This window comes from Pongo pygmaeus, chromosome 5 (assembly GCF_028885625.2).
Source record: "Pongo pygmaeus isolate AG05252 chromosome 5, NHGRI_mPonPyg2-v2.0_pri, whole genome shotgun sequence".
NCBI classification, from domain to species: Eukaryota; Metazoa; Chordata; class Mammalia; order Primates; family Hominidae; genus Pongo; species Pongo pygmaeus.
Genome location: NC_072378.2, coordinates 44367039 through 44437525, shown reverse-complemented (window position 1 = coordinate 44437525; position 70487 = coordinate 44367039). Strand labels below are relative to the sequence as shown.

Genomic DNA, 70487 nt, shown 5'->3' with positions numbered 1-70487 from the left:
CTGGGTCCTCAGGTGTCTCCTCAGCACTTACTCAGTGCCATGGTCAGCGAACGCGTCTGAACAGAGCCTACTGACGGGCTTGGGGATTTCTGCTGGCGCCAGCAACTGGCCACTGCAGCCACATCCTCAGACGCCACTTTCCCCAGAATAAGTGTCCTAGACCCAGCAGTGAGGAAGGACAGGGATAGGGCAGCTTTTGTCACTTCCCTTTCTTTCCTCCAGCCCTCCCCAGGGAGGCGGGGGAGAGGGGGACTGTTTACTCTGCTTTCACCCGGGGGAGGCAGCAGCAGGGGACTCAGCACCTACCCCAGGTGGGCTGCTTGGTGGGGAAGGTGGGGAGAATGTGACCAGTGCTGAGGGGAAGAGGCCAGACGCTGGGCTTCTCCAGAAGACCAGGGCCATGTGGGCCATCCCCCTGCCTCTGGACAGGACTGTCCGTGCTTGCTGCCGAACATGAGTGTGAGGTCATTGCTCTGGTCTCAGGGGTGGGGGGAGGTGCTCTGAGCGTAAGTACGGTCACCGCCTCTACTTGTGGTTAGTAATGTTGCTGTAATATCTACTCCACGATCTCTGGCCAAGAGGAAAGGCTCAGGAGTTGTGAGTCACAGCTGGCTGTCGACAGTGGGGCAGGTCATGCGCAGCTTGAATGGGGGTGTGCTGGGGATGGCCCTGAGACCCAGACGTAACCTCTGTCCTCAGGAGTTCCTGCCAGAAACAGATGATGAACTGGAAGAACAGATGTGAGGCTGAAAGTCCCCAGTCCCTGTCCTCCTCCACCAGGAAGTCTTCCTTGATGAACTGCCTTGGGATTGCTCTGGGGTTGACCTTGAATTCCTAGCTGTGGCAAGATGGGCTTCTTTTTACTTTGCCATCCTGCCAAATCTGAGCACTGAGCACCTACAGGTTGTGTGCTAGGGGCAAGGGCATGAATAGGAATGTGGTGCTTTCATTCAAATCATTCATTCATTCATCAAATATGCCAGGTGCTCAAGATACACGGTGAAGCCATGGGCTCAGCTATTCTTATAGAGCCTGGAAAAGGAGAGTCTTAAAGCAACTAGTCACACCAAAAAGAATTACAAACTGTAATGTGTGCTAAGAGGGAAAATTACATGGGGCTCTGGGAGAATATCCTAGGGACTTAGTTTAGATGGGGGTGTGGCCTGATATTTAAGCTCAGTTCCTGTCTTGCTCTAACAAAGTCCCAGCCTAGCTGGGGACACACACACACACACACACACACACACACACACACACACACACACACACACACACACACACACACACGGAAATGTCTGGGAAAAGATGATGTTTAACTGACAGTTTACTATATCTTCTTGGTCTGTCCTAATGCTCCTGAACTGGAAGCTCCCTGCATGCCTGGATCATATGTCATGTTTGCATGATCAAGGTCCTGCCATCAGGCCTCTGATATAGGTAGTGCCTAGGAAATGTGAGTTCTTTGCATGCCATTAGGAATTATCTGTCCACCACCAAATTAACTGCTCTAGGAGTGCCAGGGTGGAGGATTGGGGCTGTGTGGTCATCCAAGAAGGCTCTGAGGATGAGGAGGGCAGTGATTTGAGTCTGGAAGGACTGAGATCAGGATGAAAGGGATGACAGAAGAGTGTTAGTCCTGTTTGGAGACAATGAGGAGACTGGGAGGTTGATATTCTGGAAGGGAGTGGCTATGTCTCTCCCCTCAGACTGGCAGATCCCAGACAGCAGGAAGTGTCTCCTCCTTCAGACTGTGAGCTCCCTCAACTCTATGGGACCTGGCTTCTTGTAGACTGCGGCATTATTTGAGTGTGAGTGGACGTGGGAGTTGATAGTGGGTCTTCTATCCCCCCCAAACAGCCCTTAGGCCTCTGGGGAGGTCTGTGGACTGGCCCAGAGCCAAGGAACTCCTCCCTCCCCTTCCTCCCTAACATCTCCAGGAAGCAGGGTCCAGAGCCTCAGAGCTTCCAGTCACCTGAATATGATTAGTGGGAGGCCTCTCCCTCTGGGATCGAGCCCTTGGTTGTGGCCTGAGGTCCCCAGCATGGCCCAGCCTGGAATTCATCTCCCAGCCCCAGTGCCCTTCTCCCTTTTCCGTTCTTCAGCCCAGCTCTGGTTGGGCTCAGGCAAGGCAGGAACTAGGGATGGTCCGGGGGGCTTCCTGGGGCTGTGCCACTCCTGATAGGCAGTGATTCCCCTGGAAGCCCCTCCCTTGCTGCCTGTGAAGGCTCTGCAGGGAGACAGCTCACCAACACGGTGGCATGCTGCCCACCAATGGGGGCTGTGCCAACTGTGATGTGATGTGTGCTGATCCCTCTCCACTCCTCACTGAGGACCAAGCGTCTGCTGCCCCCGCAGCACAGAGTGCCTGGGGCGGCTGTCCAATCACATCCATGGGGGTTTGGGGGAGATGTAGGAGTGGACAGAGGGTCTTCCTTGTGCTGCAGGCAGCAGGGCCAGTCTGAAAGAACCTCCCCCACCCCCAGAACTGGTCTTCCGCCCCCAGCTGATGGAGCCCCTGAGTACTGTCCAGGGTAGCAGTCCCTCTGCATTTCACTTGCACCCGTCAATGGACAGAGGACGTAGGCCCCATTGACCCTCTTGCTCCTCTCACCCCCTGTGCTTTGGAAAACATATTGGAGATGTTTCCTTGCCCTCCTTTGTCCCACTCTGCCTGTTGGGGCCCAAGCACCAGGAGAGAGCGAGCATCCTGGGGATGTAGGGGCACAGAAGTGGTGTTGCATCCATCCCCTCGGAGGTAAGCGTGCAGATTGACTGGGCTCCATCTCCTTTCTCCTTCTTCAGGGTTCAGTTGTCTGCAATAGGGGCTGTGTTAGGTTGAAGGAGGTCCAAGACCAGAGGCAGCTATTTTATTCAGGGGTAGACTCTTGGATCCCACCCAGAGACTCTACTTCTCTAGCTCTAGAGAGGGTCTTAGGAGGCTGCATTGAAAAAAAGCCCCCCAGTGTTTGTGACATTAACGGCCAAGGAGCACACCCTGCTCCTGAGGAAAGATCACAGATTCTGAGGGATGGGAGTCTTGAATTCCAACCCGAGCTTCTCTGTTTGCTCTCTGGGTGACTTTGGACACTCATCTCAAGGCCTCAGCTTTCTTATCTGTGTAATGGGAGAGTGATACCTACCTTGAAGACTAAATGGGGCAAGTGCAGATAAAACATCAGCAGCAGGCCTGACACACAGCAGGTGCCCAATAATTATTGTCCTCAGAATGCAGCTGGCTCGGCCTGGCACAGTGGCTCACACCTGTAATCCCAGCACTTTGGGAGGCCGAGGCGGGCAGATCACAAGGTCAGGAGATCGAGGCCATCATGGCCAACACAGTGAAACCGCGTCTCTACTAAAAAATACAAAAAATTAACCGGATGTGGTGGCACGCTCCTGTAGTCCCAGCTACTCGGGAGGCTGAGGCGGGAGAATTGCTTGAACCCGGGAGGCGGAGGTTGCAGTGAGCCAAGATTGCAGCCCTGCACTCCAGCCTGGGCGACAGAGCGAGACTCCGTCTCAAAAAAAATTAAAATAAAAAATAAAAAAATGCATCTGGCGCATTCACTTTCTGGGCAGGGTTGGGTTGGACCCCTTGTCCCTCCCATCACTTGGGGATCGTGGTGGGGTGAGGGAGGTGATTCAGAGGTTGGGAAGGATGGTTATGCAAGGAGAAGCTTCCAAGAGACTCTGCTGTTGCTGGTGACAGGGAGGAGTGAGCATACTCCACATTTCACCAACACAGGGACTCTTGCCTTAAGAATAATAACCTAAATGGAACACATAGCACTATGTGCCAGGTGCTGCTCTGAGTTCATTAACGACTGCAATTTTCTAGGGGGATTGTTATCCCATTTCACAGGTAGGGAAACTGAGGCACAGAGGGACTGAGGCAGTAGCCTAGCATCACATAGCTAGTGATTGGCAAAACCAGGGCTTGAACCCAGATAGCCTGGCTCTTAACCACTGCCTCTCTCTAGCATGGGGTCCCCTGGAGAGAGGGATGGCTGTGCCTTCCCTTCATGTCCCTCTGTGGGGTTCTGGGGCTGGGCTATCTGAGTCAGGCTCTGGTACTCTGGCGGGAAGAGGCAGGCCCCACATTTGCCTCTAGGGCATTCTCTGACTCCAGCAGCTCCTGCCCACCCTTCCCTGGGCTTCTTTGCCTCCTCCGCAGTTGCTGCCTTCACCCGGCCCCACTCTCCCACCCCAGTCAATGTTCACTTTCTCCAGCTGTGAGCATCTGGACCCCCCAGGAGTTGTCACTGGGCTCTGCTTTGGGCTCAGAGCCCAGTGATCAGGGAGAGGCCGAACTCCAGCCTGATCCCACTGCCCAAGACCAGTGGCCTTGTCCACTACTCCCTCAGTCCTTGGGGCTGTGGGCATCAGGGCACCTGCCCCCTCGAGCTGCTGTTTATGACCTGGTATGTCACTCATTGTCCCCACCCTCAGCCTTAATGAGGACCAGAGCCCGCTAAGACATCCCAATTAACCACACCATCTGTTTTCCTTTAGCAGAAACAGTGTGGCGGGTGAGCAAGAACCCAGAGTAGGGATGTTGTGGGGTGGGCTCAGGGCTTGTTTTCTTCCCTGAAAAATGGCTTACCACCCACCCTGACCTCTGCAGTGCCCAGGAGATGGCTGCGTTCCCTCAAAGGGGAGCCTGGGAGCCCCTCAAAAGGCACAGTTTTCTGTTCCACCCAGCAGCTAGCTTCTGCAGCAGGCCAGATTTGGGTTCAGTGGTGACTCAGATGGGATGCAGGGTGCCCCATTGCGTGCGGGCTTCCTGGAGATTTGGGAGGCCAAATGTCAGTGTCAACAAAGGTATCTGAGTACGGGAATAGGCAGGAGGCAAGGATGGGAAAAGGGAAGCCAGTGGTTGGTGAGGTCACTCCCAAACTTCTGAGTATCCTCTCACTGATCCACAGGCTTCTCAAGCGATTACTGAGTGCCCAGCACTGATTGGGCACTAGAGACAGTGAGCAAGACCACAGAGGGAGGTCCTGTGGGGAGCCTGAGAGGTCAGGAATGTTCCTGGAGGGGGTTGCACTTACTTTAGTTCAAGGAATCAGTCCCTATCAGCTTTAGCTCTTTCCTGAGGTCAGCTCCCAAGATCAGAACCCCGGTGGGCGTGAGAGTTAGTGTGAACCTGGAGCACAGGGTAGGGGACTATAAGAGTTGGAGAGAGCTTACATTGGGGAAAAGGAATCAGGAAGCTTTGGAAATAGTTGATAAAATGCGCCAGTGAACAAATGCTGAGTTAGGGAAATTGGTGGGTGGTATCAGGAACCTTTGGGGTGGCGTTAGGGCCAGGAGCTGTCTGGGGAGTGTATGGCTAGATGAATCCCAGTCTGCCTTAAGCAGGAAGCACCTTTGTTCATTTCTCCCTCAAATATGTAAGCGATCGCACAGCATGCACATTGTCAATATCCACTTCTGCACCCACGGCAGGCATCACTAGCCAATCCTAGCACTTTCCCCTTCCAAGTCCAGAAGTAGCCTCACACTTTTTCTCATATACTGGTCCAGGTCGTCACTACTGGATCAGAGTTGAGAGATGAAATGAGAATCTATTTACCTTCCTTGGATGGAATTCAGACATGCATAAGATCTAAAGAAACTCCCAGAAAAGAACTTATTCAAAGGGAAGAGAGAGTCAGGTGGACAGTCTTAGGACAAGGGCCGTTTTAAGCCAGGCTGATGATTGTCACTGGATTTGCTCTGGCCCAGCTCCCTGGTAGACTCATGTCTGGGTCTGAAAGAGAGCAGGCCACAGGAAGCCTACCATCCCAGCCTCCACTTCCTCTGTCCAAACCTACAGATCGGCTCCATTCCCTGGCACTTGAACTCTGCTGCAAGCCCCTAGCATGCCTAGCCAGGTAGCCCTGGCATGCTTGCTCAGCCCACACACTGCTGTTTAAACTTCCACAGGCACTGGGTTCTCCCTGTCTTCTCCTCAGGAAGACTGTGAGTGCCCGCTGTGGGGCCAGGGGAGGATGGGGCCGGATGAGCCCCTGCCTCCCTGGTACGTGCACACATGCACAGTCAGGCCTTATTCAAGGAGCTTGGACCCTGGGCCCAGTCTCAGTCTGCTACCAAGAGCTGTGTGGCTCTGTATAGGACTAGGATATAAAGCATTGTGTGTCCATCAGGATTCTGTTGCAGAGAACAGAATCTGCTCTGACTCGTTTAAGTGAAAGGGACTTATCACAGAGTATGAAATGGCTACACAACTATTGGCAGGGCCGAAGACATAGGCTTGAGGTGGAGCTTTCAGGAACAGCTCTCAAAGTCACACTGCAGAACTGGGCCACCAAGGGAGCTGCTGCCTCTTTGGCAATCACGAGGTCACCAGCCCCAGAACCACACTGCAGTGTGATCAGGAGGCTGCCACTGCTGCCAGCTCCACACTGCACCTGCTGGGGTCCATGCTAGGAGACAGACACACTGTGTCTCTCCTCTTGACCCCCTCTGCCAGTACTGCAGCAAAACAACACCACCACCACCACCACCACACACCCCTTCTTATTCCCAGAAAGCAGCTGGCGCTGCAGAAGCACAGCCTTCCAAATCTCATGCACGTGCATCTGATTGGCTAAACCCGAATTATATCCCAATCCTAACAGCAGGAGAGGAGACTGGGAAATGTAGTTTTTTGGCTTTTCCTGACTCTGCAGGGCAGTAAGGCACACAGCAGGGGGTGGAATGATGTTGAAAGTCAGTCCCCCATACTGACCACACACTGTTTTCTAACCTTCTAAAAGATGCCGGGGGTAGTAAGAAGCCTTCTCTGCTTTTTACCACACACCATTATACAGCTTTGAGGCACCTTGAAGGCTCAGACACATCAGTGGTGCCATTTGTGTGTGGTCCTTGGGGAGTGTGATACCAGGTCATTGTAGCAGGTCATTGTACTAGGCAGAGAGCCTCCTAGGCCTGTCCAGGAATAGTTGGGACTTTGTCAGCAGCTGGGACCAGCAAATATTGGTTATTAGGATCTGAGTGGTTTTATCTAACTCCTGGCTGGATCCGTCTTTGGAAACACTATCATGAGCGCGTCCTATGGACCAGGCGCTGCTCTGGCTGTTAGGGGACAGAAAAGGATGAAATAGAGTCCCGGCTGCTCTTTGCAGCTCCCTGTCTAACAAGGAAGAGGTATGGGCCTGTGCAGCCAAGGGTGCGAAAAGGTGAAGAGGGGACTTTCCAGGGTGGAAGACATTTGAGTTGAGTCCCGAAGGGCCCGAGGATGCTTAGAGGAGGTCTGGGTGAGAGACAAGGTAAAAATGAGAAATGCACCACAATCTCAGTGAGCCGGGCAAGGAGGGATCTGGGAGGTGCGGGTGGGGAAGAGACAGGGTTTGGGAAACCAAAGCCGGGATTTCTGAAGATCCAAGATTCAGTCTTCCCATCCAGACCAGGCTGGATGCTCCTGTGCTGGGCACCTGCATCTGGCCGGTCATGCAGTTTGTCCCAGGCTCTCTGCAGGCTGTGGGATAGGGTTTGCTGCCTTGGCTCACACAGACTGCTGGGAATGACTCATGGCTGAGGAGGGGTTCGGGAGAGCCATGGACTGCTGCCCAGGCTGGAGGCTATAAGGAGGCCTCCCCCTGGGGCTGGTGGCAGCAAAAGAAACTAGCCCATGTGGGAAGGGCAGCCCATGTCACCCCACCCTGGGCTTCCAGGCTACAGGGCCAGGTGGCCAGAGGGAGTCTCTGGCACCCCAGCCCCCACCGTCTCCTCCCACCCCAGGCCCCAGCGTCCCCTCCTACCCCAGGCCCCACCGTCTCCTCCCACCCCAGGCCCCAGCGTCCCCTCCCACCCCAGGCCCCACCCTCTCCTCCTACCCCAGGTCCCAGCATCCCCTCCTACCCCAGGCCCCACCATCTCCTCCTACCCCAGGTCCCAGCATCCCCTCCTACCCCAGGCCCCACCATCTCCTCCTACCCCAGGTCCCAGCATCCCCTCCTACCCCAGGCCCCACCATCTCCTCCTACCCTAGGTCCCAGGGCCGCAGGCCCCAGCGTCCCCTCCCTTGTACTCTGCTTCCTCCCCATGGCAGGGCTGCCCATTCCTTCCCTGCATCCCACTCCATCCTAATGCCAGCCCTCCCTGGCTCAGGCGGCCGGGAATACCCGTGGTGGGTCATTACAGGACACCACTGCCTGAGGGTCAGAATGGAGGAGGCCTAGCTGTCAGCTGGAACCCATCAGAGGCCCATCTAAGTCCTGGCAGCAGTCAGGACAGGAAGGGCTGGCTGATGAGAAAGGTGTTCCTGAGAACTGCAGTTTCCAAGCCCTCTCTTAACCCTTCCCACTGTGACATGAGGGTGTGTCCTGACATTTTCCAGTGGTGACAGGTGGCTGCAGGTCTCTGGTTCATCAACCCAGGTTGGTGAAGTGAGGTTGATTTCATAGAGAAACCACACCCCTGCCTCAGGGAGCCCCTAATCAGAGAGAGGAAAAACAGCTTCCTGTTTGCAGGAAGACTCTAGTCATACGGAAGATGCAGCTCAGACCTAGGCTGAGGGGAGACACAGCCCTGACTCAGGGAGCCCCAGTCTGAGGGGAGACATAGCCCTGACTCAGGGAGCCCCAGTCTGAGAGAGACACAGCCCTGTCCTCAGGGATCCCCCTCAGAGAGGGAGACACAGCCCTGCTTACAAGTGGCGCAGGGTCAGAGATGTGGGAGGTTTTTTCTGATCATTAAACTGATAAATCAATATCATGGCATTACTTTTGAATTTCCATGTGCACTTGTGGGAAATCAGCAGCTTGAACACACATTCTTTGCTCTTAAGCTCCAGGAATCATGCAGCTGCAGATGGAGAGAGCTCTTCTTAGGGGATGGTTTTATTCTGGTTGCCCTCTTGGGGTCAGCTGCCTGCTTTTTTGAGACCCCTCCCCACCTCACAAACCACTCAGCAAGTGGGTAATTTTCAACAGCTTGTTCCAGTTCCTTCTTTGGTATCCCCATAACTTATATAACTCCCAGCTTTCAATTAACAATTAAACTTGGTGAGCAAGAACACAAAAGGAAACATGTCTGTGTGCAACTGGCCCTTCTTCAACTGTGTGGTTTAGATGTCTCTGATTTATTTTCCACAATTAGTGGCTGGCCTTCTCCCAACCTCTCTCCCTGTTCTCTTTGAAGGGGCTGCTGCTGGCTGGGCACAGCAGCCTAGCAAAGCTGTCTGAGGGCACCCTTTTCTCTGGGGCTGAGATCACCGAAGAGCTCAGGCCTCTTGGTTCCTGGGCTACATGGGGGTGACTATCAAGCTCTCCAAGGGGGAGGAGGGGGCCCGTGCCCACCTACAGGGTGAGGAGGAAAGGCCCAGAAATGCTGGCACCTTTGTGAGCCTTTTCTGTGCTCTTCATCTTCGAGCAAGTCATTCCAACTCCAGTGCCTCAACTTCCTCATCTGTTAAATGGGAGTGAATAATTGGGTTAGGTGGTTCCTAGAGCCCCTTGCACTCAGACTTTGAGAGTTATTCCTGGCTTCCCTCCCCATCCTGCTCAGGGCTCTCCTGACACTCTGTCGTGACCACAGAGGGTGGGTTAATCACTGACCTTGTCCAGCAGCCAACTTGGTCACCAAGTGTGATACCAGACAGCCTCATGCTGCTGGCCAAAGGGTTGCGGCCCCATCTCTTCCAGCCTTAGTCTGGCACTCTGATGCATGAGGACATCTATGGGTATGCAGGTGAGTGGAGCCATTTGGTCACATGTCCTGGGACCCCTCTGAGCCAGCCACTGCGCTTTGCCCTTAAGAGACTCCCAGGACAGTGAGATGACTGCGCACAGGAGGCTTGAGAAATGAGTGCTGAAGCCAGCAAATATTTACTAAGCACCTGCTCCAAGCCAGGCCCTGGGCTGGGCAGGGGACAGCAAAACTGAATAAGTAGACATGGTGCAGTTCCTCATGATTAGAGGCACATAAGAGTTCCAAAGTCAGCTGATCAGGTTCAAGCCCTGGTCTGATGCTCTTTTGGGCAAGGTATTTAGCCTTTCTACACCTTGATTTTTTCTATCTGGAAAATGGGGATGCTAACAGTACACAACCATGGGGTTGTAGTAAGGATTAAATGAGTCAGTGTTTAGAGTGCAGGGCGTGGTCATTGCAACTTTCATTTTGTGAGCACTAACTCTGTGCCAGAAAGTGTCACGGCATTTGATGAAAACCACGTCCCTTACAGAGAAGGAGAGAGCACTTCTAGCTGAGCTGAGAGAGAGGCTTCATGGAAGAGCTGGTACCACAGTTTGGTCTCGAAAGATGGAGTTAAATTCCATAGGTGGCAATGGGGGAGGGCGTTTCAGGAGGGGAAACAGCATGGACAAAGGCATGGAGGCAGGAAGACAAAAAATGTGCTGGGAGAACTCCAACAGGACCAGTGAGACTAAAAGGCAAGGGAGATAAAACTGGAAAGTAGGCTTAGGCCAGATGAACATCTAGACCACAGAGTGTAGCCTTTGTCCTGTAGGCAAAGGGGAGCCATGATGGTTGCTGAGCAAGGGGATCTCGAAGGGAGATGAAACTGCTGTATTTAAATGAGGCAACAGAGTTAGTTTCTTTAGATGATAATAACAAGAACGATAATCAGAAACATTTCCTTTTATAGATTCTAAAGTTCGCTGAGCGTTTTCATCGGCACAACCTCATCTGATCATTATGGCAACACTGTGGGATGAGTTGAGCAGGGATTATTGCACCCACTTTACCCAGCAGGTTGATGGCAAAGTCAGAAGCTAGCATGGGTCTCCTGGCCAGCATCAGCATGGATGGCCCAGTGTGAGTGAGGGACATAGGTCCCCATCTCATGGCTGCCCAGAGGAAATGGACCACCTTCTCAAGCCCCATCCTTGAGCTTGAAAATGTGTGTGTGTGTGGAGGGGGTCATGAGGATGTCTGTGCAGAGAGCCTTCCAGTCACACCAGTGCCAAATCTTCGGTACTTCTGGCCCATTGCCAGGGGCCAGCACTCACTAGGCCAGCACGCATCTAACCTCTGCTGATTGGTACCGAGAGCATTGGTGATTTGGGCAGGGGGTTGGCTGAGCCACTGGTTGCAGGGGTTTGGGGAAGACATACACATAGCCCTACCCTTTTAGTGAGTCTTTCACCTCTGTAGAAGCCTCTCCCAGCTGAGCAGCAGCCAAGGCAGATGGAGGAAAGCTTCCCATTCACCTTCTGTTCTGCTGGGACTGTTCCCTGACACCCCTGGGTTCCTGCCCCAGGACTGGGAGTCTGGCTTCTGATGGCCCAATCTTAGCTCTTTCCTCTCCTTGGATTCTGCCTGCTGGCTGATACCCTTCCACACTGGGGCCTTCCTCCTCTGATGTTCATTTCCAGGTCCTGGTCCCCCGCAGGGCCTGGGGTGAGAAAGGAAACAGTAGAACCCCTGGCTTCCCGAGCCTGCTCCACCCCGAGTTCTCGGCAGAGCCAGGCTGGTCTATCTTTCTAGAGGACCCAGCACAGGGCCTGCCTCAAAGTGCAGCCCAGGTAGCACCTGCTGGTTCTGTCTGCCAGGGCCCCAGCCTTCATGGGAGGCCAAGAGCCTTAGGGCAGCTGACAGTGAACCCAAAAAAGTACATTGTGATATAAGCCAAAGAGTGGCCCCAGTGAAAGGCTTTGTAGGAGTTTGGAGCAGGTGAGGTTGTGGAGGCAGTCAGGGACTTCCTGGAGTGGTGTCCTGGATTAGAGCTGAGCCTTCCTTGAAGGTGGTGGGGCTTGGTTAGGGGAAGGGGTCTATACAGAGGATTCTTTCCAGAGGGTGGGGAGCCAGACTTACTGTGCCATATGAAGCAGTGGGTTGAGGGGCATGGGCAGAGGGGTATGGGCATGCTTGCCTCAGGCTAGCCCTGGAAGGTGTGCAAAATGGCTCTGGGTAGTGATGGGCTGTTGACTGATTGATCGATTCATTCACTCAAGTTTATCCAGCACCTCCTCTGTGCCAGGTGCTATGCTTGGGGCTAGGAGCTTAATGATGAGTAAGACAGATGTATCCCTTCCCTCCTGAGCTCCTGGTTGAGATGGGAAGGCTGAGGAGCAAACAGACTGTCTCAACACACTGTGATCAGTGCCAGGACAGAAGAGATACAATGTCCCCTAGAGCAGAGAGGAGGCTTCAGCTTGAGACCCGGGGGTGGATCTAGGAAGACTTTCCAGGAGAGGTGGAGCTGAGATCTGCAGGATGATGAGTGAGCTGGGAGTGGGGGTGAGCCTCCCAGAACTGGGAGAGGGGTGGCATTCCTTTCAAAGGGTGAGGATCATGACATGGGGAGGGGAAGAGGAGGCGAGGTGCAATGGCAGATCTTGCGTGTTGTGCTGCATTAAGGAATTATCCGGAGGGCACTGGGAAACCTTTGAAAGGTTTTAAGCAAGGGCTGGATGGGATCCGATTTGTGTTTTGGAAAAAACCTCTTTGGCTCAGGTAGAGAACAGGTTGGAGGGCACCTGAGTTGTCCAGGCTCAGTTCCAAGACAGGGAAGAGCCCCTCCCAGATGCAAGCCCTGTGAGGACAGCATGGTGATCCTCTTGCTGTTACCCTACTAGGTCCTGTAAAGGGTGTTGCCAAAGTCCCCTTAAGGGAGGCCACCCGGGTCCGGATGGTGGCTGGTCTTCTTGCCCATAGGGTCCCTTCCTTTGGCTGGGACACAGCCACTGTGAGGGTGGCTCAGCTCTCTGGCACCAATAGGGAGAAGTGGGGCTCACCCTGCCAGGACTGCATGTTGAGGGGCAGGTGGAGAACATTTTGGAGAGGACGGGAGAGAGCCAGTTCTCAAAGAGGGAGCTGGTTCAGATCAATCTACTAATGCCTGCCCCTCCTGCCCCCACCACATGCACACAGGTGATTCATTTGGCCTTTAAGACTAAAATGGCAGTAATTCCTATTGCTTTGGGTGGGGGATGTGGGGAGGGAGACAGTCTATCCTGCACTAAACTCAGCCCGTGGAGAAGAGCAGATGGGATACCTGGGATGTGGTAGAAATGAATGTCATGGGCTGGACGTGGTGGCTCGTACCTGTAATCCCAGCACTTTGGGAGGCTGAGGCAGGTGGATCACCTCAGGTCAGACGTTCAAGACCAGCCTGGCCAACATGGTGAAACCACATCTCTACAAAAATACAAAAATTAGCCGGGCATGATGGTGGGTGCCCGTAATCCCACCTACTCAGGAGGCTGAGGTGGGAGAATCGCTTGAACCTGGGAGGCGGAGGTTGCAGTGAGCCGAGATCACACCATTGCACTCCAGCCTGGGTGACAGAGCGAGACTCCATCTCAAAAAAAAAAAAAAGAAATGAGTGTCATAGTTGAGGGGACAGGTTGGTGGGGGCTGGACTTCCAAGGCTTCCTGGCCTGGGAAGGAAGTGGGGGGCATTGTGGAACCTGGGCTTTTGGGGTCAAATTCTGGCACCTGAGCTTCTCCAAAAGCCACCTGTGTGGGCTGGGGGTGAAATGCCAGGGTTATGGGGAAGGTTCCCCACCCCTTCCCTGCAAGAAGAGAGGAATGGGAGGGCAGGGGAGGGCTGTTTGGCCAGGCCCCCGGTTCAGCCAGCTCTGGGAACCCTGCCCAAGGTGCCTGAGACAATACTGGGATGGAGGCTGGCCTGGCTAGAGGCGGGCCTGGGAGGGGGCAGGAGCAGTGCCCACTTCATTCACAGTCCTGGCCTCTGCACAGTGGCCCGCAGCACCACCCCCTACTCTTGGGCTCCCTGCCCAGTCCTAGGCTTCTGCCTACCCCTTGGCAGCCACCAGCCATGCCATTCTCCCGGAAGGACTCTTTCCTAGGCTGGTCCTACCCCCTCTGAGGGATAAGTGTGTTTCTGAGAGTTAGTATGTGTGTCTGAGTGTGCTTCAGGATGTGAGTGTATATACATGTGTGGGTGTGTGAGGGGATGAATGTATGTGTGTAGGAGTGTTGGAGTGTGTGTCTGCATGTATGTGTGTGTGTGTATCTAAGTATCTGAGTGTCTCCATGTATGAGTGTGTAGATAAGTGCATGTGAGTGTGTCGAGGTGTGAGAATGTGTATATAAATGTATGAGCGTATATGAGTGTGTGTGTGTGACAATATGTATATGAATGTGTGTGCATGAGACTGTATTTGAATGTGTGTGTGTAAGTGTGTGGGGTGTGTGAGATGTATGTGAATGTGTCTATGAATATGTATATGAACGTTTTTGTGTTTTGTGTGGGTGTGTGAGAATGTGTATATGAATGTGTGAGTGTGAGTGTGTGGGTGTGTAAAATGTATATGAATGTGTGTGAGTGTGTAAGAGTGGGTGTGTGGCAATGTGTATATGAATGTGTGTGAATGTGTAAGAGTGAGTGTGTGGCAATATGTATATGAATGTGTGTGAGTGTGTGTGAAGATGTATATAAATGTGAGTGTGTATGTGTGTGGGGGTGTGTGTGAAGGTGTATATGGATGTGTGTGAATGTGTATAAGTGTCGGTGTGTGTAAATGTGTATGTGAATATGTGTGTGAGTATGTGAGCGTGGGTGTGTGTGAAGATGTATATGAATGTGTGTGTGTGTATGAAGGTGTATATGGATGTGTGTGAATGTGTATATGGATATGTGTGTGTGTATGTGAGCGTGGGTGTGTGTGAAGATGTATGTGAATGTTTGTGTGTGAGTGTGTATGAGGACTGCCCACTCTGCTCCTCCCCTTTCCTCCCGCTCCCCAGCCATTCTGACTGCGCAGTGGGTGCTCTGACCTTTCATTTGGACCGAGGACCACATGACCGGCATTTCTCAGGACAGCCCTCATTCAAACAGTTCACTCCCCCTTCCCCAACCAGTGCCGTTTATTTTTCCAACCCACACAGCCTCATATTCAGGGTGGAAAATGCAGTCACCCATCTCTGGGATCCTCCTCTTCTCTTTGAGTTCGGGAAGAGTTTTCTCCACCTGACCAACCAGAGTGGGACTGGAGGCCTGGAGGGGCCGTTGCAGGTTCCAGGAGAAATGGACCCTACTTCTGGGGCTCTAGTAGGGAGCTGGGAGCTGGGGGAGGGGGGGTTGTGGGGACAGGCTTCTTTGTTCCCAGACCCAGGCCTGGCCTGGATTTTTCTGGAGGGGACAGTGGGAGGGAGCCCTGGCTCACAGGGAGAACTGGGATTTGGTTATTAAACCAAGTTGCAAGTTCGGTCTGCTTTCCAGCCAACTTTTCTTCCCATCTCACTTTCTCCTCCAGATAATAGAAATACCCTGGAGGGGTTCCTTTTCTCCCTGGCAAGCTGAGGGAGGCAGGGGCCCTGCCATTGGCCACTCCCTGGGCCTGGGCCAACTCCCCACCCCTGCAACAAGGGGTGCAATTACATCAGCTGCTCTCTCTCAGGCTCTGGCCATTGCTGGGGGAGGTCCTTGCCCTACTCTGATGCTGGCCTCCTGACTTTTGACTTTCTCTGACCCCTTCCAGGCCTTGAAATCATGGCAGCAGCAAGACTCAACTGGGGCAGCATCATGTCTGTGTTTGAATCCCGGTTCGGCCACTTTCCAGCTGTGTGATGTGGGGCAAGTCAGGTAACCTCCTTGGGCCTCAGTTTCCCTATCTGCAACTGGGGATGACAATAGTGCTGTCTTCCTAGGTTTGTTCTGGGGAATCACTGAATTAATATTTGTTAGGTATTTGTGCTTTACCTTGCACTATGTACGTGTTGGTTAAATAAATACATCATTTCCCTAATGATGGCCAGCTAAGGAATAGGTGGATGGGGTGGGTCACTGACCCACTAACCCCTGGCTTCATGCCTCAGCACTTACTCATTCCCTGGCATTTAGCTCTTATCCCTGCATAGACCCAGAAAGTCTGTGACTTTTTGCTCACTTTCTCAGGGTTTAAATTCCACCCCTGCTATTTACCCTCTGTGGCACTTTGTCTCCTGGGGCAGGGATATCATAGCAGAACACAGAGGCCAGCTCAGGAGAAAGTCTCCCATCCTGACTTGTCTCTCCTCCACTTCTGCCACAGCAGCCACCCCCAGGGTGGCCTGAAGGGAGGTGCCCCAAGTGGCAGGTCTCTTCCCAGTGCCTTAGGTCTTTGCTGTTCTGGAGAGAGGAAGCGGCAGCTTTGCCGGCTGGGCTAGGGACTTAGGTTTTGGCTTGAGCATGGAAAAGATTCATTCACAGAAACTCCCCTGCCTTCCTGAGGCAATGATCCTGATCCACTAACCAGCTGCTCTCACTGGGGCTGGGGGAGTGCAGGGGGCTTTGCTCGCCTTGAAGGGCTGGTGGAAGGATTCCTCCCCAGCTTCTCCCTTTTCCCCAGGCTCAGATCCCACCAGGACTACAACCCTTAGCCCTGTCTGGTCTCCCCTGCAACCCTTGAGGCCACCCTGGAGGCTCAGCCATCCATTCACCTCAGGTGGGTCCCACACCGCCTTAGCTGCCTCTTCCTGGCCCCGTGGCAGCCTGCCTCCTCTCCCCTCCCTCCTCTGGTTGCTCTCATTGTGGGTCTGGAAACTGAGGTAGCCTTGTCGCTGGGGCCTGGGGCCTGGCTTCTCGATGCCCAGAGTCCTCCAGCTCTATTCTGCTCTCAAATATGGAGCAAGCACCCACTCTGTGCTCTCCTGTGCCTGGCTCTGATGGAAAGGGCCAGTTGGCCCTGGTCACCAGGGAGCCTCTTGACCAGAGTGCAGCCCTCAAAGAAAAGCCAAAGGGCCATGAGATGTCTTTCTTCCTTCCCTCCCCTCCCCTTCCCTCCCCTCCCCTCCCCTCCCTCCCAGAAATGTTTATTGGGCCCTGCCTTTGTAGCAGGTGTGGGCTGGGCCCTGACCTAGAAGAAGACTTCCTTGCCAAGAAGTTCAGAGGGAACCTGGTTGCAGGCCCCAGGCAAGGCTTTCCTTTCTTTGAGTTCCACAGCTCTGCTCACTGAGGGGTTCCAAGGCAGAGGCTGAGTCTCCACCATCAGATCGTGGGCTCCCTGAGGGTAGGGCATGTGGTTTCTGCCCCTCAGAATCTTCTGCATTCATTGATTCACAGTTCATTCACTTACAGCACGCAGGAATGCCTCTGTGGGCCAGGCATTGTGCCGGACCTTTGTGAGCTGATCTGTTTCAGCAGGTGCCATCTAAACTGGTTTCTGGTGGATGAGAAGAAGCTAGTTCTGGGAAGAGGGTTCCAGGCAGACAGAACAACAAGTGCAAAGCCAGGAGCCTGAGAGCTAGCGGGGTAGGCTGAGGCAGGAAGGGGCTTTGAAGATACAGTGACTCACAGGAAAGCAGGGGCCTGTCTGGGGAGCTGAGGAGAAAGAAGTCCTTGAGAATGGTTGAAGATTTTACTTCTGTGGCAGGAGAGAAAACCCAGGAGAGTGTCAAGTATCATTGCCCAAAGGAAGACAGGAATTCAGCATTGTGTGGAATCCCTGACTCATCGCTGGGGGTGGAGGGAGGTGGGAGAAGACTGGGCTGCCTGTGCTTCATTTCTAGCCTTCCAGGAGGACGTCAGCTCCCTCCTTGCAGATTCCTTCCTCCTCTGCCCCCTCAACCTCCCTGCCCTTGCAGGGAATGAATCCCGGGGCTCTAGCTGTCGTCGAGTTCTCCCTGTTGTCTAATCCTAGTCTCTCCTGCTGCATTCCTGCGTGTCCTTGGAGATTAACCACAATTTGGGGCCTGCAGTGTCTTTTCCCAGTGCCTGGCAAAGGCACTCCCTAGCCTTAACCTGTCCCCACTACTGTCCTGGGCCACAGAGGCTGGGTCCAGGGCATGGGGGTAGTTTCCAGGAGACAGTTTGATCCTCAAGCCGCAAGCCAAGCCTCCATCTTGATCTCCAGGATTGCTTGAGGTCTTAAATCCCACTGGAGAGGTCTAGAGAAGCCAGGGGAAGCCTAGGCTCTCTGTTCCTGTCTCTTGCTTACCATAACTCTTATTTCTCTTTTCCCTGTCTCTCTCCCCATCTCTTTCTCTCTTCCACTCTCTCTCCACAGATCCCACCCCACCCCAACCCCCACCCCCGACATCTTTTTCTCGTTCGGTCTTCCCCTCCCTCCTTCTTGCTCTCCTTTTCTTTCAGTCCCTGGTCCTCCCTACCTCTAGGACTCAGTCTCCATTCCCATCCCTAGCCCTCTTTCTTTCTGATGGCCCCTGGCAGTGCTCGGGAACGAGAATGAGGAGGTGGACTTGTGGGGCTGCAGGTGGCCAGGCAAGTGGCATTGTGCAAGATGCCACTCTTCCTTGTTAGGGTTGGAGGGGATTTGGAGGGCCGGCCCCAGTCAGCAGCCTGGCTTTCATTCCAGGCCTGTTGGAGGAATTCATAATAAAGGGCCTGGCACTGAAGCCTTGGGTGGCTTTAATTTTCTAGAAGAGAGGCAATACAGTTGCTTCCCTAAGGGGGAAACCCTGTGTACCCAGCTGAGGGAAGGTGAAGAGCATGTAGTGGTTAGAGTTTAAGCCTCCCCTGCAAAGTGTCCACCTCCAAACTGTTGGTGGGACTGAAGACAATATTTTGTCATGGAGAGGGGACTGGTTGAGAGGCAAGAAACAAAGGAGGAAGGAGACCTTTCTCTGGCCAGTCAGTAGCTTCCCCGGGTACCTGAGCCAGACTGGGTATGCCTGGCCTCTTTATGGGCATCTGAAGGAGGCAGGAGATGAAAAGCTCCGAGTATGCAGAGGAAATGAGCTCCTAGAGAAGAGACGAGGACAATGGAAACAGTCAGTGGTCCTCGGGTGGCAAGATAGGCCTGGAAGGCCGGGAGGAGTGCTTCCTCCAAAAAGCAAGCAACGCCTTATAGGGAGAAAATGAAGCTATGTTGGCTGGATTCTGGGGGCTCCTGTGAGTGAGTGGCAGAGATGCTGTCTCTGGGGGTCAATAGGCCTGGGGCTCAAGTAAGGTCTGCTTACACCAGGGATGGACAGATGTCAGAGGGCCCTGCATTTTACACAGCTGTGTGGAGCACCGTGCAGAAGCCGAGGGCCTGGTCCCCAGCCCTTAAAGCCTGGACCTGGGAGCTCAGGACTTCCTCCCTCTTGAAGTGGGGGGTGAGCCCTGAATATTTTACCTGAACGTGACACCGGGCCGGGGGAGGGAACTGTGAGAAGAGGAGAGAGTTTAGGAACTTTCTTGGTGGCAGGCCCAGAGTGGGTGACCAAGGGCGCTGGGGGCTTGTAGGGCTGAGGGCAGTGCACACCACTGTCCACCACCAGAGCCCCAGGAACCCCCAGGACAGTGTCCTGCTCTTCTTCTGAGGTCCTTCCCCTCACTGCCTCTGTCTTTCTGTGTCTGTTTTCTACTCCCCCTTTCTTTGTCCCTTTCTTCTTTCTTGTCCTGTTCTCTGGCCATAACTCTCCCATCGGGCCCTCCTGTCTTTCTCTGTGTCTGTTGCTCTCTGCCCCCCACATCATGGTTTCTTCATACTGTCTAGTACAAGGGGAACCCCCTCTCTCCATAAACCCACTGGACACTGGGTGACCCCTGCCTGTGTGTGTGTGGTGGGGGGGTGCATGCACTGAGCGCAGGGTGCGGGGGAGTGCGTGTGCCCCAGGCGGGAGTGAAGGGCGTGGGTGAGTGTGGAGGAGCTACTGGTTGAGCCAAGGCGGTGCAGGCTGTGAAGGGTCTGGTTGAAGATGGAGGGTTGAGGGCTGAGGTGGGGGCTCCTGTCATCCTGGGTGGACTGCAGGGTCAGGCTTTCTCAGCAGAGGCAGCCCTAGCTCTGCCCCTGGGCTCCAGCTTATTCTAGGAAAATTTCAAGAGCCAACCCCACCATGGCCAGCGCACACAAAGCACGTCGTTCCACTCCCCAGGCCCTTGCCCCTGTCCCTGCCAGGGTTGCTGCCAGTTCCTGGAGGCAAGCTGGCAGCCTCACTCCTGAGGCCAGGGCCGCTCACCTGGCTCAGTGGGAGTTCCTCCCCTGCTGACTCGTCACCGTCTTGAGCAGGGCCAGGAGCATGCCAGGCTTGCTGACCCTCAGAAATGGCACCCGGTGGCCCTTTCTGCCAGCTGTCCCCTCTGCACACTTTTCCCCATTCCAGGAACTGGCCCAGCTGTTCCGCCCTGTGTTCCCACCCCAGCTTTTTCTTTCTCATGAGTCTTTGCAGAGATCAGGTCTGCCACGTGGGAAGATTGCTCTCCCTTTACTCCATAGTTCAGGCATCAGTTCCTGTCTACAACTCACCTCCTCTTGGAGGCCTTCTTTGGTTACCCACTGTCCATCTCAGATAGCCCGTTCCTCCTTGCTCTGCCAGACTGCTGGACCCACAGCAGACACACTACATGATATCCAAGTTTCCTGGCTGAGTGCCATCCCAGGGAGCAACCTGGGGCAAGAGAGGGTACTGACCAACACCCACCACCTGCCGGGCACTTCCCATGCATTATTCACTTTGTTCCCACAGTAGCACCCCTGGTGCTATTATCCCCATTGAACAGATGAGGAAACTGAGGCTCTGAGAGGTCAACTGATTTGCCTGAGGTCACACAGCAAAATTTCAAAGCTAAGACACTGTCAAAATGATGTGAGGATGGCAGGGGCTTTCAGGGCAGAGGGAAACAAACCATCCAAGGGAGTCAGTACGTCCCAGCTCCAGGGCATGTTAGGATGGAAAGTCCAGATGTTGTTACCAGAGTTTGGGATGGAGGCAGGAAGTTGGATGAAATGACCTCTTGTGGGCTTGCCTGGGTTTAGCATACTCTCTGCCCTTTCTGTGAAGAACCCCCAGCACCACTTTCAGAGGGCTCCCCTCTTTGCCTCCTCTGAGGGCAAACAATAGCTCCCAGGCCCTGCCCAGTTCTCCCGAGACCCACCTCTTGTTCCCCTCCTCAGGACAGGCTCCATGGTACCTGGGGAAACCTGGCTCAGAGCAACCCCCTTCTTCCTGCTCCAGTGGGCCCCCTACCCTGCTCCCCTCCTTGAACCACTTAGGCTAGGATACACCCAGGATTTCTACCCACGGCCCTTCTCTGACTTTGCGGTGTCAGAAGAACCTGGACTCAGACTTTCCATCCCTGGTGACCATCCATAGCGCCCATCCCTCCATCTGCCTCCTTTTCCCACCCTGTCTGTGCTCCTCTTTCTCTCTTACCTTTGATGTACCTACTATGTGCAAAACTGTGCTTGTGTCAGACCCATGGCCTGAATCTATGCTAAGCAGGTCCATTGACGGCCACCCAGACAAGAACATGAAATAGGGTAAAGGGATCCAGGCAGTGTATTGTGAGAGCTCCAGGGCAACAGCGAGTGCAGGCGGGTGCCATCTCAGAAGTTTTCCTGGAGAGATAGCGTTGAACTGAGCCTTGGAGGATTCTGATAGGCAGGGAAGGGGGCATTTGTGGAAGGCAGGTCTGCAGGCTGCTCCCCAGTGTGGAAAGGCCAGAGGAGTTTTCCATCTTGGACTGTGAGCTGCTAGGCAGGGCCCGTATCCTCCAACACAGTGCTTTTCAAGCTACCTGAAAGAACAACTAGTTTTTTTTAAAAAAATCCCAATCTGTCAGCCGGGCGCAGTGGCTCATGCCTGTAATCCTAGCACTTCGGGAGGCTGAGTCAGGCAGATCACTTGAGGCCAGGAGTTCGAGACCAGCCTGGCCAACGTGGTGAAACCCCATCTTTACCAAAAAATACAAAAATTATCTGGGTGTTATGGCACACACCTGTAATCCCAGCTATTCAGGACGCTGAGACATGAGAATTGCTTGGACACAGGAGGCGGAGGTTGCACTGAGCCAAGATTGCGCCACTGCACCCCAGCCTGGGCGACAGAGCGAGACTCTGTCTCACAGAAAATTCCAATTTGTCATAAACTGATAATATTGTATAATGCAAAGAAATGATTAGAAAAATAAAATAAGACAAAGTACAATTTTTTTTTTTTTGACAGAGTTTTGCTTTGTTGTCCAGGCTGGAGTGCAGTGGCATGATCTCCGCTCACTGCAACCTCCGCCTCCCGAGCTCAAGCAATTCTTGTGCCTCAGCCTCCTGAGTAGCTGAGATTACAGGCACCTGTGACCATGCCTGGCTGATTTTTTTGTATTTTAGTAGAGACGAAGTTTTACCATGTTGGCCAGGCTGGTCTCGAACTCCTGAGCTCAGGCAATCTGCCCGCCTCAGCCTCCCAAAGTGCTAGGATTTCAGGCTTGAGCCACTGCACCCGGCCCAAATTCCAATTTTGTATTGTGGGATTCAAGAGAAGAAATTGCTATAAAGAGTCTAAATGCCTGTGCTTGGTCTCTGCATGGACCTTTTCCCTGGCTGGTCACAACCCTAACAGTAGGTTGTGACCAGCATTGAAAAACATGAAGTAGAATAGAATAGAAAACAGAGTGCTTTACATGTTGTAGGGGGAAGTGTAGTTTTGCGAAATGTTTCTTTCAAGTTTCTGCACAGCCATGTGTATTGGCACTGGGTTGGGGGTGAAATGCATTACCGTGGGTTGTAGTTGGGTGCCCTCCCATGGTGCTGTAGGGGCTGAATCTCCTCTCTGGCTCTCCTGTCCCCATCCTAGCTCTGTTGCCCTCCCTCTGGAGTCTGTTTCTTCATCTCCTCCTCTGCCCATCTCTTTCCCTCTCCTGGTTCCATAGCAATGGTCCCACTCAGTAAACCTTGGCCCTTCCACTTTCCTGATTCTTTTTTTCTAGACAGTCTTCCTCCTCCCTTACCTTTGACAAAAGCTGTCTTCTTCCTGGATCCTATGTAATCAGGCCCCAACCACTATGCTTAGCCCAGGCAGCCCCGAGACACAGGAGAGGGAGTCCCTGCCCTTGAGAAGGGAGTGGCAGTGCTGGGGAGTCAGAGCTGTACTGGGGAGTCAGGGAATGGAATGTATAATGCAAAGAAATATGTGACAGGAACTGAACCAGGAGCCTGGCCAAAGTCTCCTCCTTCCAAGCTGGTGAGGAGAAGACCTGGTGCTCGATGGAGGTCCACAGTTGGTGGACCACATGACCCCATCCAGGGCTCCCACTTGGCTGGTGCCTCCTCTTTTGGGGTTCTGCTGATACCCAGCTCCCACTCTATGGACATACTAACATTTGTTTAATCAATTCTCTGTAAATAAACCTCTGGATTGCTTCCAGTCTTTTTGGAATCATGAATAAACAATGCTGTAATGAACATCTCTGTATCTCTCCTTCACCACACCTGAGCTACTGATTCCCTGAGGTACCCTCACTCCAGCTCTTGTTTCTTACATCTTTGTACACACACAATCCAAATTCCTCCTGCTTCTCTCAGCATCCAGCTGGCCTGGTCTCATGTCATGAGGCTAAACATGAGCCAGAGGTTTGGAAATGTGGTCTTCTTCCTCAGGCTATGCACCCCCCTTGCTCACAACTACTCATTTGGTTTCTTCATCCATACTTGCCAAATATCTAGCTGTATCATCAGGGCCCTTTAACTGCAAGTAACAGAAGCCCTGATTCAAAATGGTTTAGACAATACAGGAAGTTTTCATTTCCTGAGAAAAGTCCCCAGGGACCGTGGGTCTAGGGAGGATAATTGAGTGCATCTATCACATAATCAAGGATCCAGGTTCTGTCTGTTTTTCTGCCCTGCTATCCTCAGCGTGTTGATTTGCTCCTCAGGTGCTATAGCGCCCTTCATGGTTGTAAGGTGGCTGCTGAAAGTCCAGACATCGCATCCAGACATAATATGCCTGGAGGCTGAAGAGGGGCCATATCTTTCTGAAGGTCTGTTTTTCAAATAAGAAGAACTTTTCCCTGGAGAGCCCCTAGAAAACTTACTCTTGAGTTCTCATCAGCCAACATTAGGCCACATACCCATTCCTTTAGAGAGAATGAGACTTTGCTAACTGGTTGGTGAGGCACAGGGCCTTACTGTGGAGGAGGCGGAGAGGGTTGGGTTTTAAAGGAGGAAAGGGGTGTGGGGACAGAGGCTGAGTAGACAACCAATCATGAGTACCAAAGTGTCCCCAGTGGAGAGGACTCTGCTTCTGTGTTGCTCAACCAGCTGGCCCTGTGATCCTACTCTGGAGATTTACCTTGACTCCAATTCAGTTAGAAAATATTTGTTGAGAAGATGGAACTCCTGAGGGAGTTTGTTGTAATGTGAGAGAGTGAGATCCAGGTTAGGGTACAGGACTGGGAGAGAAGGCAGAAGCTGCTGAAGCTGCAGACAGGAGGTCTGAGCACTCCAGCCCTTCTCTCTGAGGGAAGGAGTTAGGAGGGACTCAGTGAGTCCCTGTTTGGGCTGGGTTGGACACAGGGGACTGACTGACTCAGGTAACCTTTGAGGTAAGAGGTCTGGGTGGGAGGGCATCTATCCCAAGCCAAGGTCCCCTAACTTTTCTCTTGACCCTCAGGTGGGTCTTGTCCTTGCCCTTAAGCCACAGAAGGACAGGAAGAAGAGAAGGAGGGCTGTGAGTCAAGAGCCTACCTGGGGGGAAAGAAAAACACAGGAAGTGACTCAAGGCCTGTAGGGTGGCCAGGTGGCCAGCAATGCCCCAGGATGGACCCTGAGGGAGTTGGCTGAGGGCAAGGGTCCCCCCCCCAGAGGCTGCCGGTGCATGCCATCCTGGCTATTTCTGCCAACCATGTTTCCCACAAATCCTTCCCCTCCTCACCACAGCAGGCTGCCCACTCACCCACAAACCCCGTGGCCAGCTGTTGCAATTCCTGGCTCTGGTCCACCCCCTGCATCCGGGAGGCTCGGCACCTCTGACCCCAGAGGGTGGGGTCAGCACCTTCCCCTGCCTCTCTCCCTGGCCTTCACACCCTGAAGGAAGAGATTCCAGAACCACTAGAGGGTGGGGGTCTTCTGAGCCAAGCAGTGGCCCCTGTGTGCATGCACGGCAAGGTGGAGGATCTGGGCCCAGGCAGAGTGACAGGATGTGAAGGTAGAGGGAGCCCCAGGAACCGCTGGATCCTTTCTGTGTGCACTGTCAGAGGGGCCTTTGTTCTGCCCACTGGAGGCCAGGACCCCAGTGAGTATTAAAGTGACATTTTGCCTGCCTTTACCACTGTTTTTATGTATTAAGCTTCCTTAGGGACCTCCAAAGAGAAGTGGATGGGCCAAGGCATGATTAAAACATATTATTTTAAAAATATGTTACATGTAAGGTTAACAATTTGTTTTTTCACTTATGTTAGACTTCCTTCCATGATGGTATATACATAAAGCTTCCTTATTCTTTTTTATTTTTATTTTTATTTATTTATTAAATAGAGACAAGGTCTTGTTATATTGCCCAGGCTGATCTGAAACTCCTGGTCTCAAGTGGTTAATCCGTCTGCCTTGGCCTCCCAAAGTGCTGGGATTTAAGGCATGAGCCACCGTGCTCAGCCCCTTATTCTTTTCAATAGCAACAGAGTAGTTCACTCTATGGATGTGCTATTATTTACTTAACCACCTCCCTATAAATGAAGCTGTGATTTGTTTCCCTTTTTAAAAATTATAAACAACGCTGCCATGAACACCTTTGTACATATATCTTTGGGCACTTGCATAATATCCTAGAAGTTAAACTGCTGGGTCAAAGAATATGAACATTTATTTATTTATTTATTTATTTTTATTTTTTCTGAGATGGAGTCTTGCTCTGTCGTCCAGGCTGGAGTGCAGTGGCGTGATCTCAGCTCACTATAACCTCTGCCTCCCGGGTTCAAGTGATTCTCCTACCTCAACATCCCGAGTAGCTGGGATTACAAATGCCCACCATCACGTCCAGCTAATTTTTGTATTTTTAGTAGAGATGGGTTTCACCATGTTAGCCAGGTTGGTCTGAAACTCCTGACCTCATGATCCGCCCGCCTTGGCTTCTCAAAGTGCTAGTATTACAGACATGAGCCACACGCGCCTGGCCAGAACATTTAAAATTTAAGAGATAACGCCAGGCCTAGCACAGTGGCTCACGCCTATAATCCCAGCATTTTGGGAGGCCGAGGTGGGCGGATCACCTGAGGTCAGGAGTTCAAGACCAGCCTGGCCAACATGGTGAAACCCCATCTCTACTAAAACTACAAAAAAATTAGCCGGGCGTGGTGAGAGGCGCCTGTAATCCCAGCTACTCTGGAGGCTGAGGCAGGAGAATTGCTCGAACCTGGGAGGCAGAGGTTTCAATGAGCCGAGATCGTGCCACTGCACTCCAGCCTGAACGACAAGTGTGAGACTCCATCTCAAAAACTAAACTAAACTAAACTAAAATATAATAGATAACGCCTAATTGCTGTGGAGTGTACTAATTTTCATTCCATTAGCATTGTATGAGATTGCCTGTGTTGTCATGTCTTCCACAACACTGTATAGTATCACCTTCTTCATCTTCGTCAATCTGATAAATGAAAAATTAGATCTTGTTTTAATTTGCATTTAAAATGATTAGTGAGATTGAACATTGTTTATATTTTCATTAGCCAGTTGTGTTTTTTGTGAATGACCTGTTTGTATTCTTTGCCTATATTTTGCCATTGGGTTGTTTAATCTTTTTCTTATTGTTTTAAAAAATGTCTTATTTTAAATTAGGAAAATTAGTACTTTGTCATACATCTTGCAGGTACTTTTCTCGTATTTTGTCCTTTGTTTTTGTTTATGGAGCTTTTTCCTTGAATGTCTGTGTAGGTACATTTGTTAATCTTCTTTGTTATGACTTCTGTTTTGTTCTATGACTAGGAAAATCGCTATCCCAGGTTCACGAAAACATTTACACATATTTTCTTCTGGCACTTTTATGACTATTTTTAAAATGTTTTTCTTTCTTTAAATCTTTGATCCTGTTGGAATTTATGTCCATATTAGGAGTGATGTAGCGAATCCAGATTTATTTATTTTTGATCCAAATATCTGACTAGTATCTCAATTTATTGAATTGAATTCTCATGTTTATTTGGGCCTATTTAAAATTTTTTTATTCTTTACAATTGATCTGTATGCAGGCACCAGTCCCATACTATTTTAATTATTGTAGCTGTATAATATTTTTGAAAAATGTTTTATAGTGCTACTCTTTCCTTGTTAGTTTACTTATTTTTCCTTCCAGGAATGTTCTATTCATTTATATTTATTTTTCCAGAGGAATTTGTATGTAATCATTTTGTCAAATTATCCCCCAAAAGCAGCTGATATTTTGTACAGAAGTATGCTGAATTTATAGTTTAATTATGGTGACACTGACATGCTTACAATACCACTGACTTTTTATCCAAGAATAAGGTCTTTCTCCATCGATTCAAGTCTATGCCTAAGTCCCTCCTTTAGCTTTTACAGCTATTTCCATGTATCTGCACACTTTTTTCTATGTGTTTTATGTTAGGTTTTTGTTAACCTTATTAATGGGATGTTTTTCCATATTCTTTTATTAGTTATTTCTTGTATTTAGGAAATCTTGTTTTAAACTAGCCACTTTGATAAATTCCTGATATTACTAAAAGTTCTTTAGCTGATTCTCTTGGAATATCCAAGTATAGAGTAATATCATCCAATGATAATAACTGCTTTCTTTTTACAATATTTATGCCCTTATTTTATTTTTCATCTAACTGCATTGTCAAGTAATTGCAGAACAATATTAAATACTAATGGTGATAGTTTATGGGGAGAGCTGACGTCAACTTTAATGGGACTACTTTTAGAGTCTCCCTATTAAACATGTTGGGAAAATTAATCTATTTTACATGTTAATATAGTAGGTTATGTTGAGTTTCCCAGAATTTGGCTTTCTTGTACTTCTGGAAAGAATCATACTTAGTCTTGACACATTCTTTTGTCAACACACTTTCATCAATACTCCCTTCCTTAGCTCAGAACTTCCTCCGTCGTTCATCTTCCTCCCTTGGAAGCAGAGGCTCAAAATCAGGGCTGGAGGTGTGAGGCGGGGGCATGGCCAGGGAAGAGCTGAGGCTCAGGACGTAGCCGTCGGCCTCCTATCCCGAAGGAATGAGGATCCACAAGAGCCTCCTCAAGGCTGACAGAGTATGTGGAGACGAGCAGGGGGATGAGAAGGCCTGGGGAAGGGAGGAAGGCTGGAGAGGACTGAACAGCAAGGAGCAGGGGTCCTTGGAAGAAAACCAGGACTCTTCTGCTTGCCCCCTGAGGAAGCCCTGCACCTCTGTCACCCTCAGGACTATCTTGAGCCCCAGTCTTTTGAGGGAGGCATGATCCAGAACTTTGGGCCTCTCCCAGGCTAGTGGACTCAATGCAGGCACAGGTGGCTACTCCTACACTAGGACAGGGAGTTAGCATGCAGCCTTCATGCAGCAGCTTCTGAAAGCAGTGACCACGCCCTCCCCTCCATCTCCTCCAGCATCCCTAGGACTGTTCTTTGGTCCTAAATATATGATGTCACCGCACCCTCCCTCCATTTCCTGAAGCAGTTTCGAAGTCCTCTGGCCATGACCCTTTCTTAGGAACCTGGCTGACTTCATCATCACTCTTGGGTGAACATTGCTGTGCCCAGGGCTTGTTGGAGAGAGGAGAGGGTTAGAGGGAGGGAGGGAGGGGACTTTCCAGTGTCCCCTCTGTCCCCTCTAGGCAGGGATTGAAGTGGCAGAGGGCGAGGGTGATGTGCTGAGGCCAGGTAACCAGGAGACAAGAGGGCCCTTTAGATGTCCTCCCTGAGCTGCCCTTCCTTTCCTTACAACTGTCCGCTCTAGGAGCACAGAAGAGGAAATTCCTTGACCTAGAACCTTAGCATCTTCCGGGCCTACAAACCTTTAATTGATACAGTCATTTAAGAGGAAGGAAGGTGGTTTTGTAACTGTGTTGTGTACCTGAGTGAGTATAGACACATTCTCCACTCTTTCATCAGGAGAGAAAATAGAGCATATAGACAGGTGTGGGGGTAAACTGAGTTTTAGGCAAAGTGAGAAGAGCATGGTCAGCCATTGACAGGAGGCCAGCAAGAGTGAGTGGTGGACACCCTGCTCTGGAGGCAGGGGACTGAACAACCTGTAGATGCTGACGAAGCTGTGAGCATTAAAGGGTTCTTGAATCTTTTCCTGCTACTTTTGGTGCATCCCAGTAGGGACAACTGAAGCCAACCCTATTTCCCAGCCATGGGAGACTGGGAATATAGTGGGAAGGCTGGTCAGCAGGAAGGGTCTCCTGCCATCAGACTGGGGCTAAGGACAGAAGTCCAGCTTCTGACAAGAAAGGCAAAAGCAAGGCAGGTCCCAGCCTTGGGGGAGTCAGGACCCTGGGCAGGCACTAAAGGCAGGCACTTGGATAGAAAGAGGCAAGATGGGCCCTGGAGGTTGCATGTGCACACACAATGAGGGCTAGGCCTTCAGAATGTTGCATGTGCACACACAATGAGGGCTAGGCCTTCAGAACGAGGTGGGGTGCATGGCAGAATGAGGAGCCCTTTGGGCATTTGAGGCACAACCCAGGAGGGCTTTCCCTGGAGCCATCTTGCAAAATTATGGTGGATTCTTGACTTGTGTGGCTTCCTGTGGAAAAGTAGGTGCCACTGGTGGATCCTGTTAAGTGCCCTGGCATGAGTCTTACTCATTTCCAGTCTTCTCAATTTCTGCACCAGGCCCAGGCCTCCGGGGGAAGTTTCTAGTAAACGCGTCCCAGATGTGCTGTATGAGGCTGAGCCAAGAGGGCAAGATGACTGCTTTTTGGAAAAACAATGCAATTTCCATAGAAAAGCCTCTTTTTTGGACAGATACCACCTGGTGTTAGCAGCTTAGGGACACCAACAGCCCCTGCCCTCCCCTCCCTAGAACCAGGGATCCTCAGACTTGGAGGGATCCTTTCCAAACTGTGCTAGAAGCAAAGGAGAGATGTGGCAAAAAGGGAAGATGGGAGACATGGCAGAAGGCAAAGGTAGAGAGAATGTTCTCTGCTTTTAAGGGCTCATGCAATTAGATGAGGTCCACCTGGATGACCCAGGAAAATATCCCGATTTTAAGGTCTTTAACCTTAATCACATGCAAACTCCCTTTTGACAAGTAACATAATGTATTCACGAGTTCCAGGCATTAGGGTGTGGACATCTTTGGGAGATGTTATTTGGCCTGCCACAGCATTTATGCATTCAGTCTTTTCTCCAGGCACATTATCTATGTAAGGAAATATTTGTAAAGTGTGCAGTATTGTCTGCTGGCAACTTGATATGATTTCTCTCCCCTAACCTATGCTTCCCTGGCCAGCAGGGGCTGGAAGCCAGGGAGCTACAATCCTCAGAATCCTCGCCAGCCAATGAGAGGCACTTTCACAAGATTTGGCAGATGGAAAAGAGGCATAAATCATAATATTTTCCTGGTGGCAGCTGTGGGCAGCTGCGTGGGCTTCAGCAGATAGGAGATTTTTGAGAAGCCTCCAGGCATTTTCTTTGCTTTGGTGCTAGAGGCTCAGGTATCTTGTGGTTTCAGCAACTTCCTAACACCCTAAAAGCTAGCAAAGAACCCAAGCCAGCCTTTCCACACCTTTGTATACACTAATCCCCAGGACTAAATCCTTTTCTGCTTGCAATGCCTAGAGTGGCTCCCATGTTCTTAACTGACTGATACAGAGACCTTGTTGACTGTAATGATTTGTAACCAGCTTGCTTTCACTTAATAATAGATCATGAAGACAAACCTGCATGCAGGTCTTTCAGGAGTCTTAAAATTTTCCACAAAATGTGAGTTTTCAGGCCAGGCGCAGTGGTTCACGCCTGTAATCCCAGCACTTTGGGAGGCTGAGGTGGGCGGATCACTAGGTCAAGAGATCAAGACCATCCTGGCCAACATGGTGAAACCTTGTCTCTACAAAAAATACAAAAATTAGCTGGGCGTGGTGGCGCATGCCTGTAGTCCCAGCTACTTGGGAGGCTGAGGCAGGAGAATCGCTTGAACCCAGGAGGCGGAGGTTGCAGTGAGCTGAGATTGTGCCACTGCACTCCAGCCTGGTGACAGAGTGAGACTCCATCTCAAAAAAAAAAAAAAAAAAAAAAAAAGTGAGTTTTCCTGGCTGTCAGCTATACCATCACATGGATGTATCCTAATTTATTTAGCCAAGACCCCATCGTTAGACATTCAGGTGGTTTTCTGTTTTCACTTTTATAACCCACACTGTCAAGAACATCCTTGGCCATCAATCTGTGTGCACAGTCAGGAGTATTTAATTACAATGTATTCTTGAAGCACATATTTTAGTTAAAGGGCATTAACTTTTTGAAAGCTTTTATGGCTGTTTCTAGATAAGTCATCTGTGTTTTCTTCTCTTGGCCTCCAGGACACTGCCCTCTCTCAGTTCTTCTCCCACCTCTCTGGCTGTGCCGTCTTGGTCTCCTCAACCTCCGAACACTGGAAAGCCCTAGGGCTCAGTACTGGCACACCTTCTGTGTCTCCTCTGTGCTTACTCCCTTGGTAAACTAAGTCACTGTCATTGCTTTAATACTATTTATATGCTCATGGCCCTTTCATTTATATCTTAGGCCTGAGACTTTCCCCTGAACTCCAGACTTGTGTATTCAAGTTGTCTGCTTAACATCTCTTCCTGGAGGTCTACTGAGAAGATCAAAATCAGTATGTCCAAAACTAAGCATCTGATCTTCTCTCCCAAATCTTCATTCCCCATAGTCTTCCCTCTCTCAGTTAATGACAACTCCTTCCTCCAGCTTGCTCAGACCCAAAAACCTCGGAGTCATCCTTGACTTCTCTCTCTCTTTTCCTTACTTTGTCCAATCAATGAGTAAATCCTATCAGCTCTATCTATCTTCAAAATACATCCATAATCTGGCCAAGTGTGGTGGCTCATGCCTGAAATCCCAGCACTTTGGGAGGCCAAGGTGGGTGGATCACTTGAGCTCAGGAGTTCGAGACCAGCCTGGCTAGCATAGAGAAACCTGTCTCTACTAAAAATACAAAAAATTAGCTGGGCCTGGTAGCACACACCCGTAATCTCAGTTACTTGGGAGGCTGACACACGACAATCACTTGAACCCAGGAGGCAGAGGTTGCAGTGAGCCAAGATTGCGCCACTACACTCCAGCCTGGACGACAGAGTGAGACTCCATATCAAAAACCAAAACCAAAACCATCCATAATCTGACCACCTCTCACCCACTCACCATGACCACCTGGGCCAAGCCACCTACCTCTCTCCGCTGGATTATTGCATGGCCCCCGACTGGTCTTCCTGCCTGCCCCCTTGCTTAGCCAATTCTCAGCAGTGGCCAGAGTGATCCTGTTAAAAGCAGATCACATCATATCACCCTTCTGCTCAGAACCCTCTGGTGGCTCCCATTTCCTCAAGCAAAAGCCGACATCCTTATAGTGGCCACAAAACCTTAACCAGCCCCTACCCTATTGCCCCTGACCTCCTCTCCCCACTCTCGGCTCACTCAATCCACCAATCCACTCCAGGCACTTGAGCCTTCTTGCTGTTTCTCAAACATCCCAAGCAAGTGCCCACATTGAGCCGTTGCACCAGCTGTTCCGGCTGCCTGGGACACCTTCCCCAGGTGTCCATGTAATGGGCTCCCTTGCTTCCTACAAATGTCCCCTTTGTACAGAAGGGGCCTTTACTGACCCCTTCATCTAAAATGGCAGCCCCTAGTCATCCTAACACTCTCCTTTTCTACTTTAGTTTTCTCCATAGCATGTATCACCATCTATCAAGTATGTATCAACATAAACTCACTGATTTTGTTTGCTCTGTGTCTCTTTTCATTAAAATGTGAGCTTTTTTTTTTTTTTTTTTTTTTTTTTTGAGACGAGTCTGGCTCTGTTGCCCAGGCTGGAGTGCAGTGGCACGATCTCAGCTCACTGCAACCTCTGCCTCCTGGGTTCATGCCATTCTGCTGCCTCAGCCTCCCGAGTAGCTGGGACTACAGGCACCTGCCACCACACCCGGCTAATTTTTTGTATTTTTAGTAGAGACGGGGTTTCACCATGTTAGCCAGGATGGTCTCAATCTCCTGACCTCGTGATCTGCCCGCCTCGGCCTCCCAAAATGCTGGGATTACAGGCGTGAGCCACCGCGCCTGGCCTAAAATGTGAGCTCTTTGAGGGACAAATGCTTTTTCTGTTTGGTTATTGATGTCTGCCCTAAGAGAGTACTGGAGTGTAGCCGTTGAATGAGAAATATTTCTTAAATGAGTAAGTGAATTTGTTATTTTTCTTCTAGTCTACAGTCCTAAGGCAGCACAGAAGGCTCCAACATGTACTATTTGTAAAGCATGTCACAGTTCACATGTGTATCACGGTTAACTCCACAAGATTCTGGCAGAGAGGAGGGTGCAGTGGCAATAAATGTTGCCTCCTATGTGAGGGATGTGGATGTGTTAACTAACCTGATGGCGGGAATCATGCCACAATATATACATATATCAAATCATCACCCTGGACACTTTAAAAATATACAATTTTATCTGTCAACTATACCTCAATAATGCTTGAGGGGGGTGGGGAAGAGCATTGTTTCACTGTTAACCCTTTTTGTGTCATAGTTTTTTGTCTGTAAAATGGGGGAAATAGTAACAACCATCTCACAGAGTTGTCAGAATTAAGATAATTCATGTAAATAATTCACATAGTGTCCAGCACATATTAATGACAAATAATTGTAACTTTCTTTATTCCCATTTTATAGCAGAGGAATCTGAGGCTCAGAAAATTTAAGAATTTGCTACAGGTTGCACAGTGAGAGGTAGAGGGAGGTTAGAACCTGTGACTTCCAATTCATCATACTTTCTCCGTTAAACTCAAGCTATAGAATAACCTAATTAAGGGTGTGGGACTCTTCCCCCAAAGCCCTAAGGCCAAAAAGAGCTGTGGAGCCTCTTGATTTCCTTCTTTTGTTTGAATCCTCGCCAAGACATTTCTGGCAAAGTCATCAGCTAACCTCTATTGGGATAATCTGTGCCTGGGGGACCCACTGCCTCCCAGGCTGCGTATCCACAATAAGGCATTCAGTTTGTTGTGCTATAGGATCAAGGTGGCAGACAGTGTTAGGTGCCCGCTTTTCCTCCCCACCCTCCTTCCTAATACAATTCCAGCTCTCTTCAGGGCAGCAGCAGTGTGCCCAGCAAAGGCTGGACTTTCCGGGCTCCTTTGCAACTAGGGTGGGCCTAGACATGGCCCTGGCCATGTCTCTCTCTCCAGGCCTGAGGCCTGGTAGAGAGGGCCTGTGGGCAGCTCTAGGGAGGGTCTGCCCCCTGAGACATGGAGGTGGCAGGCCCAGGCTGTACTCCTGGGCTTCCCATCCCTGGTTGTGCCAAGGAGGGGTGTGGTGGTGCTGGGGGAGGGAAGGGGGGCCCTGGTGAGTGGGGAGCATGTCCTTGCAGGATCAACTGTATGGTTTTCTTGCTTAAAGGGGGGAATTTTCAGCAGGCAGCATGCTCTGCTCTTCTCTCTCCGCACTTTTCTCGCCTACAACGTGGATGTGATGGCTGGAAGTCCAACAGCCATTCTCTGAGCATGAAGGAGGAAGCCACAAATTCAGGCAGAAGGGACAGAAAGCTAGAGAGAACCTGGGCTGTGGATGGCAGCACACACAGCTATAACATCAGCGGTAGCTTGCTGCCGCCTTTGTGCATCTCATTGTGCAAGGAAAATAAGCCCTCCTCAGTGATGCCTCTGAAAAAAACTAAATATCCAGCAGCAGAGGGAGGGCTAGATAAATTACAGCACACCCATGTGGTGTGATATGATGTGGCCTTGAAAAATAGTATTGTGCATGACTGTTTATTAAGGTGGGAAGTTATTGCTGAAAAATACGAATTCTAAGAGTATGTTCAGTATAGTGTCAATGTCAAAAATACGTATAACGTGCCCCGTGCTCCCCAGCTCTAGCTCTCTCAGGGTATACTGCCTCCCAGCAGCTGCTGCTCTTATTCTGGACTGCCACTGCTTCCCCCACTAGACCTTGTGGCCTGAAGGGCAGAACTGCGTCTCGCCTTTCTGGAGCCTAAGGGCCTTGCCCAGGCCCCAGCACAGACCAGGCAGATAGTAAACATCTGTGGAATAATTGAATGAGGAATTGGCAGCCAGAGACTCCATGCCACCCTTTGCTGCCTGCTCAAGGTTGGTGGCCTTGAGGGTCTGGGGTCCTCAGGTGCCTGTGTTTCCTGGTCTTGCTGACCTCTCTTGGCTGGTTCTCTGCCAGGCACTATAACCACACTCATGTTGGTCTCCCAGGCCAGAGGTGGTGGTCTCCACCCTTGGCTGCTTGTCAGCCTTGTCTGGGGAGTTTGAAATAGTTACCAATGCCTGGGTCTCACCCCATATCAGTGGAATGAGAAGCTCTAGGAGTGGGCTGCCTTTGAAGCCAAGGGACCAGCTGCCTCCTGTCCCTACACGGCCCCTGTGACAGACAGTGAGGAATAGGGCTCAGTTATGATCCTAGAAGTGGAGCTCAGTTCTTGCCGGCCACTGCCCGGCTGTAAAGAGATCATCCCTGCACCATTTCACTGTACACAGGCCGGGTTCTGGCCCCCCCTGAAGGGAGCCCTCTAGGAGCAGTCATCCCACCTGAATGGATGACCATGTGGGAGTCCCATAGGCCAGGCCCTCTCTAAGACTTTACTAGATTAACTCGTTGAGTCCTCACAGCCAGCTGCGATGTGGGTATCACTATCACTATTGCTGTCACCATCTGCATTTTACAGAGGGGCCAACTCAGACACAGAGAGGTTAACTAGCCTGCCCCAGGTCATACACCTGGCCAGGGACAGGGTGGGGTTCCGTCCCAGGCAGCCTGGTGCCAAAGTCTGGGCTGATGTGTCTCAGCACCTTCTATGTGCTAGGGACCTTCCCACAAAGCAGCAGTTCCAGAAACTTGAAAGGGAGAAGATATGGGTAAGAATTCAAAAGAAACAGGAATATTGAGAACAGCATACTCTTCTGCACTCTTTTCCAGATCTATCTTGGCCGTGGGTGTCGCTTCTGCATTTGTTTCCCTCTGACCCTGTCCTTGTCCTCTCCTGCTTGTCCTTCTGGAACCCTTCCCCTTGTCCCCAAAGAACCCAAGCTCCCTTTAATGGAATGGTTCTGTAATTGCATTACCGCCAGGCCCACAGGCTTGGCCGCCGGACGCAGGTGGGCATCCAGTGGGTGAGGCAGGGGCAATGGAGACAGATGGCACCCGAAGGGAGATTCGATTACCTGCTTCTTTCCCAAAGCCAATCCGCCTGATAACTGCGTTATGGCCTGTTATTGATAGGCTTCCTCTCTGCTGCTGCTGGAGATTTGGTTTGTCTGTGACTTTTTACATCCGTAGGAACTCAAAGATGAATGAGGCGGGGCCCAGCTCGGAAGTCTAGGGAGGACAGAGGAAGGAGGCAGCAGGCATGAGTGCTGCGGGGACCAGGGGGAGGCAGGGGGTCAGCCAGGGCCACGTTAGAGATTGGGGTGAGGAGCATTTGGTGAGACAGTCAGAGAGGATGGGGCTGGAGGCGGGCGTGCTGGGGCCTTCAATGCCAGGCTGAGAAGGCTGGTTTGTGAGAATTGGGAGCTTATGCTAGGCTCCTGAGCAAGGACAGTGACAGGCGAAAATGGCTTTGGGGAAGAGGAGCAAGTGGGTATGGCAAACATAGGGCAAGATAAGGACTGCTGGAACCCCTGTCTGCCCCTCTGAGTACACAGAATGAATCAGTGGCTTGGACTCACTGGGTTCAGACCAAGGAAAAAGGGAAGTGAGGCAGACACCCACAGACACTGGGCTAGACCCTTGCCTATGCTAACTCTCACTCAGTCCTGGAAGCAGGCCTATAAGGCATCTTGGTGTAGCAACCTGGAAATGGCAGCCTGGCGAGGATGAGTCATCGCCGGCTCACACAGTGGAGCGGAGGTCCCACCCGGCCATCCTGATGCCAGCACACGTTCTCCCCAGTGAGCAGCTCGGCCTTCCAGGGCTCAAGAGGCCAGGAGTGATGTCTGGAGGGGCAAGAAATAGCCACACACTTTGCTAACCCCTCTTTCCTGCACTTAGAGCTCACAACAACGGCCAATGCAACTCGCCACTGCCTCCCAAACACATCAGCTGACACATGTGCTCTATCTAAATGATGCTCACTTGACAAACAAGGGCGTGGAGCTCAGAGAGGTCAATGGCCTGTCTGGACCACACAGCGGCTGCATGTGACGGGCTGAGCAGTGCTTCCACTGCAAGCCTGTCTGGTTCCCTTCACCACACTGTGCCCATCCCCAGACTCTGGCTCCTGTATTCCCAGACTCCACTTTCTCTAATCCCGGGATTAGTGAGGAGGGGGAATTGGCAGCATGGCTCAGAACAAGCTGCTCAGTGTGGAAACTTTCTCTGAGCATCCCCAGGCCTGCCTCATCCCCACTTCATCTCCCTCTTATATCCCAGACCTCTCTCTCTCCAGGCCTGAGGCCTGGTGGAGAGGGCCTGTGGGCAGCTCTATGGAGGGTCTGCCCAGTAAGACATGGAGGTGGCAGGCCCAGGCTGTACTCCTGAGCTTCCCATCCCTGGTTGTGCCAAGGAGGGGTGTGGTGGTGCTGGGGGAGGGAAGGGGGCCCTGGTGAGTGGGGAGCATGTCCCTGCGGGAAGCCAAGAGTCTCGGAGGAGGACCAGGAATGGCTGGGCCTCAGCCCAGCCCCTAATCCCTCTGCGCACACTCCCTTCCCTAAGGATTTTCCCTTGGAAAAATATGTTTAATTTTCTCAGCTCAGAGACAATGAACGGAGGATTTGGGGTGGGGTGAGGATGGGTGATGGAGGAGGCCCATGGAGTTTGCCATGGGAAAAGACGAGCAAATGGCAAAACCAGTTTCTGACATGCCCCCTCCTCAGAAAGAAGCTGGAAGCTCAAGCCTGACTATAGGACCAGCACAGCCCCTGGCCAGCCGCATGCTGCAGAGGCTCTGGCTGACTGTCTCTGCTCGCCTGTTCTGCTGTTTGCATGTTCTCAGAATAGGAGACCCCTAAAGACAGAAACTGCATGTGTCCTGCACAGGAAATCTTGTATTGGTGAGTGTAATTACTGTGGTGGGGTGGACAGTGACGGAGGTGGTCATAGTGGTGGAGGCCACGGTGGTCGTGATGACGGTGACAATGTAGTGGTGATGGGGGTGGTCACGGTCATGGAAAACCCTGAAACCATGATGAGCATGGGGAGAGGGGGCAGAGGTTGAGAGATGGGCTTTGTAACTTGACAAACCTGGGTGTCCATCCCAGGCCTATCTCTCTCTAGCAGTCACCTGGGCAAGTCAGCCTCTCTGAGTCTCACTTTCCTCATTGGAAAAATGGGATTAACAGGAGCTATTGGTGGAGTGTAGGGATCTGAACACTGCTACCCAGGGTGGGCACTGACTCCCTCAGATTTTTTCATTTCATGGGGTTCTTTAGCCCCTCTGTCTGCCCAAGAGCCTTCCCTTCTGCCCACAAACTTCCTCCAGTTGTTCCCACTAGCTCTTCCCTGAATCACCACCTCAATTCCTTCCTTCCTTCAGAACCCCACACATTCTAAAAAAGAAGTCTACACACACTGCCTCTATTTCCTGACCTCCCACTTGTTCCTAGGCCCTCTCAGCAGCCTTCTGGTTCCAAACCCTTTGGAAACTGCGCTCACCAAGTCAGCAGAGGCCTCCTCCTCTCAGCCTCAGCTTCTTGGGGGAAATTCATTCTAGGGCCAACAAGACTTCCAAAGAGCCTCTTCCCAGCAGGTTCAACCTCTCATCATCTGGAAGTCTTTCTGCTCCCCTCAGGGACCCCCCACCAAGCCCTCTGCCCCTGAAGGTTGGTGCTCTGAGGGCATCCTCCTCTCTCTCTGCACTCACCATCAGAGTGGTTTAGCTCCCCTTGTTCCAATTCCAGTTGGCCACAAGCAGCTCCCAAGTCAATTTCTCTGGTTCACTGTCCATTAGTTGACCCAGCTAGAACCCCACCCCTGGCTCCTGACGCCTCTCCTGCTGGACTCTTCAGCATGTTGGATGAAGACCATCAGTGCTGAACTCACCATACTCTTCCAAGATCTGCCTGCTCCTCCCCATCACCCCAGAGCAAGCCCTTGGCTCCTCTCCCCTTCCTAGAAACTCCCACCAGTGTTGTCAGTTCTCTTGGGTCATGATTCCTTAAAAATGAACACAGAATCTAATTTTATTTTCAAAACATGAAACCAGTTCACCATTTAACTTTGCTCTTATTAAGTCTATTATCCTGATTTATCCTCTTTGGTATTAAAGCCAATAAATCATATAAATCTTGAAACTTTTTAACTCAGAAAAATAAACTCTGTTATGACAATCCTTGACGTGTTAATCTGTGTTGTGAAAACTGTTAGCTTTAAAACACAAAACATCTTTTTAACATGTTGTGTCTCAGAAACATCATTGTGCTTGCTTGTAGTAACAGCAGACTAGGTAATGGTGATCAACCTTCTTGCTGAGGGCAACAAGAAGAGCTATATATTTTTTTAAAAAACTACCACTACCTCCACAACACCAGACCATTTGAAGCATCTGAGCACTAATAAGACAGACAAGATAGTAGACAATTATTGAGCTAGGATATGGAGAGGACTGAGACTAGGGAGGTGAGCTTGGCTTTTTTTTTTTTTTTTTTTTTTTTTGAGACAGGGTCTTACTCTGTTGCTCAGGCTGGGGTGCACTGATGTGATCACAGCTCATTGCAGCCTTAACCTCCTCGGCTCAAGCAATCCTTTTGCCTCAGCCTCCTGAGTAGGTGGGGTCACAGGTGTGCACCACCACACTCAGCTAATTAAAATTTTTTTTTGTAGAGATAGGGTCTTGCTATGTTGCCCAGGCTGGTCTAGAACACCTGGCCCAAGTGATTCTCCTGCCTCAGCCTCCCGAATTGCTGGGCTTATAGACTTAAGTCATTGCACCTGGCTGAGCTTGGCTTTTAAATGCTTTTCCTCTGGGAATGGAGGGAGTGAGTGACGGAGAGGTTGAAATGTTGATCAGCGCTTTTGAGGATCTGGGGATATGAGACAAGGCCTACCAAGAGGAGTATTTGGTAAACCTCCTTGCTTTGGGTTGAGACCCCAAAGGGCTGTGCCTGAGGACTAAGGATAAACTGGAAGTAGACAGGTTCTTACAGCAACTGCCGCTCTGCTTAGACTCATCTCAATTCCTGAAATTGGATTAAGGCAATCCAGTGTTGCTAGTGCCCTCAGGGTCTTGCAAATCCTCTCTGGAAGAAGATGTCATCCTGGTGTCAGATAATTTCTACAAACAACTTTGCACCTGCAATGTCCAGGACACACACACACAAAAAAACAAAACAAAACAAAAACAACTCACAAAAAAACAAATAAAACACACACACACACACACACACACACACAACAAACCAAAACCAAAACCAAAAACCAAACACATGAGACTGGACAACATGAACAAACATAAAAACATATACAACAGGGGCTCTAGATGTTGGAATTACCAGATGCAGATTTTATAATTAAAAAAACAGCAATGCTTATTATGTTCAAGGAGATAAAAATACATGATGGAAATGGACATGATTTGAGAATTTTGGCAGGGAATTGAAACTTTGTTAAAAAATAAAAATTCTAGAACTGAAAATTATAATACCCAAAACTAAGGATTCAATGGATAGGTTTAAAAGTATATGAGACATAGCTGAAGGAAGAATTGCTGAATTAGAAGCTAGATTAGAAAAAATATCCAGGCCAGATGTGGTAGCTCATGCCTGTAATCCCATCACTTTGGGAGGCCGAGGTGGGTGGATCACTTAAGGTCAGGAGTTCGAGACCAGCCTGGCCAACATGGTGAAACCCTGTCTCTGCTAAAAATACAAAAATTAGCTGGGCGTGGTGGCACATTCTTGTGGTCCCAACTACTTGGGAGGCTGAGGCAGGAAAACAGCTTGAACCCAGGAGGCAGAGGTTGCAGTGAGTCAAGATCATGCCACTGCACTCCAGCCTGGGTGACAGAGTGAGGTTCCATCTCAAAAAAAGAGAAAAAAAAATATCCAGAATGACGCATGAAAAGGTAAAAGAATGAAAAATATAGAAGAGAGTCTAAAAGACATAGAGAAAGCAATTAGAATGTGAAAGAGAATAGGGCAAAAACAATATATGAAGGGATAATGGCTGAGACCTTTCCAAAACTGATGAAAGATATCAATCCATATACTCAGTTAAGCCCAAAGAACCTAAAGCAAGATAAATAAAAAGGAACCTACACCTAAGCCTATCAGAGTAAAACTAAAGAGTACACCTTTACTATCAGAGTAAAACTAAAACCTGATCATCAAAGATGAGGAGATCTTTATTTTTTTTAATTTTTATTTATTTATTTATTTTGAGACAGAGTCTCTGTCACCCAGGATGGAGTGCAGTGACACGATCTTGGCTCACTGCAACCTCCGCCTCCTGGGTTCAAGCGATTTTCCTGCTTCGGGCTCCCAAGTAGCTGAGACTACAGGCATGTGCCACCATGCCCAGCTAATTTTTGTATTTTTAGTAGAGACGGGGTTTCACCATGTTGGCCAGGATGGTCTCGATCTCTTGACCTCGTGACGTGCCCGCCTCCCGGATTCAAGCAATTCTCCTGCCTCAGCCTCCTAATTAGCTGGGATTACAGGCGTGCGCCACCATGCTCAGCTGATTTTTGTATTTTTAGTAGAGATGGGATTTCATCATGTTGGCCAGGCTGGTCTCAAACTCCTGACCTCAAGTGATCTACCCGCCTCGGCCTTCCAAAGTGCTGGGATTACAGGCCTGAGCCACAGCGCCCAGCTAAGGAGATCTTTAAAATAGTTAGATGAATAAACAGATTACCTTCGAAGGGGCAACAATTAGTCATGCAGCTAATTTCTTAATGGAAACAATGGAAGCCAGAATATGATGGAATTCTTTAGAGCCCCATATGAGATGGAAAAGAACAAAGTGTTTTACTCAACATGGAACACTTCTGGCATATAAGTGGCGATTTCTCCCTACCAGCAATCAGCTCGCTAGTGGACACCAATTGAGTGTGAATACTGACACTAACTGAAGTTAATGTAGATCACACAGGTCTAAGGACAGTCCCACAAGACTGCCTCCCATTTCAGATGACAATTACAAGTGCCAGGTTGTAACGTATTCTTCTGACTAGCAGGCTATAAATTGGGGGTTTCCCCTCTCCTCAGGTTCAATTAAATTTCTTGAGAGGCTCACAGAACTCAGGGTAACACTTTACTTACTATTGCCAATATCACAAAGAATATTTTGAAAGATACAGATGAACAGCCAGATGGGAGAGCTACACAAAGCGAGGTATGAGGGAAGGGGTGTAGACTTCCATGTCCTCTCCAGGCACACCACCTTCCAGGAATCACCATGTGTTCAGCAATCTGGAGGCTCTCTGAATCCAGTCCCTTTGGGTTTTTATGATTCATCACAACATTGGCCTTTGGTGATCAACTTAACCTTCAGCCTTTCTCTCCTCTCCAGAGGTTGGGGCGGGGGTCTGAAAATTACAAGACTCTAATCACCTGGTTGGTTCCCCTGGCAACCAGCCCCATCCTGAGGCTATCCAGAAGCCCCCAGTCACCAGATATCTCATTAGCTAAAAAAGATACTTATCACTTAAGAAATTCCAAAGGTTTTAGGAGCTGTGTGCCAGGAAACTGGGATGAAGACCAAATATAGTCATGTGTCTGAGAAATGCATCATTAGGCAATTTCATCATTGTGTGAACATCATAGAGCGTACTTACACAAATATAGATGATATTGCCTACTATTCTGGGCTATGTGGTTCTAGGCTACAAACCTTTGTATCATGTTACTGTGCTGAATATTATATGCAATCATAACACAATGGTAAGTATTTGCATATCTTAACATGGAAAAGGTACAGTAAAAATACAACATAAAAGATAAAAAATAGTGCACTTGTAGAGGGCACTTACCATGAATGGAGTTTAAAGGACTGAAAGTTGCTCTGGGTGAGTCAGTGGGTGAATGGTGAGTAGGTGTGAAGGCCTAGGACATTACTGTATGCTACTGTAGACTTTATAAACACTGTACACTTTGGCTACACTAAAATTATTTTTAAAATTTTCTTTCTTCTGTAATAAATCAACCTTAGTTTACAGTAACTTTTTAACTTTATAGGCTACTTAATTTAAAAAGTTTTTGATTCTTTTGTATTGACATTTAGCTTAAAACAAAAACACATTTATATCTGTGCAAAAATATCTTCTTTTAAAATACTTTCATTCTGTAACTTTTTTTCTGTGAAAATTGTTTTTAACCTTTAAAAGTTTTTTGTTAAAAATGAAGACACAAGCACACGTATTAGCTTAGGCCTACACGGGGTCAAGATCATTAATATCACTGTCTTCCACCTCCACACCTTGTCCCCCTGGAAGTTCTTCAGGGTTGATAACACATGGAGCTGTCATCTCTTCTGATAACAATGCCTTCTTCTGGAATACCTCTGAAGGACCTGCTTGAGGCTGTTTTACAGTTAACTTTTTTTTTTTTTTTTAGTAAGTAGGAAGATAATACTCTAATGATTAAAAGTATAATATAGTAAATACATAAATCAGTATCAGAGTCATTTATGAACATTATCAAATATGTACTGTACATAATTTTAAGTGCTATACTTGTATGTTACTGGCAGCACAGTAGGTTTGTTTAAACCAGCATCACTACAAAGACATAAATAACACGCTGCACTAAGACGTATGATGGCTGCAATGTCAGTAGGCACTATGATGTACGATGGCTGCGATGTCAGTAGGCAATGGGAACTTTCAGCTCCATTACAATTTGATGAGACTGCTGTTAAGTATGTTGTATGTTATTGACCATAATGTTGTTTTGTGCTGCATGACTATATACATTTCTTATCATAAATAAAAATGTTACAAGGGCTAAAATAAAATGGGCAGCCTACAATTTAATGCCCAGAAAAAAGTATTCAAGAAGGAAGGTGAAAGAAATATATTTTTAGAAAAATAAAACTGACAATTACCAGCAGACCTGCATTAATAGGACATTTTTTTGGCAGAAGAAAATAATTCTAAATGGAAGAATAGAAATACAAGAAAGAATAAAGAGCAATGAAAATGGTATACATGTGGAAAATAGCAAATATATGCTACATATAAATAATAATAATAATGGTGTTTGGGAAGAGTTAAGGTTTTTAAGGTTCTTGCATTTATTTTGGGGAGAGTAAAAGAATCGATTAACATTAGGATTTGTTAAAAAGGCATGCTGTAATCTCTGGGTGGCTACTAAAAAATTATAAAAAAGTGAATAACTTCCACATTTTAAAAGGGGGATAATTAAATAAAATAATTCCAACAGAAGGCAAAGAAAGAGAAAAAGGAGCATAAGTAAGTAGCACACATAGCACTTAGTATTGGTTTAAGTCCAAATAAGCAGTAATTTCATTGTATATAGAATGACTATTTTTTCCCATTAAAAGGCAAGGATTTTCAGACTTATTTTGGATAAGAACCCAAATCTGGCACAGTGGCTCATGCCTATAATCTCAGCACTTTGGGAGGCTAAGGTGAGAGGATCTCTTGGGCCCAGGAGCTAGAGACCAGCCTGGGCAACATAGAGAAAACCCATCTCTACAAAAAATACAAAAATTATCTGGGCATGGTGATGCATGCCTGTTGTGAGCAGTGAGCATGTAGTGAGCCGTGATCGTGCCACTGCACTTCAGCCTGGGCAACAGAGTTAGACCCTGTCTCGTAAAAAGAAAAAGGAATCCAAATTCAGCTACACCCTGTACATAGATGTACCTGAAATATAGAGATAAAATAAAAGTTAAAGATAAAACATGTAACACTAACAAAAACAAAAAGCTAGTGCAGCTATGTTAAAATCAGACTAAATAGATTTTAAAGCAAAGAGCATTGCTAGATATAGAGACATTTCACAATGATATAAAGTTCAATTTTCCATGAAGATGTAATAATTCTACATTTGTATGCACCTGATAACTTGGCCTCCAAATACAGCTGGCCCTCTGTATCTGTGGGTTTCATATCTGTAGATTCAACCAACTGCAAATCAATAATATTTGAGGAAAAAACAACAAAAAATAACAATGCAAAATAAGAATAATACAAATAAAAAACAATACAGCATAATAACTACTGATATGGCATTTACATTGTATTAGGTATTATAAGTAATCTAGAGATGATTTAAAGTGTATAGAAGGATGTGCATAGGTTACATGCAAATACTACATTATTATATATAAGGAACTTCAGCATTCCAAGATTTTGGTATCCGCAGGGGTCCTGGAACCAACCCCAATACTCAATTTGACACGCAAAGTCTTCTGTGATCTAGCCTCAGGTCACCTTTCTTTCATCCTCCATCTTCCACTGCTCTCCTTTCCAAAGCCTGTGCTCATTTCTCAGCCACCTTCACTCCTAGGCTCTAGTCCTTTCCCCAGTATTGACCATTTTGTCTGTTGTGCCCTCTCCCACTTTCGGGAGTGACAGGTCCACAAGTCATCCTTCAAAGCTTAGCTCAAATGACACCTCCACAAAGTCTTCCCAATGACTCACATTAGTCTTCATCTCTCCCATCATGCCCCAAACTTGGTGACTGCTAGTGGATTTTGAGGCTAGATACCATTGAAATCACCAAGAAACAGAACTCTTGGATCCTCATTATTAGAATACCTATGAGACAAAGTTGCTGGGTAATCTTGGGCCAGTCCCTTATCCTTCCTGGCTGTTAGTTTCTACAACTGTACAAGAAGTATTTTGGACTAGAAGTGGTGTTTCTCCAAGGAGAATAGGGGTGCAATGCTTCACTATGCAAACTGCCTTGTCTGTTGTGGGATCTAGCATGCCCGGCCTGGGGCACCCAATGCCAGAACATCTCTAATCACTATTACAATGAAAAAGACTCCAAAACATTTTCAAACACTCTAGAGACCATCTCCACTAGACTGGGTGATTCCTTAGGATCTTCCAGGTGAGATACTCTTGGAATCTTCTGGTTGGCGTGTAGGGACCACTGGTGGCCCAGAAACATGCAGAAGCCTGGACAGTGGGCCAATGGTGGGGAATAAGCTGGAACCAAGCTGGAGATGATGCCCAGGCCATATCCTGGCTCTTGAGGGCAGAACTAGTGTTCAGATTCCCAGCCTTCAAAGGGGCATGAACTCTCAAATGGCTCAGGTCTTCTTTTTTTTGAGATGGAGTCTTGCTGTGTCGCCCAGGCTGGAGTGCAGTGGCATGATCTCGGCTCACTGCAACCTCCACCTCCTGGGTTCAAGCAATTCTCCCGCCTCAGCCACTCGAGTAGCTGGGACTACAGGTGCCACCACTACACCTGGCTAATTTTTGTATTTTTTTAGTAGAGATGGGGTTTTGCCATGTTGGACAGGCTGGTCTTGAACTCCTGACCTCAGGTGATCCACCCGCCTTGGCCTCCAAAATGCTGGGATTACAGGAGTGAGCCACCGCTCCCAGCCTGTCAGGCCTTCTTGTCTGGGGAGCTCCAGTCTGTCCTGAAGAACAGAATCCAGTGAGTAGCTGATGCCCCTGGTGAGGAATGGCTCACCCATAGCAGGACTCTACAGGTGGGGCTGGCTGGGGCTAGGAGGGGGTCATGGGCTGTTAGTGGAGCTGGAATAGCAAGCAAGAAGAGTCAGTTGTCCTATGCAGGCAATCATAGGAGGTTGGGTGGGGTGGGTGGGGGACAGTTGTGACTTGGGCAGATGGAGAGGGCTTAAGACTGACCACTAGGCATGCCAGCAGTGGTTACGGACAGCAGAACGGTTGTGTTGCCCTCCTGCTGGGGAGAATGCAAACACACCTGGTTGTCCAGACTGGGTGGTGGAGAAGTAAGGGCAGAGAAAGTTCTCGTGTAAATGAGCATGATGAAGGGCAGCAAAGAGCGATGAGGCAACTGCAGAGCCGCCTCTCCTCAGAGGTGGTTTGTGGTGGGGCTCTGGGGGAAACCAGAGTGTTGCCCAATGTTAAGAGCTCAGAGTGAGTTTTCAGGAAGTTCTGGAATCGTTGCAGTTGTTGATTCACTGAGTCATCCATTCAACAAGGATCTCCAGGGTTGGAATGAGAACACCCCAATCTTGTACATGTTCTGGGACCATAACTCATCTGGTGTGAGGTATCAGAGATTTGGTGACTGGGAAAAGGGGAACTTGGAAGGGGAAGAATTTGTCAGTGTTTATCCAACTGGGCCCAGTGGGGAGGCAGCTCTGAATGGAGACAACTGGCCTCAAGCAGATGATGGGGGTCGTGACAAAGAAAGAGGGAGGAGGAAGGCTAGAAAGGATTATTTCAGGTAGTGTCCCACCTGATCTAATGCCTGCAACCACCCAGTGAGCCCGAGGCTATGATTTCCCATATTTTTCAGATTAACAAACAGAGGCCCAGTTCTTGCGTTCAGAAGGGCACTTCTTCAGGCTCACCGAGCTTGAATAGCCCTGAGAATCTCCAAACTGCCTTTGCCTTGATGTCTGCAATCTGTTGGTCTCAGATGGTGACTGCCAAAGTGGAAGGCAGTTTCTGTGTCTACTGTGGATCTTTCTGACAGCAACACCTGTCCCCACAGTAGCACCACATCAGTTTTCCAGAAGTCTGGTTATATGGCTGGTCTCCCAGAATCTGCTCACCCATGGACAAACACATAAAACTGAATTTTTAAACTTTCCACACCAGGGACCAAGTCTTGGTGACTACACAATGTCAGCTAATGTGTTTTGAATGTGTGCTATGTGCTTGGCACTGCTTTTAGCAGTTCAGATATATGAACTCATTCATTCCTCACACCAACCTGGGAGGGACATGCCACTGTTAGCCTCATTTTACAGGTGGAGAAACAGAAGCCTGGAGATGCTGAGTAACTTGCCCATAGTCTTACAGCTGACAAGTGGCCAAGAAGGATTCAAACACATGTGTGTTGGCTCCAGTGGCTCCAGAAGTCTGGTGAGGGGCTACCTGAAGCACATTGCCCCCTGGAGTTAAGGACAGCTGGATCTGGGCTCCCGAAGCCTGCAGTTCATTTCTGGCTGCACAACCAATTAGCTGTGTGACCTGAAGCGCATCTCTTACTCCCTCTCTGAATCCCCATTTTCTCCCTGGTTGAATGAAAGGACTGAACTTGATGATCCCTACCTTGGTTGGTTGCAGCTCTGACATTTCAAGAGGCTTCATCAGGCTAAAATAAGCACAAGAGCCACGCTGCGGTTGGGAAAGGGCAGCCTGGGACGTGCGTGCGTGGAAGCTGGGAGGTTCTCCGTCGTGAGGAGGTGTAGAGGGCTAATTGCGAGTGCATGAGCTCAGCTGGAGGCCACTTTCTCCACTCTGTGCCCACAGCTGGCTGTGAGTCACTGACAGGTCACCAGCCACAGTGGGGCTGCTGGAGACAGGGCAGACCCTGAACATGGACAGAAGACAAGTCTGACCCGGTGCTGGGCTTAGGGGGCCCAGGGGACTTGCATGCTCTTCCTAGTCCCTGTCTAGTGCTACTGCACCCTACTAGGAAGGCACCCCATCTCCATCTCCCTGAGCACAGCACCCCTTTTCGTGGTAGCTCTGCCAGCCCTGGCACTCTGCCACTCACCTCACATACACTGAGTACCCATGCTGTGCCAGCACTGAGAGACCGAGGCAGGTAAGAGATGATCCCTGCTCTCAGGAAGCTTGCAGGCAAGGGGTCAGGGCCTGCCCATATGTCTCAGGCTTCTGAACCTGCCAGTGGGGGCTTGGAACTAGGGCACCTGCACACGTCCCAGAGCTGGGGCTGTTGAAGCACCTACCCCTGGCCTCTGCAGGATGGCCAGGTGCCAACCCCACTCCTAACCCTGAGGAGGAGGCTGCCAGACAGGCCACGACCTCAGGACAGATGTGTGCCAAAGGGTCACCCCTGGGAAAGTGGCCCAAAGGGGGTTCTAGAAAGTTACCTCCTTGAGAAAGCTGAGAAGATATGGGGAGGGGAGTCAGGGCTGAGCTTCTCTCAAGACATTTCTCCTTGCCCTGCTATGAATGTCTTCCAGCATGACCTGTTTGGGGTTGCTAGAGAGATTCAAAGTGTGCTTTTCTGCCTCTGTGCGTGTGCTGCGTGCGTCTCTCACTGAGCTCTTTGAGGACAGGACCCATGGCTCGTTGCCTACCTGGGGTCTGGCATAGTGCCAGTCTCACAGACTCACTTCTGAGACAAACGTCAGAGGTCTCCAGTCTTCTGTCCAGCATGTGAAATTCTCTGTAGTATTCAGTGGTGAAGTTTCATTCATTAATTAATTCACTCACCGTTTGTTGGTTCCTTCATTGAAGCAACAGCACCTCTGCGAAGCGCTACTTTTGCTTCTGCTTAAACTCATTCCTGAGAAGCTCGTAGTCTTTTGGGACCATCCAATCGACATTGTGACCATCTGACTTTTAAGATTTCTAACTGTCGGTGATTTAAAAACTGACTCCCTAAGTTCACCTTCTGCTGGCATTTCTTCTGCTCCTGGAGAACCAGTTTAACCCTCCTTGGCATGGCAGCCTTTAGAGCATTCAAGGCATGCTCAACTCTCTTTCTTCCTTTCTTCCCCCCTTCCCTTTCCCTTCCCCTCCCCTTCGCCCTCCCTCCCTTCCTATCTCCCTGCTTTCCTCCTTCCTTCCCTTCTCTCTTCCTCCCGCCCTTTCTCCCTCCCTCCTTCCCTCCTTCCTACCTCCCTTCCTCCCTCTTCCCTTCCTCCCTTCCTCCCTTCCTTCCTTCTTTTTTCTTCCTTCCCTCCTTCCTTCTTCTTTCCATGTATAGACAGTTATTGAGCTTCCAGTATGGGACAGGCACCAGGAAAACAATGGTAAAAAGCATATACAGCCTCTGACCTCACACAGCTTACAGCCTAGTTAGGGAGGCACCACAGATCAACCAAATGGGTAGCTGCAAAGCTGCCTCTATTAAGTGCAACCCCAAGACCAGGGCGAGGCATCAGGTAGAGCATGTAAAAGTGGGATACCAACCACTGAAAGGGCTTTCTTTCTTGGGGTGAAATACCCCTGTGGCACTTCCTCATATGATGGGGTTTCTGGACTCCTCCCCACCCTGTCACTGTTTTTGTCACTGTCCCCTTGAGGAGGTCCCCACGTCTGGACCCACTGCTCCAGGAGGGCCTGGCCAGCTTGGTGCCCAGGGTGCAGCCCCTCTGTGGTTGGACTCAGCCCTCCCATTAGTGCAGCCCAAGTCTGCACGCTCATTGCTCCCTGAGGGGCAAGCCTCCTCCCAGAAATGCTCACACAAATTGTTCTTATGTGTCGCCTCCCCCAGACTGTGTTTGAGCTGTTGAATGTCTGACCTTGAGTTCGAGTCCTTGCACTGGCCCTGTGAATGCTCATCTCTCTGGTATGGCCTATTCCCTCCACCCATCAGGGTCTGTTCCGAGTCTGGATTCTGCTGCTGGCTGTGAAGCCCAGGGATGCATTCCCTGTTAATGTGACCAGGAGGGTGTCTGCTTATCCTAGATTAGGTACCTACAAGCAGGTTCTCAGGGAATATGAGGAGTTGGGGGACTTACAGGCCTGAGCTATGGAGTGGCATCTGCCCTGGGGCTCCAGAAAGAGGTGCACAGGGCCTGAGGCCTGAGCTAAGCCAGGTGCTGCTGTTCTGCGATCTCTGCCCCGGCTCCCGTGCTCCTTCCCAGCCCATTATCAATACAGATGGGGGAGTGGGGCCAGATGCATGTGTATTTGTGTGTCTGTGTGGTGTGCACACACCTGTGTGTACATGTGGGTACAGTGTGTCAGCCTGTAGGAATTGCCTGATAGGCCTTGCTGTTGGCTGGCATCCACCTTTTGCCATTGGTAACCCTGTCACTTGGAGGTAGCCAGGTCATCAGAGCTCTGGCTAGGACTCCACTCACCTGCCCTGCCTAACAGTCACACCAAGTGGCCCATCTGCCCTGCCTGCGGGGTCCTACTCACCACCCCAGCCTCCTCAGGAACCTGGCCAAGACCCCCTCCTCAGTCCTTTACTTCTGCCCACCAGTCTCACTGCTGCTGGTGCCACACCCCCTCTCCCAGCCCCCAGCCCAGTCCTTGCCTCAGCCCCCCACAGGAAGCCTTTTAAAGAGACACCTGGCCCTGCTACTTCTCTGTTTATAACCCTTTCGTAGCATGGTCTCCCATGAAGGAAGTCTGGACCTACCCTGCCACTCCTGCCCAGCCCCAGCCAGCCCCCCAGCCTTAGCTTGTCCCACTCCCACTCCAGGTTGGACCATCCTGCACAACTCTCTCTTCCCTGCTGGAACTGCAGGGAACCGTGCTCCAGGCTCCAGGCCTTTGTGCAGGCTGCTCCTTCTGCCTGAAATTCTGACCCTGCCAACTCACTTCAATTGTCACCCCCTCCTCATCCTTTCGGGCTCAGTTTAGACGTGGGCTCCTCCAGGAAGCCCTCCCTGACCCTTCTCCTCGCTCTCACAGACTGTAGGCTCTAGGAGGGCAGGGTCCATATGGGATTTATTACAGCGTTTTCAGAGGCGAATACTCAATAAATCTTATTAAATGCGTGAAATAATCTCTATGGATTTCTCATTTGATATCTGTAAAATGAAAACAATGCTGTGTGACACACAGGGTTCTGAAGAGGGCGATGGGAAATGATGTCTATGAATTTTCCATCATGGTGCTAGACATATAATAGGTGCTCCAGAAGCATAGTTCTAATTTCCCTGCCCTTTAATGTTTATGGGTAAACACATGTTTTCTGTTTAAAAAACTGAAATTCTGGAGTCCTTTTGACCCCAAAGCACGACTAGCTTCTTGCCGTCCAGGTTTCCACTCAAATGTGACCACCTCACAAAGATATTTTTGGACTACCCCATATAAAACAGCGCCCCCACCCCACCCCATCGCTCTCCACTCTAATACTTGCCACACCATGACCTGAGCTTTATGATTTTTTCACTTGTTGATCATCTGTCTTTCCCTGCCTAGAATGTGAGCGCCATGAAGGCAGAGAACTTGGCTGTTTTTTCATTGCTGTAGCCTCGGTGCCCAGAGCCGTGCCTGGCAACACAGCGGCTGTCTAGGGGTTTCCAGAGCCAAGGCTGTGAAGTCTCTAGGCATTCCCTGGGGACAAATGCCAGAAAAAGAGAGAGCGAGAGAGAGAGAGAGAGAGAGAGTGTCTTTGTTTGAGATGGAAGGACAGAAGTCAGTGAGATACCTCTTCCTTTCCCTCATTGTACATCTCAGGGAGGTGGGGACTCAGGGAAAACTCTCACAGCAGCTCCCCGGCCGTGTTCCCTGAGGGAAATCCAGAGCAATGGCCTCTCCAGGGCATGCAGATGCAGGTTGCTTGGGGTGCAGGGGAGGGGGCAGCACCTCCTTCGTGGTGACCCTGGGCATTTGGAACTGAACACGAGCCCTTCTAAGCACCCCTGACTCACAGCATCAAGGAGAGGCTGGGGCATATCTGTGGTTTCTCCCTTGAAGGGATCTGCTCTGCTGCCCCAAGCTGGGAGCCCAGGCCTAGGCCTGCCTCTTATTGGTGACTTTTTTCTTCCCTGGGCTGTACCTGCTCCTCTCTTCACTCTTGCCCTCCTGTCATCAGTGTCTGATGGGCCCTGTCCTACCTGCGTTCCCTGTTGGTATCAAATTCTCACACTTGTGGATGGAGTGGTGCAGCTCCCTGAGTCTCCCCTACCTATGCTGCCCGCCTTGGGCTTCCTGGGATCAGCCCCCTGCCCTCAGCCACTGCAGGGCCCTGCTGGCCCTCCCACTCTGCCACTCTGACCCTCCTCCAAGGCATGTGAGAGGGATTCCAGAGAAGAACTCCCAGAACCTGCCACCCAACCTGCTGCCCCCTCCCAACTAAGGAAGGACACTGTGTCTCCACTTGGCCCCCGCCACCCCTCTAAGGGGGCTCGGCATCAGACAAGCCTATCTGACCTCTGGCTTGGATGGGTGGGGAGGGCAGAGAGCAGTGAGGGTTTGCCCAGGCAGTGACTTTGGACCCAAGTGTGGAAAGGAACTCCTGCTGGCTCAAGCCCCAGCTCCAGGCCCAGGGGTCTGAAATCACAGCCTCCTCCTTAGAGCTGTCGGCACCCCTGGTTCTAGAGCTCCCAGTCCTGTCAGGGTCCCAGAATGTTTGAGCAGGAAAGGATTTCAGAGTTCATACGTTTGTGAAGTGGACTCTGCAGTGCCCGGGAGCTGATCTGTGTGCACACGTATGTGTGCATTCATGTGTCATGGACTAACCGCTGGGGCATGAAGCCCACCCCTGTTTTGACCAAAGAACCCCCAACCTTTTCCTATGTTCCCACAGAGAACAGAGGTGCCACATGATTTACAATTTAAACAAGAGGATTCACTGTTCGAAAAAAAGGTTTGAAAATCAGGAAAGCTAAACAAAAGTCATTTTACATATGGAGAAACTGAGACCCATATGTGTAAACGGCTTCCCAAGGTCACAGTGGTGTCAGTGGCAGAGCTGGTACTATACCAGGCTGCCTGGATCATAGACTGATGTTTTTGCCAAGACCAGCCGAAATGTTCCTCTCAGGAGGTGGCAGGTGGAGGCGGAGTGCCAGGAAGGCACTGTCCAAAGAAGTGGGTTAAGGTCACAGCCTCCCGGTTCCCAAGGGCCCCCTGAGAACAGTTGCATTGGAAAAGTCACTCGAATATGAACCAGAGGCTTGGGGTTTTGGAGTGGAAAGGGGCAGGGTAAGGAAGAATAGAGTAGGGGGAGGGCGGGGGACAGGGATTCATCCTCCAGGTTCCTCACATCCCCACTGGGAGCAGTGCCCCCACCCCAAGCACCTGATTTCAAAGTCTCCCCTCCACTGAAGGGAGGGGCAGAGGGAGCTCATGACTGGCATTGAGGGGGCTGGCTGGCCCTGAGGTAATGACTGCTGGGGTGGGGAGGCTCTGAAGCAGGGACCTGAACTTTCTGTCTCAGGGGTCCTGTGGACATCCCTGGCTGTCAGTGGCAGAAATGGCACAGTAGGGGGCTCTGTGGCACTCACTGTGTCTCCCCCAGTGCCCAGCTGGGGACCCAGGAAATGCTATTGAATAAATGGATTGTGTCCTTCCTCCCCCAGCACCCCCACAATCACCAGCCTCCTCCCTCTCCCTCCCCCTGTCCTTTAGAGTCTACAAGGACTGAGTTATTCTTAGTAAGTTTCATTCATCAAAGCGTGACAAATGGTGTCCTGGGAGGAATGCCTGGGCGCCATGGGGAGCCAGAGGGTGGGGTGGGGTGCAAATGTCCCATTTGACAGGAGAGGCCATTGCCTTCAGGGAGCTCCAGATGGAGGGGGAGACAGCCCTGTCCTCATGGGAATCTGTCTGATGCAGAAGACACAAAGAACCTAGTCCCAGGGGAGACACAGTCCCTGTCCTTTGGGGGAGGCCCCAGTCTGAAGGGGGGAGACAGCCCTGCCCTCAGGGAGCTCCAGTCTGAGGGGAGACACAGCCCCGTCCTCAGGGAGCCCCAGTCTGAGGGGAGACACAGCCCCGTCCTCAGGGAACCCCAGTCTGAGGGGAGACACAACGCTGTCCTGAGGGAGCCCCACTTTGAGGGAGACACGGCCCCATCCTCAGGGAGTCCCAGTCTGAGGCAGACACAGCCCCGTCCTCAGGGAGTCCCAGTCTGAGAGGAGACACAGCCCTGACTCAGGGAGCCCCAGTCTGAGGGGAGACACAGCCCTGACTCAGGGAGCCCCAGTCTGACGGGAGAAACAGCCCCATCCTCAGGGAACCATCAGTGTGAATCGGAGACACAGCGTGCCCTCAGAGCGCGCCCTGTGATAGAAGATAATCCTCCCATATTACCCCCTTCTACAGCCCTTAGTGAAATCCCAGTCTGAAGGGAGAGATCCAATTTCCTGTTCTCAAGCAACCTCTAGTCTCACGGCAGAAAAATAGCTGCCATCCCTGGTGGAGAAGATAGGGTGCCACCCAAGTCACGGACTGAAACTCAAGATGACAAAAGGGAGTGCTGGAAGGGTATCCGGGAGCATGTGCAGCCACCATAGCCACTGCAAGTGGGGAGCCTGACGATGACAGAGAAGAGGGGGCTCCCAGAGACACTTGACTGGGCACCCTTACCAAGAAACGTGCAGACCACAAAGGGGCAGCAATCATGGGGACTAAGATCCTGCCGCTGAGGAAAAGGATGAAGGCACGGGCCCAGCGGGCTGGTCTAAATCAGAGGTCCACCTTCACTGGGAGGGCAGTCGGAGAACCCACATTGTCTGCAGACTCTCACATTCAACCTAAAACCCATGTACTCATTGCAAGCCAAACAAAACCTCACTGAAGGTAAAACGTGGCCCAAGGCCATGAGTTTGCAACACCCTGGACCTCAGGAAAGAATTCCTGATAGAGGAGCGCTCTGAGCCTGGTTTGGCGGAAGGAGCTGATGGCCAAGCTACCCCTTTAATTCTGGCCTTCGGGCCTGGCTTCTATCTTCAGGGCCTCTCTCACCCTACCCGACATGGGAGGCCAGAGCCACCTCACTCCTCACCAGCTCCCCTATGACCAGCAGGCCACAGCTGGTCAGCAGGCGGGGCCTCCGTGTCTGTGGCAAGGATGTCACCTTTCTTCGCAGGAAGGTAATTTCCCCGCCAGGGGAGGGAGTCCGTCATGCTGCTCATAAAGCCACTGTTAAACGAGCAGGTCTGGGAGTTCTGGCTGGGCAGACTTCCCTTCCCTTCTCCGTGCCTCAAGTGCCAAACGGGGGTACTGCTGCCCTGCATGCCTTTGCCACTCCTCCCACTGAAGGCTAACTTTCCAATAGACCTCAGTGTTTCTGTCAACGAAATAGGTCCCTGGCCCCTCCCCACTCTCCCAGTCTCTTCCAGCAGAGACCTTCGAGGACTGTAGGTTTAGGGAAGTGGAAGGGCCGGCTTCGGTCTCCCCAAGTTCTGCCCACAGTGAGGCCTCATAGCTCTCCTGGGACTGAGGGGCAGTCCCGGAGGGCGGCAGGAGTCGGCAGCCGGTGGTCCTGGGGACCGCGAGGTGGGTGGGGGGTGGCGAAGGCAGGGTTCCGGGACCGGGGAGCCGCGTCTTAATTACGGCGCGTTGGCCCAGCGCCGCGGAGCGCCGCGGATGACAGCGGCGGTGGGTAATTAGAGCGCATTAGCCGTGCCCCTGCAATCCTGTAATTTCTTCTTGCGCTGGGGGTGAGTTGTAGGAGGCCAAGCGATGCCGGCTTGGCTGAGTCAGACTCTCGGAAGCCCAGGAGGGGACGCAGGGGGCGGCAGAGGCCGCGAAGAAGGGACTCCCGCCGGGGGAGGCGCAGACGCAGTCCTCTAGGAGTCACCTGTCCCGGGCTCCTCGGCGCGCGCGCACCGTAGGCGGCGGGAGGCGGTGGGAAGGGGGCGTGACCTGCGTCTCCTCCCGCCGCCGCCGCGCGCTCTGCCGGCCCGCGAGTCCTCCGCGACATCCAGGCCCGCGTCTGCACCCAGCCACGTGTCCTGCCCCTGGTGCGCAGGTGGACTTGAAAAGAGGAAGGCCATCGCAGTGGCTAGGCGGAGACCTCCCAAATCCCACGTCTCCCCGAGAATCACAGACGGGCTACAGACCTAGGGCAGCCATAAGAAAAAAAGTCAGCTACATCTCGAGGGAGTGGGGTGGAGTGTGGCCGCTTGCTCTAGTCGAGCCCTGACATCGATTCTGCGGGGGCGGGGAGGAGTCGGCGCGGGGCTGGGGCTGGGAGGGGAGTTTATTTATTAGCCAGATTAGCCAGCATTAATGGGGGAGCGGTGGCGGCCGGCGGCAGCAGGGACATAGCTGGCATAGCTGGCATAGCGGCGGGGCCTCCCGCGGCGCGGGGCTCCGCGGCTTCAAAGGGGCTTAAAGAGGCCCTTGGTGGCACTGCCACGGCCCCGCGGGGGAGGGCGTGGGCGCGGGCGGCGGGGGAGAAGGCGGCCATTGTGCACCGAGGGATTAGGGCTCTGGCCTGGAAGGAATTTTAAACTGCCGCGAGCCGGAGCCCCAGGACTCTCCTGCTGCCCCACCCCTGCCCTCCGGAGCACGCCGAGGTGTTTACCTGCTTTCCCATGTCTGGGATGGAGGGGGTGTCCTCTCTCCTCCCTCAAACTGGAGGCACCTAGGGTTACCAGATCTGGCAAATAAAAACACAAGACTTCCAGTTAAATTGAATACTTTTAATAGTGTAAGTCTGTCCCAAATATTGTATGGGACAGACTTATGCTAAAATATTATTCGTTGTTTATCTGATATTCAATTTAATTGGACGTCTTGTATTTTTTTTTCTTGGCAGCCCTTGAGGCGCTGAAATGTCTAATCCATGTCTGGAAACAGATTGATGGTTCCCGAAAATCCAGTGGGTCTCCCCCGTTTGAGAGATCCCTAAGGGCAGGGTCGTGTCTCTCCCCTTACACTGGGAGTTTCCTGAAGCCAGATGCTGAGTTTCACCCTAAAGAAGGCCGCTCTGAGAGCACTATATGTGTCCCCCGTTAGACTGGGAGCTTCCTGAGGACAGGGGCTAAATTTCACCCGTGAGAGTAACGCTTCAAGGTCAGTGTCTGTGACCTGTGACACTGGGGTTTCCTGAGGCATGGTCTGTCCGCTTCCTAGAGGGCAAGTCTGTCTCCTCCCTCACGTCTCACTCTCCCACCCCCACCCCACCCCAGGCTGCTGGAGGCTCCTCCTCCATTAGTGTTGCTTCCTGCCCATAGGGGGTGCTAGGGGCCCAGCGGACTGGCCTACAGATGGATGGAACCTGTTTATCGGGACTCAGGGCTTCAGTCCTTTGGGGTTGATGCACTTGAGAATAATGAAGGTGGGGTGGGGTCCCCATCCTGTGAGGCTTGCTCAGGCAGTTGAGGGCCAGGTCTGCCCGGGCCAGAGGCGGTGGCCGGCATGTGGGAGAAGCTGTGGGTGCTGGGTACCCACTGTTTCTTCCAGGAAGGGACAGTGTGGCCCTTGGTGCAGAACATCCTGCCTACCTCCTTTCATAACCCTTGAAGCCAAGCCCCAGTCCTCCACCAGCCTCTCCAGACCCCACTGCCTAACCTTTGCTTGTGCTGTTCTTTCTGCCGGAAACACTCTGTCTTCCTGCTTTGAGGACAGCTGAAGTCTCGCCACTTCTTTTGGATGCTCTGACCATCAGTAAGATGGGCTGCTTGTGCCTGGGGGTCTTCTGGTGAAAAGAGCCCTCCATCTACTCCCTTCTTCCTCAACAACTTTGGCCACAAGGGCCAAAGAGGGGGCCAAGGTGGGGGAAGGGAGAGACCGGAACATTGGGGGAGCATAGGCAGAAGGGGTGTAAGAATAGGAACCTCCTTCCCCCCAACCCATCCCCCTGAAGCCCCTTCACAAGTCCCTTCATCCCCTCAGGGCCTCTGAACTCTTTCTCCTTGAAGCTGAGGGAAGCCCTGGAGAAGCGCTTTCCCACGGTCACAGCCTCAACAAACCCCTGCCCCCTTCTCCTTTGACTGCAGCCACCTCAGTCTCACCCTCCGCAGAATGCAGGCCCACTCCGTTGCTGAAGGGCCTCCTCCTTGGGCCAGGGCGCCTGCTTCTGCCAGTGGCATCATCACCCCACTCCTCAGCCGCCAGTCATCAGGTTGGCAATTAGCTACTTCCTCTCAGCTGCATGAGGCCACCAAACGTCACAGCCCCTCCCCTGGCCTGCCGCGGCGGGAGTGCTGGGGGCTGCCCCTACCCTTTGTAGTCAGTGCCAAGTCCTGGCTCAGTCCCCCTTCCCTACAACCTACTGAGTGCTAGGGTAATGAGCCTCCCATCTAGGGAGCTGAAAGCCTCGCTGCCTTCTCCCCGCTTCAAACCTCCTCCCCCATGTCACCCTATCCCATTGGGTGAGGACACTCCCGCTGCCTGGGTGGGGTGATGCCTGCTCAAGGGCACTAGCAGCCTGGGTGGGGCTTAAGACTCAGGTGTCTCTGTCCCCAGTCAGAGGCGGTTTTCACCAGCCCCTTACCTGGGGCCCAGGAGTCTGAACTGAAGATGGTGGCAGTTATTTGGGAAGGGGAGAGAAATGGAGACTTATTCTACAGACCCCCAAACATGCAGGGGGCAGGCCCTTCATGAACACCCACATGGGATCATTCGCCTGTGTCTAGGCACACACACGGTTACAATCTAGGCAATGTATGCTCCACTGCACTGTACCCACATGTGCCCCAGGTGGGCAAGTAAGCCCACTTGCCCAGATACCCCTCATGCGCACACATCCCTCCTCCGGGTGTGTGCATGCAAACTCACTGACATACAGTACTCAAAAAGGCAGTGAGCTTGCTGCCACACCAAAAACAAAACTGGGACCCTACAGAGGAATCTAGAAGCATGGGAGGGAAGGAGAGACCACGCCAACACGCGCTACCCCACAGACCAGGGAATCTTCCTGGGGAAGGATGGGAGGAAGTCTGCACTTCAAGGATATGTGTGGAGTGCGCAGGTGGGCCGTGGTGTGAGCAGTTGTGTTTGAGTCTGGGGTGGGGGTGGAGGATGTGGATTTCCACAGAGAATTGAAAAATTCCAACACATATAAACAAAGGTATGTAATCTTAGGCAGATCGCTTAACTTCTTGGGGCCTCAGTGACTGCATCTGTAAAATGGGAATAATGAGAACACCATTTAAACTTAGTTGCCAAATTTATTTTATTTTTATTTATTTATTTATTTATTTTTAGAGACACGGTCTTACTTTGTTACCCCGGCTGGAGTGCAGTGATGCAATCATGGCTCACTGCAGCCTCAACCTCCTGGGCTCAAGTGATCCTCTCACCAAGGCTAGGATAAGTAGCTAGGACTACAGATGCACCCCATCACGCCCAGCTAATTTTACAACTTTTGTAGAGATGGGGTGTTGCTGTGTTGCCCAGGCTGGTCTTGAATTCCTGGGCTCAAGCGATCCTCCTGTGTCCGGAATTGGTGGGTTCTTGGTCTCACTGACTTCAAGAATGAAGCTGCAGACCCTCGCGGTGAGTGTTACAGTTCTTAAAGGCAGCGTGTCCGGAGTTTGTTCCTTCTGATGTTCGGATGTGTTCAGAGTTTCTTCCTTCTGGTGGGTTAGGGGTCTCGCTGGCTCAGGAGCGAAGCTGCAGACCTTCGCAGTGAGTATTACAGCTCTTAAGGCTGCGCATCTGGAGTTGTTCGTTCCTCCCGGTGGGCTTGTGGTCTCGCTGGCTTCAGGAGTGAAGCTGCAGACCTTCACGGTGAGTATTACAGCTCGTAAAGGCAGTGTGGACCCAAAGAGTGAGCAGTAGCAAGATTTATTGCAAAGAGCGAAAGAACAAAGCTTCCACAGTGTGGAAGGGGACCCAAGCAGGTTGCCACTGCTGGCTCGGGCAGCCTGCTTTTATTCTCTTATCTGGCCACACCCACATCCTGCTGATTGGTAGAGCCAAGTGGTCTGTTTTGACAGGGCGCTGATTAGTGCCTTTACAATCCCTGAGCTAGACACAAAGGTTCTCCGTGTCCCCACCAGATTAGCTAGATACAGAGTGTCGATTGGTGCATTCACAGAGTGCTGATTGGTGTGTTTACAAACCTTGCGCTAGATACAGAGTGCCAATTGGTGTATTTACAATCCCTGAGCTAGACATAAAGGTTCTCCACGTCCTCACCAGACTCAGGAGCCCAGCAGGCTACACCCAGTGGATCCCGCACCGGGGCTGCAGGTGGAGCTGCCTGCCAGTCCCACGCCGTGCACCCACACTCGTCAGCCCTTGGGTGGTTGATGGGACTGGGCACCCTGGAGCAGGGGGTGGAGTTCGTTGGGGAGGCTCCCGCAGCCCACTGAGCTGGGGGAGTCTCACGCATGGCGGGCTGCAGGTCCTGAGCCCTGCCCCGCGGGAAGGCAGCTAAGGCCCGGGGAGAAATTGAGCACAGCAGCTGCTGGCCCAGGTGCTAAGACCCTCACTGCCCCGGGCCGGTGGGGCCGGCCAGCTGCTCCGACTGCGGGGTCCGCCGAGCCCACGCCCACCCGGAACTCGCGCTGGCCCGCAAGCACCGCGCACAGCCCTGGTTCCCGCCGGCGCCTCTCCCTCCACACCTCCTCGCAAGCTGAGGGAGCCGCCTCCGGCCTTGGCCGGCCCAGAAAGGGGCTCCCACAGTGCAGCGGCGGGCTGAAGGGCTCCTCAAGTGCCGCCAAAGTGGGAGCCCAGGCAGAGGAGGCGCCGAGAGTGAGCGAGGGCTGTGAGGACTGCCAGCACGCTGTCACCTCTCACTCCTGTCTCAGCCTCCCAAAATACTGGGCTTATAGGCATAAGCCACCACACCTGGCCTGATTGTGAAATTTAAATGAGATAACCCGGCTCAGAGCAGGCCCTGAGCTGACATTACTATGGGGAGACCTTCCCAATATCCTGTCGCTTGATGGTAGGCTTGCCTAAGAGAGCTGCCCTAGGGAGATAAGAAGCCCTCATCCTGGACCTTACCTGACTGCTACATGCTCCCCCCGTTTTTCTTTGATTTCTGGGGTCCAGCCCCAGCCAAGGTGCAAGATACAAGTTGAGAGGCATGGCAGGGCATAGGGATGGGTGATTGGGTGCTACTTTGGACTAGGCTGGGGGTGGGGCTAGGGAAGGGCTGGCTACCTGCCCCGCCCCTACCTGGCTGGCACAATAGGTAACTGAGTGCTGACTTTTATTCCTGGGAAGGGAGGAGTCAGGCAGTGCCTCTCTGTCCAGGCAAATGGGATGCAAGGGTCAGGAACATGGGTGGAGGGGGCTTCTAGGAATATTCCTGAAAGAAGACCTGGGAACCGGCACTGCTGTCAGGAGCCACTGCCTGGGCCTACCAGCCTGTACCCCAGCTCAACAAACATCCTTGTCCTTGTTTCTCAGAGTCTACCCACCAGCTACTCTTCCAGATTCATGAGGCAAGGCCTGCCTGCTCACCTGGCTGGCCCCAAGCACCTCTTCAACCTGTTGCCACCGTCCTGCCTTGCTGCCCTTCTCAGCTCATCCAGCAGGGTCTCCAAGTCATGGAAACAGAAGCACATATACACACATGCACATATGTACATGCCCACAGCCACATAAGCACATCGAGAAACACCATCGCAGACATGTTCTCACAAGCACATGCGCATAACACGCTCACTACCCCTCACACGTATACACATTAATACACACACACTCATGCAAACTCAGTCTTACACACACAGACACACAGCCATAATCACTGTTGTTGGTTGAATTGTGCCCCCGCCATCCCCACCAAAAAGATAAGTTGGAGTCCTAACCCCCAGTACCTGGGGATGTGACCGTAGTTGGAAATAGAGTGTTTGTAGATGTAATCAAATTAAGATGAGATCTTACTGGATTAGAGTGGGTCTTAAATCCAGTGACTGGTGTCCTTATAAGGAGAAAAAGATTTGAAAACAGAGACATGGAGACACAGAGCAGAAGGCCATGTGATGATGGAGTCAGAGACTGGAGTGATGCAGCTACAAGCCGAGAAATACCAAGGTGCTGGCAGCCCCCAGAAACAAGGAGAGAGGCAAGGAACAATCTCCATCAGAGCCTCTGGAGGAAACAGACTCTGCCAACACCTTGATTTCAGACTTTTGGCCTCCTTCACTGTGCGAGAATACATTTCTGTTGTTTTAAACTACTGAGTCACCAAGTCTGTGGTACTGTGTTATGGCAGCCCCGGCAACAAATCCAATCAGACACACACACACACACACACACACACACACACACACACACACACACGGCTGGCTCCAGGCTCAGTGATGAGCTCAGAGGAGTTCCCCTTGGGAGCTGCTCTTTCTCTGTCTTCCTTCCTTAGTGATTGGTCCAGTGGATCCACAAAAGCTCATGGCCCAGAGCAGGAGCTCAGTCATTTTTAATTCCTCTTCCCTGGAGTTCTTAACCATGCGTTGCCCTCAAAATCTGCTCTCAAGATTTGGGTTGCCATATTTAGGAGCACCAGAAAACGTACAGGAATGCTGTGTCTGCTTGCATCATATTAATTAAAAACTGGAAATAACCTAAATGTCCCAGAATAGGTACATAAACTGTGGCATATCCACTTAATGGAATACTACTCAGCAATACAAAAGGAAAACCTAGTGTTACTTGAGCAACATGGATGAGCTTCACAGACATAATATTGCACAGCACGAGGCAGACACAAAAGTGTGCATACACTATGATTCCATTTACACAAGATTCAAGAACAGGCAAAGCAGATCTATGGGGATAGAAGTCAGAATAGTGGTTACCTCTGGAAGGTGGAATTGACTGGGAGGGGCTTCAGGGAACCTCCTGGGGTGCTAAAAACATTCTGTGCTTGCACTGGGTGGTGGTTATGTGGGCATTATATAAAATTCACCAAGCTGCACCCTTACGATTTCTACAATTTGATGCACAAATCTAACATCTCAATAAGAAATAAATTTTACAAAGTACCCAAGAAGTGAATGACCAGAAGCCACCAGATGAATGACCAGAAGCCACCAGACTGTTTTCTGGGGGCATTTATCGCTAGAGTTTGGGCCCTCTAGGCCACAGAAAGGCTTGGTCCCTGGGACAGCCATGTGTGGTATCATTGTTCAGTGCATGTGGGAGGGAATTCCACTCTTCAGTTGTGACAGGGCTGGACACACACACACATGTATACCTCTTGGCAGCTTCCCATCCTCATTCACAGTTGCAGGTTTGAGAGGGTATATCCCCCAGGTCCCCTGAAGCCAGTCTCTGAAGCTGTCGAGGGTCCCCCAAGTCGACAGATGAGTGGTTGGGGGCAGGTAGCTAGTGAGAGGAAGGGGGAGCCTTCCTCTCCCTTCATCCATAGCTCTGGAGTGAACTGGCCTGGGGTGGGTGGCTGCAGGGCTTGCCTTGACCCCTGCTGCACTGGTGTCCTCAGGCCTGAGGCCTCTTGTATGGCTGCTTTTCCATATTTGTTGACTATAAATGTCCAGCCTGAGGCTGCCTGGGAAGGCCAGGTGTGTCAAGACAGCCAGACCATCAAGACATTAGTCTTCGGGAGAGGACTGGGAGGTGCACAAGATCCCACTGCAATTGGCTTCCCCAAAGGAAAACTAAATGCAATGATTTCTTCCACAAGAAAACTCCAAATGAAAAAGAATAGCTACATTTTACTCAGGTTTTGTGATCTGACTGGCATGAACCAAACATCTTTGGGGTGTGTGGCAGCGTTGCCATTACACAGACAAGAGAACAGAGGCTCTGAGATATTGAGTAAAACCTCCAGGGTTACACGAGAAACTAAAGAGAGGACAAGTAGCATGATAGTTCCTTCCGACTGGGGCTTCCTGAGGACGGGGCTGCATCTCCCCTCAGACTGGGGCTCCCTGAGGACAGGGCTGCATCTCCCCTCAGACTGGGGCTCCCTGAGTCAGGGCTGTGTCTCCCCTCAGTCTGAGCCTTATCTAGGAGGGGCTTAGAGGAAGAGCTGGCCTTGAACCTGCCTTCTTTTGCATCCACACTGGTCTCCTGGAGAGTCTTGGAGGGGCTGCTGACCTGGCTACCCCTGCTCTTTCTCACCCTGGCTGTCACCCCTAGTTCTAGCCTAGGGCTCTGCCTACAGGAATGCCACAGTGTGGGGCCATGGTTCTGAGGGTAAAGAGGGAAGTAGGGGAGGGTATGCACCAGAGGAAGCTGTCCCCTGGTGGCTGTGCTAAGATCAGTGGGATGTCCCCACAGCTTCCCTCCCTTCCTGACCAGGTCCACTGGGGGTCAGGACCACCCAGCTGATCCATGCCAGAGCCACACTGAGCAGAGGGCTGGTTGGACCCTGCCCTTCCCAGGAGGATCAGCTGGGAGAAGGGCTCCATTTGTGGAGGGGGCAGAGTGGAGTGAGGCCTCCCGCAATGTCCACGAGTAGGTGCTCCTCACTCTGCCCATGACTCGCCAGCAAGAGCTGATCATGTGATGGGGGCCAGGTGGCAGGTGTAATAGGAGACAACATCCTCCTTGGCCTGCCCTGTGACTATATTAAGTTTTGTGCCCTGGCATTCCCCTGCCCCTGCCCCCAGGACTTTCCCTCCTCCCTCAAGGGATCCTACACTGCAGATAAAGGAGCCATCCCTCCTTCCCAGCCCCACTGTTTGAGGAAAGGGGCAGGGGCCTAATGAGGTCAGAGCCCATGGGTGGGGGAGCAAATGCAGTAAATTTAGGCTTTGGGTGCTAATGAGCTGCAGCGGGAAGTGCATGGGAGGGCCTTGGCAACCCTCAGACTCAGTCCTCCTCCCACAGCCACCCACACATCACCGAGGTGCTCACAAGAGCACACGAAGAATACACTCACCAGCAGCTGAGACACAGGTTTACGCTCTTAATTTTTATTTTTTAGAGACAGGGTCTCACTCTGTCACCCAGGATGGAGTGCAGTGGCACAATCTTAGTTCACTGTAGGCTTGACCTTCTGGACTCAAGTGATCCTCCGGCCTCAGCCTCCTGAGTGGCTGAGAACACAGTCATGTGTCATCAAGCCTGGCTAATTTAACAATTTTTTTTTTTGGTAGAGAAGGGGTGTCTTACTATGTTGCCCAGGCTGGTCTTGAACTCCTGAACTCAAGTGATCCTCCTGCTTTGGCCGCCCAAAGTGCTGGGATTACAGGTGTGAGCCACTGCACCTAGCGTAGGTTTACATTCTTACAGGCCAATCCATGTATACCCATACACCCAGGAGCCCCCAGGAGTCTATTATTACCGTGATAACCTTGTTCAGGAACTCATGTGTACACACCTCACTATGCGTGCAGTCGTTCATGCATGCTTGCACACCCACGTGCTCGCATGCATGCCACCGACTCCTGTTGGCATTTCTCCTAAGCCCCCGAGTCTATGGCAGAAGCATATAGTCTGGGAGCTGCAGGCATTTGCACCCCATTAAAGGGCTCAATCCCTGTCCCCCTCAATGGAACTCACCACCCCAGGAGCCCCAGGAAGCCCTGCCTTTTCCCCAGGGTGAGGGCAGGGGGCAGACACAGGGTTTATTAATAAACTTGTTCCTGACTGGAAAGGCCTATGCAGAAGCCCCAATCTCAAGCCAATCAGAGCAGAACTTTCCAGGAATGTCACCCAGAGCAAGCCTTCCTCTGACTCCAAGATTATTTCTTATCCCTGACTTCATCCCCTTGGTGTGTGCGGCTCCTGCCAGGCTCCACTGGCTCTGCCCGGCAGGCCTGCTGTCACCTGGCAGCTGGCATCTACCTTGGCCACTGCCCAGAGAAGGTCACACAGCACACGGGTGGTGGGGCCAGGATTAGAACTGCATTTGCTGTCACTCAGTCTTGCTCCACCCCACTCCTCCAAACCGAGCACAGCTGAGCCTGCTGTGTTGGGAGTGCAGAATGCCCTCTGCCTTGATACCCACCCATGGCATCATGACACTGCCCTCCCTCCGAGTGGGGAGGAAGCTGAGAGCCACTGGCCCTGAAGGCAGAGAGCCTGAGCCAATCGGGTTTCTGCTACTTACTGGCCTTGTGACCTTGCACAAGCAGGATTTGACTTGCTTGCGGTTCAGTGTCATCGTTTGTAAAATGAGGATACCACCTGAAGGTAGCTGTGAGGATTAAGAATGTGTGAGGCTGGTGTCTGCTGTAAAGGATTGTACAGGTTGGTAAAGTAAAAGGTGTCTATGTTCTTGCCTTTATTGCTAATTCCATTCCCATCTTCATCACCAACACCACCTAACACCTCCACTGTCACGGCATCATCGCTACTTCCTCCAGCACTGACATAGCTACCATTGCCACCGGCACCATCAGACCACTCCCTCTTCTGTTGCTGCTTCCATCACAACCACCATGTTGCTATCACCAATCATCCAATAACAGTTATTCAACACCTACTATGTTCAGGTCATGTGGGTGACTCTTTGTGGATAATCCTGCCCCAGGCCCCTACACTGCTGGGCATGGTCTATATCTCTCACATCCTTTAAGCCCTGCCACACATCCCATCTCCACCAGGAACCCTTCCCTAATCCACCCTGCATTACTCACGTTACTCCCAGACACCGTGGCTCAGCTTCACCTGTCCCCTCACTGGTTGCTGTGTGTGTGTACCTCTGTGCACACCCATGCTATTTAAACTACTCTGCGAAGTCAGTCATCACCCAGATCTCCTACACACAGCACAGTGGCTCTAGGTTCCAACCCTGGCTCTGATACCTGACCTTGGACGAGTCACCATACCTCTTTGTGCCTCAGTCTTCTCAGCTGTAAACAGGACTGAATAATATCATGTCTTACAGAGTTGTAGTGAGGATTCTGGGAGATATTGTATTTACTGTATAGCACTTAGACCAGAAGCATGCATACAGCAAGTGCTCAATAAACATTAGCTTTTGCTATTTTTATTATTATTATTAGTCCTTCCCCCCACCCCCCGCCCCCGGCCCCCGCCAATGTTTGGCACAGGAGTTTACACTACCAATGAGAAAGAATTCACAGGAATGAATGCACTCTGGCTTTCCAATAGAAATATCTTAGGGAAGGGTGGAGCTTTTGGAAAACCGTCTTGTCCCCCTGCCTGCTCACCTGAGCTCTCTGGGTAAGAGGTGGGCTGTGGGTGGGAAGGACCATGCAGGGAAGTCAGAGCCAGACAGAGCTGAGTTTGAATGGCGACTTCACTAGCTGAGTAACCGTGGGCAAGTCATTGAACCACTTTGAGCCTCAGTTTCTCATCTGTAAAGTGGATCTCTGTGCAGAGTCACTATGAGGCAGTCCTCTCTGCCGGCTTCTCACTGATTTTGAACACAAGCACCACCGACAGCTATGGTGGGACTCAAGACTGGCATACCCTTTGGGCCTCAACCTTCCTATGCACGCAATGGACAATCCCAGTGGAATTTGCTTTTCAGAGCCAGTGGGGAAGACGCTGAGAGATCAGAAGTGCTCAGAAAATGAAAACGTCCTGGAAAAGTTCCAGAGACAGCATGAATAATGATTAACCCAAGCCAGGCCCAGCTTGGCCTGACCTCAGAAAATCCACGAAAGCCTGAGCTGGGTTCCTGGAGCACGGCTGAGGGCCAAGGGAAAGGACGGCCAGGGGGCCCCCCAACCACAGACTCAGGGAGGCCACTCTGTACTCAGACTCCCACGTGCATCACGGCATCTTCATTGGAACAGGGAGGGAAGCTGGGACGTGGTAGGAGGGAGTGGCTGTGAGGCCTACAAGCTTTCCTGGGGTTCTTAGTACATTGACATCCACACAGCTGCAGCCACCCAAGGATTCCCTCCACCCTCCTCCTATGGTGGCGCCCTGTCCATGAACCCCCAGGGAATAAACAGGGGTAAACAGGGGCAGCAGCCGGCTGACTGCTGTGTGCTCCCGGCCCACACAATGTAAACTCTGAGGATGTATTTATGTTGTCTGGGCCTGGCCAGGGTCCTCTGCCCAGCTCAGAGGAGTCACGTGTGCAAGGCATCTGGATTCCTCTTTGTGGTGGCTGGGGGAGGGCAGGAAAGGCAGACAGTTCATGGGGGACAGGGATCAGAGATAGCTGGAGCTGGTGGCCCATGGAAGAAGGCAAGAGCTGTAGGAATGGCAAAGGGGAAAGAGAGGGTGAGCGCTATCGTGCAGTGCTCAGACCGTGTCCTGTTCCTAGAACTGCAGGCCCTTTAGAAGGAGTCGGGCAAGTGGTGGGCAGCTTTCAGTGGCCCCGGAGACTGGATTCACATTTCCGCGCTGCCCTGTTTAGGAAGCAAGGTTCATCTCTACTCTCCTACCTCCTCCAGCCTGGGCGGGACTGCCAACCTGGCCCTGCCCACCCCGACTGGGAGGGACAGGAGGAACGTAACCGTGTGATGAGCATGCTGCTGGGATCTGAACACGTCTCAGGAATGACACCCAGGGAAAGCTATTTTAATCTGGAAAGTCGCCTGCTCCTCCTGCCCACCCAAAATAACTTGGCTCCCGCAGGAACCTGCAACATTGTGGATTCCACCAGCCTAATGGAGTGCTCCAGCCCCTGCAGCCCCCGTGCCCTCACTGTGGCCAGCCCCCTCCTCAGAATGGGCCTCTCCACTCAGATTTGGAGCTCTCCTATGCCAGCTCTGTGTTTTCTCCCTCAGACTGAGGGCTGCCTGAGGGCAGAGGCTGTGTCTCCCATGGATTAGAAACTCCTGGGGTATAAAGATTGCATCTCCCCACTCAGACTGGGAGCTCCTCCGAACACTCAGGTCCCTGGAGTCAGCTTCCTTGGGGAATTGGGGGGTGGGGCAGGTGCCAGGTGTCCTTTCCCCCACTTCCAAGCTGTGCTACAGAGGATGCCCTTGTGGAGAAACTGGATCTCCCTCCCTCTGTGGCCACAAATGCGTCTGGCTGATGGGCTCATGTGGGGCCTAGGCTGAGCCTGGCACTGCCAGGCTGCCCTGCTGCTGACCACATGGCCCCCGACGGGAGGGTTCACGTGTCCCAGCACCAGCCAGCCACCTGCTGCCTCCTGCCTCCCAAAATAAGAAAGGGCTGGCCTTCTCCCGTTACCGGCACATGCCCCACTGCGCTTGTCCTCGGGATGGGGCTTTCACTCCTCCCTGCTCTGCTCCTTTGTGTGGGGTGTTGAGGGGGCAGCCCCCCAGCTCTGCCTATCCCCAGAGCTGGTGACTGCACATGGCCAGACAGAGTTGCTCTGTTCCTAGGCTGGATGCAAAATGAGGAGGGGGCCCACTAACTTCAGTGTTCCTTCTAAGGAACCAGTGTCCACTGGTCCAGTGAAGTGGGGCCCTGTACCCCAAATCCTTCCCCTTTCCCAGCACCCATCACAACCCGTGACATGGAGTAGGGACTGAGGGTGTGGCTGTTGACCCAAGTAATTAACTACTGCTTCCTGAGGGCTGAGAAACTGAGGCTGAGGGTTTGAGAAGACACTCCTACACACACACACACACACACACACACACACACACACACAAAAGCACACACACCTTTTCCATTCATTTCACAAATAATGACCGTTTTCTATTATTTTTATTTTTTATTTTTTGTAGAAATGGGATCTTGCTATGTTGCCTAGGCTGATCTCAAACTCCTGGCTTCAAGTGATCCTCTTGCCTTGGCCTCCTAAAGTGCTGGGATTACAGGCATGAGCTACTTTCCCAGGCTACAAAAAACAACCATTTTTAACTGAGCACTTACTAAGTCTGAGGCACTGTACTAGTGCACCCCATCCATTACTATGTTTAAACATCGCAACAGTGGTGTTTAAAGAGAATGGGGCCCAGAGAGGTTAAGTGACTTGCCTAAGGTCACACAGCAAAGAAGTAGAATTGGTATTCAAACCTAGGTTAGAACAGCATTTGTCTTTTTTTAATGAGAAATTTTAAACATTCAGACAAATGGAGAGAGCAGTACAACGAAACTACAAGTACTGATTACCAGAATAGCATAATGAACATTTTGTTTGCCAGATTTGCTTCATCTTTTCTGTGCTGAAATATTAAAAAGTAAATTATAGACATATAGCATGTCACCTCTACTCATTTAAGAATGCATCTCTAAAAAATAAACCAAATTTTCTATATAAACCAGCATGCCATTCTTACATTGAACAAAACAATTTGTAATATGTAATATGCAGCTCATATTCAATTCCCCCAATCGGTCCCCCAGATTTTTATCACTCTACCACACTACCATTGAGGAGTGGGCAGATGGGGTTTGGGGAGGTCTCTGCCAGTCTCTGTGCCTCAGTTTCCTGTGGGGACGCAACTCTTACCTTCTCCTCTTTTCCTTGCTGGGGGCAAGGTTTCTAGACAGGAGAGTAACGG

General features: G+C 51.2%; 1 protein-coding gene and 1 long non-coding RNA gene across 3 annotated transcripts; one reads left to right on the top strand and one right to left on the bottom strand.

The window, feature by feature from the left end:
* Positions 1-15323: 15323 nt before the first annotated feature.
* LOC129038629 (uncharacterized) lies at positions 15324-39075 on the top strand. Of its 2 annotated transcripts, XR_010126518.1 has the most exons (4): positions 15324-15520; positions 16266-16361; positions 37622-37798; positions 38695-39075. It is a non-coding gene; the product is annotated as an uncharacterized LOC129038629 (long non-coding RNA). The 2 variants fall into 2 exon arrangements; XR_008503192.1 differs by lacking the exons at positions 15324-15520; positions 16266-16361 and adding an exon at positions 24015-24175.
* Positions 39076-50884: 11809 nt separating this feature from the next.
* On the bottom strand, positions 50885-58453 carry LOC129038550 (uncharacterized protein LINC03040). Its single transcript, XM_054491684.2, has 4 exons — positions 58230-58453; positions 57787-57913; positions 56798-56872; positions 50885-56244 (listed from the first exon to the last, which is right to left on the bottom strand). The coding sequence occupies exons 1-4, from the start codon at positions 58308-58310 to the stop codon at positions 55814-55816; spliced, it is 714 nt and encodes a 237-aa protein (XP_054347659.2). The 5' UTR covers positions 58311-58453; the 3' UTR covers positions 50885-55813.
* Between the last annotated feature and the right edge of the window lie 12034 nt (positions 58454-70487).

What these genes read in the sequence shown, in the direction of transcription:
- LOC129038550 (XM_054491684.2), bottom strand. Translation starts at nt 58,310, where the DNA reads ATGATGCCACTGGCAGAAGCAGGCGCCCTGGCCCAAGGAGGAGGCCCT. An exon ending in AAAGAACAGCACAAGCAAAG is followed by an intron (nt 56,873 to 57,786) that starts GTTAGGCAGTGG and finishes TTTATTTGCCAG; the next exon opens with ATCTGGTAACCCTAGGTGCC. An exon ending in TCCCAGACATGGGAAAGCAG is followed by an intron (nt 56,245 to 56,797) that starts GTAAACACCTCG and finishes CCTCTTTTCAAG; the next exon opens with TCCACCTGCGCACCAGGGGC.